The 72,089-nt window shown below is 33.4% G+C and overlaps 4 protein-coding genes across 8 annotated transcripts; all 4 read left to right on the top strand.

The window, feature by feature from the left end:
* Positions 1-13,784: 13,784 nt before the first annotated feature.
* LOC106772787 (BTB/POZ and MATH domain-containing protein 2) lies at positions 13,785-33,775 on the top strand. 5 transcript variants are annotated; one of them, XM_022784694.1, is made up of 9 exons: positions 13,785-14,588; positions 15,325-15,673; positions 17,979-18,255; positions 20,799-20,872; positions 21,698-21,892; positions 22,648-22,734; positions 29,995-30,045; positions 32,575-32,763; positions 33,258-33,775. In XM_022784694.1, exons 1-9 carry the CDS (start codon positions 14,158-14,160, stop codon positions 33,489-33,491), a joined length of 1,887 nt encoding a protein of 628 aa, XP_022640415.1. In that variant the 5' UTR covers positions 13,785-14,157; the 3' UTR covers positions 33,492-33,775. The 5 variants fall into 5 exon arrangements, with proteins under 5 accessions (XP_022640415.1, XP_022640416.1, XP_022640417.1 ...); XM_022784695.1 differs by lacking the exon at positions 32,575-32,763 and having other exon boundaries at positions 13,787-14,588; XM_022784696.1 differs by lacking the exons at positions 29,995-30,045; positions 32,575-32,763; positions 33,258-33,775 and adding an exon at positions 27,548-27,652 and having other exon boundaries at positions 13,791-14,588.
* Positions 33,776-46,442: 12,667 nt separating this feature from the next.
* LOC106770800 (protein HUA2-LIKE 3) lies at positions 46,443-62,800 on the top strand. The gene is made up of 12 exons (XM_014656608.2): positions 46,443-46,910; positions 48,029-48,105; positions 56,535-58,550; positions 58,954-59,410; positions 60,047-60,155; positions 60,267-60,379; positions 60,484-60,668; positions 60,749-61,214; positions 61,304-61,739; positions 61,866-62,033; positions 62,156-62,204; positions 62,294-62,800. The coding sequence occupies exons 1-11, from the start codon at positions 46,788-46,790 to the stop codon at positions 62,179-62,181; spliced, it is 4,176 nt and encodes a 1,391-aa protein (XP_014512094.1). The 5' UTR covers positions 46,443-46,787; the 3' UTR covers positions 62,182-62,204; positions 62,294-62,800.
* Positions 62,801-64,482: 1,682 nt separating this feature from the next.
* LOC106770799 (probable glutathione peroxidase 5) lies at positions 64,483-66,953 on the top strand. Its single transcript, XM_014656607.2, has 6 exons — positions 64,483-64,657; positions 64,737-64,813; positions 64,899-64,960; positions 65,035-65,153; positions 66,079-66,246; positions 66,743-66,953. The coding sequence occupies exons 1-6, from the start codon at positions 64,604-64,606 to the stop codon at positions 66,773-66,775; spliced, it is 513 nt and encodes a 170-aa protein (XP_014512093.1). The 5' UTR covers positions 64,483-64,603; the 3' UTR covers positions 66,776-66,953.
* Positions 66,954-69,589: 2,636 nt separating this feature from the next.
* On the top strand, positions 69,590-70,213 carry LOC106770798. The gene has a single exon (XM_014656606.2). The coding sequence runs from the start codon at positions 69,714-69,716 to the stop codon at positions 69,849-69,851; it is 138 nt and encodes a 45-aa protein (XP_014512092.1). The 5' UTR covers positions 69,590-69,713; the 3' UTR covers positions 69,852-70,213.
* The last annotated feature ends 1,876 nt before the right edge of the window (positions 70,214-72,089 follow it).

The raw sequence follows: 72,089 nt of genomic DNA, 5'->3' as shown, positions 1-72,089 counted from the left end.
TTCCCCGACTAAGAGAGGGCAGAGGCATGTGCGTGGTAGACGGTCGATGTCTAATTGATAGGACTTTGTTTTAATATGTTTTTATGAATGTTTTTGGTAAAAACTTTTCAAAGTGTGGCTGACACATGTGGTAGGCTAAGTTTACTTTCAAATATTTTAGTTTAGACACCATCCTTGTCTCTCACGGTAATGAACAATGGTTGTATATCTTTTCACAAGGTAATGCCATTTATGCTGATTGATTATTGTAAATTTGATGTGATGATTTCGATGAGTGGATGTTGTATTTGCGCTTCTTTTCGGTGCAATGGTAATGCTAGGACCATAGGTGTTGTATATGCCAAGGTTTAATGAAAATCACCCATAGATTGAAGAGTAAAATTATTTGTGTGGGTCACCGTTTTTAACACCTCCTCCTTGATACAACCCAACAGTTGTATCAAAGCTTTTATGCTTTGAGTGCCGAAAAAAAAAGGAGTGAGAGAGAGTCAAATATCAAGAGAGAAAAAAAACAGGAGAGATGGGAGAGTTTAGAGAGAAAAAGGAGAACAAAAAAAAATGAGAGTCAAATACCCAGAAGAAAAAATAGAGCGGGAAGAGTTTGAGTGTCCGAAAAAGAGAGTAAAAAAAAGGAGAAAGAGAGAGTAAGAGATGACTAATCTTGCAAACAGTGTTTTCCTGGTTCAATTGGAAAAGTGGGTCAACTATGTCACCGTTTTTAACACCTCCTCCTTGATACAACCCAACAGTATATGTGCTGAACTGAATGGAATTAATCTCTCTGGGAGCATGTGTTTGCTATTGAAATGTTTAATATTATATCTGGTTTGAAAACATTATTTGTCAAAGTTGGAATGCAACGTTGTGCTGCATCAGTTCAATGGTTAAATGAAAGAATTACTCTCTCTAGATATGCCCATGTACCCCTGGGGAACTTTTAACTTTACTGGCTCATGAACCAATGGACAAACAGTACAATAGCTAGATTCTGAAGTACTTGTCATGGAATTTCATCAACATCTGGAAAGCTTGGGGCTACAGTTGGTTCCTTTGGGTTCTTGTACTTGGCACAAAACAAGGACAAAAGCAAAGCTGATGCAGGGTACCCTGCAGGTATTAGTGTAAAGAATTCACTTATAGTCTTAGGTGTAGTTAACGTTATAGGCTTCTTCTGCACTTTCTTGGTTCCTGAGGCAAAGGGAAGGTCGTTGGAGGAGATGTCAGGTGAGAATGAAGAGGATGTTGGAACCAGTAAAAAATTAGAATAATCACATTCTCACAACAACAACAAAACTATTTTGTATGTTTAGGATACTTGCCTTCGTCTATAATGTTGTTGTTACAATAAAGCAGTAGCTTCAATTAGACTTGGAAAGCACAAAAGCTTTCCTTTCCCATCACCAATATTTTTGTTAAATTTTTGCTTGGACATCAAGTCGTAGGAACTAGGTGTTAAGTCCTTGGCAAGTGTACCATATCGTTATCAAGTAATATAAAACGGTAAGTCCGAGTATCGTTTTCCCAAAGGACTCTTAGGCCTTAGCTTTCATGTAAATTGATCGTGTAAGACTTGTGAAGGAATTAAATTTAAGTGTTGAATGCAAAGAACGAAAATAAACATGCAAAATGCAAATGAATCAGCTGACAAGGAAAAGATATGGATGAATGGAGTTGTTGGGGTTTACAATTTCATCTTATCCACCCTCTTATATCTACTTTTCTTATTTAATTTGGTTTATTATCAAATTTTCATGCAAACTTTCTTAGTCTACCCTAAACCCAATCTCTTGGCGAAAAGAGTCTATTACTAATTACTGGCTTACTATCTCTAGTCTCCCCTAGTAATTAGCAATGCATTATAAACGGAAGCAAAATACAATTGATTGTCCTACCCCTATCTCTAGGCGGTATTAGCTTAATCAAGGAATTTCCTACCAGTTCATGAAATTAATGTACGTCTTCGTATCAATAAAGACAAACAACATTTACCGTGTGAGTTAAACGATAAAAGCATTAAGCAAAGGTAAGGAACCCAACAATTTATAATATAAGCATATGTAAGCATATAAAAAAAAAAATAAGAATTTTGATATAAGAGAGTTTCAAAAGATTACATTGTTCCCCAACAACAAAGGGTTTAGTTCACCATTGACATGGTGAAACTAGATGGAATAAAATGAAAGAATGAAAGAATCACTAGTGCAAAAATGTTGTTTAACGTCACCCATTAGACGTCGGTTTCGTGAAAATCCAACGTCTATTACTGCACGGTGGCATTATCGTAAATAAATTGGAAAGCTAGACATCAGTTTCGATGTCCGGCGAAGTCTATGACATCATAGACGTCGCACCTACCGCAAACTGACGTCCAATTGCATGAGGTATGTGATAAGACAGTCCATTGACGTCGGTGTTCACGGGGACCGACGTTTACTAGGCTGCAATTAATGTTGCCCATCAAATTCCCAGGAGCTTAGACGTCGGCTAGAAAGGGCACCAACGTCTACGTCACTGACAGGAAATCAAAACGTCAATCGGTTCAGCTTTAGACGTCGAATAGACGTCGGATCCCGTGAAAAAGCGACGTCGACTGGGCTACAATTAATGTTGTTCACCTAATTTCGCAAGCAATTAGACGTCACGTAGTCAAACGCCGATGTCTAAGGCCTGTCTAGAAGGCGGGAAGACAAAAATTCTTAAATGTAGACGTCGGTTCTGTGGGGGCACCGACGTCTAAGTTCTTGTATTTTCACCAAATTCGAGGGTTTTAGACGTCGGCTGTGAGAGGCACCGACGTGAACTACCCTGACAGGAAACCAAAACGTCAATCTTTTCAACTTCATAGACATCGGATCCCCTGAAACACCGACGCCCCATTTCATTTTAAATAGACTGCAGACTCTTGACACCATTCAGTTTCTGATCTCGTCTTCATTTCTTCTCCTTTTTCTCTACTTCTCCTATTCTTTTACTCGCTTGCACACCTCTACTTTTTATCTCTTACGGCATTGCATTGTCGTTTCTCAATATGTTATTGTCTTCATCCTCTCCTTTTTCTCTCTTGCATCCCAGGTGCGTGGTTTTTTTTTATGCTTTACCATTTAAACTTTCTTTAGTTTTTTATCGATTATCTTGTCGTTCAATTGATTAAAATTTGCTTTCTTTGTGTTGTGTTTTAGTGCAGTTTTGATCCTTTCTTTTGGTAACATAGTGTAACATTCTCCCTTTGCTTGCTTCCTCACAAGAAGAGTGGCGATCTTTTGAGTTTTCTATGGCTTCCGACCCAAAATGGAACTTGGGTCCTTGTCTAGTTCTCGTATCACCGTAATTTTTTTCCTTTGCGGTTGAATAATGAGAAGTAGTCATGGACCCAGGTTCGGTTTTGGGTTGAATGTCATAGAAGATTCAAAAGACGCAAGCTTTTTCTGTGGGGAAACTAGCGAGAGGAGAGTATTACACAATGCTACCGAAAGTCTGGATCAAAACTGCACTAAAACACAACGCCCTTGTTAGACGTCGGTTAGTGTCATTTACAACCTCTATATATTCATGTTGACGTCGTTTTAGGAATAGGCGGACATCTATATAGAGTAATTAGATGTCGGTTTGAGTATAAGCAGACGTTTATATAGACGTCGGTGGATATCGTTAACTGACGTGTATATAGACGTCGGTTGGATGAATTTCGACATCACATAGACGTCACCCGTATAGACGTCGGTTGGGAAGGTGACGTTAAAAGCCCAAATTAACCGACGTTAAATAGCGTTTTTGCACTAGTGAATAAATCCTAAATTTGGTATATTGGAGCCTAAGCATCCAAGGAACCGCCTCCAAGGAGTGTAGAATAGCTCTGGACGTCTCTGCCTGCCAAAAGATTACTCTGAAGGTCGCACTGGGGCTATTTATAACACAGAAAAATAACAAAATTTAAGCCCAAGCCCAGCAGACAACCGTCTCTAAAAACAACTTTGACTCTCATGTGACTCAACTTAAGTGTTTTACTTGATTCTAAACAATAAAGAGTGTGTTTTGATATCAAATTTAAGCATGAAAATAACGGTTTTTAGATTGTTATCACTAGGTTTATTTCTTTTAAAAATATTGGCAAATTTGAGTTGCATTTGATGTATAATCATATTGGTGTATAGAACTTTCAATAACAAGTTTCACATACTAGCTATGTTTTGCATGCCATCTTTATTTTCAATTTCACTTAACTCTAAAGAAAACGATGTCATTACACGGGGCATGTCTATAGTTGAAATCTTTAAAAAAACAGACTACAGTTGAATAAATGTTCGTAGACGATTAATATGACCATAATGCTACTAAACTAGTTGCAGTTCCAGTCTGTTCACAACACACTTCAAATACGATTGCTGATTGAAAGCCACCGTGAACCAGTTCATGGCTATTGGTTCTAATAATTATACTGTTTGTCCACTTGTTCATGACTGTTTCTTTCTATACATATCATATAACATAACTTAGCTTGAAAGACATGGAGCTCTCTACCATTGCTTTCTTCATCAAACACGTGATCCTACCACTGGAATAGTGAAATGAAATTTTTTACATTTAAGGACATAGAACCAGTATTTTTACTAGCATTTTTACTTGTCAGTAATATAGATTAATATATAAAATATTAGGTTAAAAATTATTATATTTATTATTTTTTAATTTTAAAAATTAAAATGTATTAAAATTTGGGATAGAAACAATTTTTTTTAAAAATATTTAAATTAGTTATTATATGATATAGCTAAAACTAATTACTTTCAATATGTCATTGAAAAAAAAAATGAAAGATTCCATCATATTAATTTATTTTTAAAGAAAATAGTTAAACTCGCCATCCTATATAATCCACCTATCAATATGAATATGGTGTACAAATTCCTTTAAACTCTTTTTTAGTATGACGAAATAAAGAATTAAGAAAAGTGGGAGAGCATGAATTTTTTAGTCTGTATGTGAAAAATTTATATTATGAAGATGAATATAAATTTATTTTGCAGCGTTGAGATGAATATTTATGTATTATTAATTCAAAAATTAAAAAATTCATAATTTTTACATATTTTCATAAATATCATTGCATTCTACTAGTATAAATAGATGACCACGCTTGTGTCTGAGGATAACATAGGTTAAAGAGATGATATTCACCATGGGCAAAGGACAACATTCTTGTAGCATATACAAATTATAATAGTTAATTGAGTCATAAGTAATTTTCAAATGAAATAACAAAATAATAAAATTACCTACACGAAATGACATCCATGAACATGTCCTATACAAATTAAGCGGTGTTGAGTAATATCAGAAGGTGGTGTGGAACGTAGAGGGAAGATAGTATAATTTTGAGAAGATTACATACACACTAAAATGAAATTATATCGGTTAGCAATTGCATAACCAATTTCTGGTAATGTCATCCACTTGTTCCTATTAGCCTGTTATGAATAAAACAAGTTATAAGATAAAATAAATATAATAAATAAAATACATAAAACGGGAAACACTTACTGTCGACTATGGCTGCACCAACAAAGACTTCCTCAGTTCTTCTAGTCTATCAAAGCCTCCTACTAGGTTTGCATATTCATCACGCCATTGACTAAGTTCTTTGTACAAATCATTTTTGATAACGGGCCATGAATCTTCTCCGAGTCCTAACGACGCAACAATGCATCTATATCCACAGTGACCATCAGCCACAACATCAACAACGTCCACAATGAAGGGGTGAGTAATAGAATCAAATTGGTCTATCATTGGAACTCTTTTTTTCTTCACTGCATTTAGTTTTGATTGTAATTTACTTTTCACAAATGAAGATTCTATGGTTGAATGAAAGGCGTCGACATACTCAAAATATGATGGATCCCACGTAGTAGATCTTTCTATTCGTTGAACTTTTCTTTTTTGTGCACCTTTTGTCTTGACTTTATGTAATGGAGGGACCATTGATGTCAATGTAGGATAAGTAATGTCAAGTAACTTCTGCTTGATGGTGACTTTACCTCAAATGTCAACCTTATTGAATCGTTCTTCAACTTGTTTCAACTCATCTTTAATGGATAAATGAGGCTTAGTTTCATTTAATTCAACATTTGAGAAATGCAATCTTTGCCACATTATATGACATTTGTGACATCCCAAATATACAACATACACATGTCGTAGAGAAGTACTTTAGGTATTTAGGATTACAGTCATCCAATAAGACCTTAGAATTCAAACTTTAAGTAATAGAGGTCTAAATTTGAAACTTAAGCGTAAAGAGTATTTCAAAATAATATAAAGTAGATAGGACTCCTAATGAACTAGGTTGCAGCGTTAGCATCCTCAAGCTCTTACTCCAAGGGAACCTCCTCAACATTTGCTCACATCCAAGTGGATGATCATCGCAATAGGAAACATACACAAGCAATGCAAACATGCAAGGGTGAGCTAATTATATAAAAATCATACAAAGAGCATATACATACTAGGGTTAACTTAAATCAAACAAGAATAAAACATCCATCCTAACATGTTAAATTCTAGACTTGACTCATCCGAACTTTAGAATGATAGTCGAGCTATGGCGGGTCATGCACCCGTGGTGGCTTGTGATACTTGGGTTTCTCACCGTGCCACACTTACGAGGTTAGTTTGTTCTGTGCCTTGGAGCATACTAGTAGCCTCCAAGACTATCCTCACCACATGGTTTCATCCTCTCTACGTGAGAAGAAAGACCATTGGAGCGTCAGGAAGACCCCCAAGACGGACCTCCTACTTTTATTCTAAACACTTGGAATCTCACCGAGAGATTCTATACTTTGAAACATACTTCCTTTACTTCATAACCACATACTTTTAAAGCCACAATAACCAACCATTTCATAGAAACATACACTCTTGTCCATGCTTCATAAACCAAGAAAATTCACCATGGTTCCAACACAGAATAAACTTAAGAGAACATAGAATAAACATTGCGTTTTTCGCAAAGCGCACAGAGCTCGCACAACGAACCTGTGCTGATTCGCATAGCGCACCAACCTGTCTCGCCTTGCGAATTAAGTCTGGTTAAGTGACAGACTTTGGATCTCTTGCACAGCGCACCAGAGTCGCATAGTGAGAGACCCTAGAAGGAGATCTCCTCCCTGGAGCGACTCACTATGCGAGACCATTCACATAACTAGTCTGCATGACCTGCAGAACGCAAGTTCTGCAAAATCATGCAACTCACACCCCTCTAACCAATTCCAACCCTCCAACCTAACTTCTAACACCCCAAATTTGTGATATGGACCTATTTAAACTTGTTTATATGGATTTTAACAGTTATATAGTGATTCTAAAGTTATTTAGACTTAGATTTATCTTTAATTTCCTAATTTCCATGACTCAAGGACCCAATTTCTATTCTACCAGTTCTAGCATGTTTTAGTTCAATGTTATGTGCTTAACAAGTCTAAATTGACTTATCTAAACTACCCAAACAGACCAAAATCACCCAATACCCCAAATGCTCAAAATCACCCCTGACTTCCCTACAAACAACCTAGAACCTTTCCTAACTGCTGGATCCTTTATCCAATTACTCATCACCCCAAAATTCTTACTCTCAACCCCATCTTACTAACCCAATTGGTCATCAGAGAAGAATCAAATGTTTGACGGATCAAACTCACCATAAGCGCCGGTACATATGACTAGTCGCAACTTGCTGGACCAGGCTAGGGTTGTTCTATGATCAGGGATGTACCAACTCCGATTTTTAAGATTCCTCTATCCTACCAACAAAGTGTTCTCAACAAGTTACAAATGATCTATCTAAGTCATCCAAACTGTCCTACTGTGCTATAGACCTCAAATGCCCAATTTCAATACCTCACTTCCTCTTATAGTAACCTAAAACAGTACCTGTGCACCCCATTACTACCCATGACAACGGAAATTCAGAATCCTCGCTCAAGACCTTTTCCAGCACAATCAATAACTCATTCAATTCAATTCATAATTCGCACATCCCAGTTACACAATTTCACAGTTACAACTAATACCACTCAACCTGTTCATACATAGAATAGAGCAAACAGTGCAACAATTTAATTTTCAAACAGGAACATCATACAACTACCATACAGAAACATAATTAGCTCCCCTTACCTCTTTTGTTCTCACTGTACAGCCCATAAGGCCACCTCACAGCAACTTTATACAGTACGGAAACTTGACAGGACCTACAGACCATCGAAATGGTGAAGGGGTCAACTCTTAGAGCTAGAATGGACTGAAAAATTGAAAGGGGAAGCCATCGGCTACATGCAACCCATAAAGTTGTATGCCCTAGGTTCTAAAGGAATGGAGAAACAGGGAGAAATGACTTACTGGTCAGATTGAAGAAAATGATCGGTTCAAAATGAAGCTCTTTACATCGCGAACACTGAGGAACCACCTAAACGAACATGCATTGAGTGAATGAGTGAGGGGGTTAGAGAGAAGGCAGAGCAAAATGGTAGAACAACTGCCTAGAGAAAGAGGGTTTAAGCAAAAATGAATCAGATTTTCAGAAAAGCCCTCTCCAAGGTCAGGTTGTCCCTAGCTTTATGGGCCTGGCTGCCTAAACATAAGGCTCAATGATCTTATATTTTTTAGGCCCTTACAAAATTCACCCACAGGGATCGTCCCAGGATCATACCGTGCTAATTCACATGCACAGGGGACACTAAATGTACGTCTTAATACGCATCCACACTTTGATGAGTCCAATCCTATCTGCTGCACTTTTTCCAATTCCTTAGCAATGGGATTTAATGCATATCGAGAGATACACCCAATAAGTTTTCTATATTTTTATCCTTTAAAAGGGTCACTCGTGAGCAACAAACTTATTTCAAATGACGTCTTAATATTGTTCTGTTGTAGGATAACGACGTTATGAATACTATCCCAACGAGAACACAAATCACCCATATTATTGCTCAGAATTTTCTTCAGACTCGAATGAGCAGACTCAACCTTGAAATAAAAAAAAAATCAACAAGTGCAAATAAATATTTATCTACAAAACAAATAAATAAAATAACATTACAACATACTTGTTTGTGGTTGTGTTTCCTAAATGCATTACTTTGTTCGTCAAGAACTTTACAAAGTATGTACTGTACGGAATAATCCAAGTCTGATTCACATATTCAAAGAACAAAGGCCATGAATTGCTTACGTATTGAAGATCATTCACATACTCAACAAACAAGCTCTCATCAGCACAATCCATCACATTTTCCCATGCATCCATCAATACATCCCAACTCTCAGTAAAACAAACTAACATTTTGCATTTAGCTTTAACATTTTTAAGGATGTGGAACTGACATAACATCTTATATGACTCAGGGAATACATTTTTAATGACATTCATCAAAGCCAAGTCTCGATCAGTGACAATGACTTTAGGACCACCCTCAGATGTTATAAATAAACCTTTCAGCTTTTCCAAAGCCCATGTGAAATTACTCTGCCTTTCAGTACACAAGAAAGAAAATGCTGCTGAGAAGGTTAAACCTGTATACGTCATGCCCACAATCTCAAGCAACGGAAGTCTATATGTTTTATATGTGGAATCCATCAAAAATACAACACTAAACGAGTTTAACAATTTCACCGCATCAGGATGTGTCCAAAACAAGTTAGTAATAACCTTTGAATTGTCGGCACACCTACTCTAATGAATGTACTTATCCCAGTCCAACAACATCATAAGTTGTTGTAGTTCAGTTCTGGACCCTCTAATTGATCGTTTATATGCTTGCCTTCCGTTGTAGATTTGTTTAATCGTTGTGACATTTTGATCATTATTTTGTTTGAGAGTTAATAAAATATTTGCAAGTGTAACTTTACTCTTTGTCATATCAACCAGTAATGACTGTTCACTCATATTTAACCTGCCAGTATAAGGGTGCCTAACTAAAGTTTCAGTCAATTCATGGTTGTGATGTCCACACATCACATTCAACACCCATCCATCCCCATCTGAACATGGTTTACCCTTTAATCTAAACGGACACTCACATTTATAAGTGTCGTATACACTGGGCACCGCATCGGCTTTGTATTTCCGATATTTCCCTCCTCTTTCACATCCAAGTATGACGAATGTTTTTCTTCCTCGTACACCAGTAGCTTTATCAAATCTTACAATTACCACTACAAATCCTAAATTATAAGTCATCCCTCTTACCCAATCAATTAAGTGCTCTCGTGAACAAAATATTTCATTTGTGCTAAATTTATTTGTCAAATCTACCTCTACATCTTCGTTATCGCTAATGAATGAAGAGAAATCGGATATCAAACTAGAACCAACTTGAGAATTCATATGAAGGTATTTATCCATTTTAAACAATAATCACTTATAAAATTATAATCAGTCTTATTAACATAATTAATAATTAATCAAACAAATATAAAAATATTAATATAATAAATTTATATATTTCATATAATTAAAGTAATAAGTAATTTTTATATAATTATAAAATTGTTAAAAATTAAAGATATAAATAAAATATATATATTATAAAAAACATTAAATTTAAAAAATAATTATATATAACGTGAAAAATAAAAAATATATAAATATAGATCTTCAAATATACATTATTAAAATATATCAAAAATATATTCAAAAATAATACATCAAAACATATAAATTCCTCTATTAAAATATCTCAAAATTAATATAAAAGAGTAAACTAATAAAAACAAAATCTTAAAAAATTAAACTAATAAAAACAAAACCTTAAAAGATCTTAAAAGGTTTTAAATTAACGTGTAAATTTCTTAAACGGATGTTGGCATCCGTTGACGGTTGCTCATATCCGTTTAAGAAATTTCCACGTTACTTTAGGGTTACGTACCTCGTTGCTTATTCACATACTTTTGTTAAAACGTTGATAGAGTCCACCACCACCTTCAAGCAACAAAGAGACTGAAGTTTGTCATCCCTACAACAATTCCTTCGAGCAACCTCTCACTCACCACTCTCACACCACAACAATGAAAGAAAGAGAAGAGAAAGAATTCCCACAAGGAAAGAGTCATAATGAGAGGATAAAGTAAAATGTAAAAGAGAATGAATAGGTTGTGTGCGGAGAGTGAGTAGAAATTGTAAAATTTTAACCCTAAAAACAAATTTTTACTAAAGGATAAAATAGGAATAGAAAGATAGAGTGAGGAGTAAAAGAGGAAGAGGAAGGTGGAGAGAACAAATGGAGAGGTGGAGGGAGCAACACTCATGAATTAATCTATGCATTAATTATCAACCCGAGATTCTAATTATAAGTTTTAGCTTGATTAAGTAAGAACTTAAACTTGCTTTTAGCTATTTAAAGTTTAAGAACAACAATGTGAATTTCAAAGATATTTACCAATATACATGAATTTAATTTGTATAATTATACAAGTGCGAAAAACATTAGCACAAAATAAAAACAATAACAACACAGTGAAAAAAAATAAGCAATAACCTTAGGAAGCTTGCCATTGGACATGAAGTTAATTTAAGAAAATTATACAAATATTTACTTTCAAAATAGAAGTACAGGAAATGAACATACAACAAGAACAATATAAAACAAAAAAACAAGATAAAACACAAGATTAATTTGGTACAAAAGATGAAACTAAAGAAAATTATGAAAAAGAATAATTAATAGATTAATGAAGGTTGTCATGCAATAATAAATAAGCTCAAATATAAGTATTGAAGAAGTTATTAACTAATTCAATTATTGGAAATAAGATTCAAATAAGAAGACAACTCTCCTTCTCACTCTTCCTTTTAGATATCAATATAAAAAATAGAAACTCTTTTAATTCATTCAATATATATCAAAAGATATTTTAGGTAGAAAAAGTGAGTTACTTATAGTCTATGCGTTTTAAAATGAAAAAGTTAAATGCTTAAATTCTATACAAATGAAATGAAATACTAACTTAGTGCCTCATAATAATTGACCAATATTTCAAAAGCTTTAAGGAGGAAAGTTCTTTTAATTTCAAAATTCAAATTGAAATCAAATAACAATTTATTGTTTGTTGTGAATTTGAGACCATGTTTTACATATTAGGTCATGTTTTCTCTTATCTTCACTTCCTTGCTTAACTTAGCTCCTTGACGTGTTTTACTTTGACTTTTTATGATTGAATTCATGCTAACTTTCTTAGGTTTGAATTTCTTCAAATGATTCCTTATTTCTTATCCCTCATATGTTTACACTTTCATCACATTGAGCTCAATAAACCTAATTGCAAATTATTATTTACATCAATTTTATACATTTGAAAAAAAAATCCAATTTCTAAAATTTACAAATTAAATCTATTGGATTTAGATATATGGAACGTAGGAATCAATTATAATTTAGACACTGTAAAATTTTGTGTAATCCTTTTCTCTTTCTATAATATTTTATTATAGTTGATCTTTATGAATTTTGATTATTAAATTAATTGTATTCAGTTTTCTAACAAGAACAAACTTAAAATAAGTTTAAGAAAGCTTAAATCTTTTTAAAAGGTTTTCAACGCCAAATTATTTCACATTATTTCTCAACTTTACAAATATTTTACATATTAAAATAAATAAATAAATTTTTAATTTCTAAAATTGATAATAAAAAGTAAACTCTATTTCATACATATTTATTTATTTAATATTATTTATGATCTTCTTCATCATTGCTCTCATAAGAAGCCTAAGAGAGAATTTGACACCACTTAAACACAATTTTAATATATAATTATTTGTGTTACGAACTTATCTTATTTGCAAAATTGAGATTTGTAGAATAAATACATTTAAAGTGAATAAAATATTATTACACATTAAAACATATTTGATACAAATATTTTAAAAATTATTCTTGCGAGAGTGAAATTTACTCGCGATTCACACGTGTCTATTTTGCCTTCCGCTACTTTTTATAACAGAAGTATCTTCAGTATGTCTCGCCTGTATGTTTTCTTCCCATTTGGTAAATAAATTTTGAATTAAACCTTTTTTATCCTCATACTTATCTCTTATAAAAAAATTTACACAAATAAGTTTAAAATTCTAATAAAATTGTTTTAGTTTTTTATGCATTTTAATTTTAAAAATAATGGTAAATGATAAATTACATATACATTATAAGTCAACCATATGCATCAATAATTAACGTTGTAAACAATTATTCTATTCCCTTATTAAGTTGATTTCACATTTATAGTAATTTGGTATAAAATTATTCTTTGACTGCGGTTTTTTAATAAGCTAGCGAATAGGTAAATATTTATAAAGAGTCAGACACAAATTTTAAATGAATCGTAATTATATCTTAACAAATTTGACAAATAAGTTTAAAATTATACTATTAATCATTAAGAAAGATAATTTAATACTAAAATAAGATAATATGTATTTAATAAATATATATTTAAATTGACATTTTAATTAAATTTGTTAGTTATATTAATTCTAATTCCATTTTAAACAAAAAAAAAGTAAAGAAAATGAACAGACATTATATTTGTTAGATTCCTTTACCACATTTATCAGGTGAAGAGTTAAATAAATAAATAAAAACAAATCAAAACTAAAGTGCTTTATGTTTCTTTTATTTATTTTTTAATTGCGAAGAGGAAATTTAGGCGCCGCCAAACGTGACTATATTTTACTGTGTCACTCACGTAAGTTTCCGAGATTTTGCGTACCGTTGTAATCCACACGTGTCCCATAAGCAAAGCGAGTCGGCTAAGGCATTGGTGAAACCACGCGCAAGCGCGTCGCACCGCACTATTCATTTCTACTTCCCAATTCAATCGTGGGACATCAATCACAAAGCCATTTAAAGTCATCTTCTTCATCACCATCCATTATAATTTCCTCTTCCGTCTCGCTCAGAATCCAAACCCTAGAAAATTAGACCCTCCCACGAAACCCTAGATTTCCTCTCTGAAATTTTTCAAAGCTTCTCCCCATTCCTGGGATTCCGCGCCCAGATCGCAGATCCCTTTTAATATTTTTACGTCCCCGATCGGTTTTGGATTCTGAAGAAGAAAATTCAATTACGCAAAATTCCGAGGCATTGCCGCTGTCCTGGCTTGCGCATGGGTAAGATTCTGAGAGAAACCGCGAGGCCGTCCTTTACTTGTTCGTCGGCGTCACCGTCGTCAGCGCCACCGGCGACGACGTCGTCGACGTCGGTGACCGACACCGTGAGGGGATCGCACCGGTTCAAGATCACGGGGTATGCTCTGTCGAAGGGGATTGGGATTGGGAAGTATATAGCGTCTGATATATTTTCGGTGGGAGGGTACGATTGGGCGATCTATTTTTATCCTGATGGGAAGAGCGTGGAGGACAATGCTACGTACGTTTCTCTCTTCATCGCGCTGGCTAGCGAGGGGGCAGATGTTAGAGCGCTTTTTGAGTTGACCCTTTTGGATCAGAGTGGGAAGGAGAGGCACAAGGTGCATAGCCATTTCGAGAGGACCCTCGAGAGTGGACCTTACACGTTAAAATACCGTGGTAGCATGTGGTGAGCAAGTTGGATATGCGATTTGTATTATTTTTAATTGTTTATAATTCACAATTGTTTTTGATTTACTTGGTTTTGTTCTGGTTGTAATATTTTGTCGGGTATTGTGTTTGTATGAGGGAAATTAGAGAGTGGCTGGTGGGATTTTGCTTAAACGTGGAAGGTATATATGTTGCGGGTTTAAATGTTGTTGGAGGAGGGATTGGAGTAACGAATGGTAATTTTGTTTTTATAAAGGCAAACGGTTGGGGTTTTGTTATTTCGGCGGGGGTGGGGTTCATGTTGTTCAATATCTTTTCATAATTTTCTGTCTTGCTAAACTGAAGCTTAGTTATTAATTCTTCAGATTGCATGTGGGTGGGGATTGGTTTATGACCCTTTACTTAAACAACACAATGTCATCATACCTTCAAATCAGAGCATGAAAGGTGATTAGAGCTAATCTTGACCACACAACCATACGTGGATGGTAAAACTCGAAACTAACCTCAATCGTTTTTGTAAAGTTAGATGGTCAAAAATCCGAATTAGCTCTTTTCACTCGTTCTATTCGCTTCGGAAGTATGTGTATGTAAACTGAATTTAACTGTGCTCCCTCCGCCTCTAAATGTATTTTTTAATATATAGGTGTTAATTCATGACTTTCGCTTTGGCCAAATACTCCTTCATAGTTTTTTTTGATAAGAAAGTTGAATAGTTTGGTCGAGATGCTAATTGTTGAAATTGGGTGTTTCAGGGGTTACAAGCGGTTTTTTAAGAGAACAGCACTAGAGACATCAGATTACCTTAAAGACGATTGCCTTAGCGTTAATTGCAGTGTTGGTGTAGTGAAATCACACACAGAGGGCCCTAAAATTTATAAAATTCCAATTATGCCTTCTAACATTGGTCAGCAACTTGGGAAGCTTTTAGAAAGTGGGAAAGGCAGTGATGTGAGTTTTGAAGTGAATGGAGAAGTTTTTGCTGCTCATAAATTGGTACTGGCTGCTCGCTCACCAGTTTTCAGGGCCCAACTTTTTGGTCCTATGAAAGATCAGAATACCCGTTGTATAAAAATTGAAGACATGGAGGCTCCAGTTTTCAAGGTTTGAATGAATGCTCTTTATGTTCTTTCTTTGATTTAAGCTTGTGATATGGTTGGAAAATATATTTTGGTTATTCTTTCTGTTTATGGCCTGCTATACGCAATGTGCTTCTTGATTTTTTAAGTTATTTTCCTTGTTACCTTTGTTATGCATATCATTGCAACTGAATTAATGCCTAATGGTACCTTTCTTGCACTAGTTGGTTTTTTTATCTTCAAACGTGTTAGCAAAAGAAAAAGGGTTCTAATCTTTAAAATAAGAGAGAGACAAAGGCTGAATCCCTAGGGTGTGTAAATCACATAGGGTTCTGCACTTATAAATAAGAAAATACAAAGAGATGGGTCTAAACCTATCATATCTAACCCTTTTTCAAGCTTATGCATACAAATCATATGTACTAAGTTTTTACAAATATAATCAATTCTATGTTCCGGTTGTGATTTAGTAAAAACATCTGTTAGTTGATCATTAAATTGACTCAGTTTGTGCGTTCTTTTCTGGTTCTGGTTCCTTAGTGCTTGGTTCCTCTTTCGCAAGTTGTTCCGGCTGATAGCTAATATAATTAGTTAGTACTTGAACATTACTAACATTGTATGATATTGTAATGTTTGATATATGATACTTATGATATTATGTGTGGACATGGCTAGTTTTTGGTTTAGTTCATGCTTTCTATAATTTATGCTTTGAATTGGGAACTTATTAAACAATTTCATTTTTCTGGATGCTTAAATCTTGTTAATAGCAATCAGAAAATGTATGAACTCAAGAATAGAGAGAAATTGAGATACTGGTAATACTATGTATTATTATTCTGTATAAAAACTGATACCAAAATGCAATGACGCTCTCGAGAGCTCAAAGCTACCTCAGCCCCTAGTCCTCCCTCCAAAACCCCCTCTACAGTAGTAGACTTGTCAATTTGGCTCCTATCACATGCTTTGGCCCAGACCCATATGGGTTGGAGTCAAAAAAATTTAGAGGACCAAAAATTCCCTTATTGAAAAAATCCACAGTGCCAAAATATCTACAAAAACCCTTAGGGTCAGGGTATCCTATGGGCCTTCTTTCAGAAAAATATCCATTTTGAATATAATAAAAAAATGCAATTAACTCCTAATTTGTTGCAAACCTAAATACTTTTAATTTGTCAAAAAATTATATACAAACATTTTAATCAGACTAACCTAGACTTTGTAAGAAGTTTTAATAAACTCGTTGGTTGCTTTTATAAGAAAATTAAGCAATATAGTAGGATTAAATTCTTGACCGGTTAAATATATTTAATTCTTTTTGAGTGGTTAAACATATTTTTAAAATATATAAAATAGTCATTTAATTTTGTTGTGTGAAAAATTCATCTTGATCTAAATTAAAACTAAATATATAATTCATTTTGTTATTAAATACTATATTTTTCTTAAATTGATAAAGTTAATAAATAAATTATAGTCAATAATGATATTAAATTATATATTATATTTTATTTAATAATATAATAATAAGTATGATATAAAAAATATTGATTTAAATATAATAAAATTATAATATATTAGACTATCTAATAAAATATATATTTCTATATGTGTATATAAATGATATTGTTTCTAAAATTTAATTAAAATTTTATAATAAAGCCAAACTCACTTTAAACTTGATCCTAATCCACTTAAGAAAGAGTCTTGTGGGCTAAGGCTTTTTTTTGGCCCCCATGTGATGAGGAGCTTCCTACAAAGGGACTTGAAATTTGTGACAGTTTAACAACCATCAGAAAATTTGTGCTGCTTTTATACTGCTAGTTCTATTTTCTGGCGATTTCACCCGACAGAGTTAAAACACACTCAACTGCACAGAGGTAAACTGAATTAAAGAACAATGTAGGGACTAAAACGTCTAGCTTCTAGATATAGGGACTATAACGTTTAAATTGTGCCTATAGAAACCAGATGTGTCGCTAAATCTTTTCTATTTTTCTACTTTCTGATATTTATTACCTTAAGAAGTACCGTCTTAGTTATGATATTTATTAATGCATATTGGAATATGTCCAAATGGTATGAAGCACAATGAGGATAACCAGTTAACTTTTTATTTGTACCTACACTACACTTGCGCCTTTTGTATATTTGTGTTTGGCTTCTTGAACTCCTGTCTTCATATGGTTTACATACTATTTGTAAGAAGAAATTGGATTGGAGGTGATGAGATTGTGTTGTTTGTCTTGACAAATAAAGCTTAATATTATTCAATTACAAAAGAACTGCAACATGTTTGCTTTACTATTCCATATTTCAATATTTTGTAGGCATTGCTTCATGTTATATATTATGACTCACTACCTGACATGCAAGAGCTTACTGGGTTGAACTCGAAAGGGGCTACTACCTTGATGGCTCAGCATCTGCTTGCAGCTGCTGATCGGTATGGCTTAGAGAGAGTTAGGCTGATGTGTGAAACAAATCTCTGTGAAGATGTTGCAATAAACACTGTTGCTACGACTCTGGCCTTGGCAGAGCAGCACCATTGTTTCCAACTGAAAGCAGTCTGTCTGAAATTCGTTGCACAGCCTGAAAATCTTAGAGGTATGTTTTTGTTCTTAAAACTTTTTTTTTCTTGAACATACAGCTAGAAAGGGTGCAATATTGGGGGTTAATTGTCGGACATTGAGGAGTCTCTTAAAGAGTATGTAACTATCATTGAAAGTTAAATTTGTTGTTGTTATAGGTGTGTTCCCTGTCTAGTTTGAATGCCATATCTAATATAAATCAAGCCAGATGAGTCTTTTGCGGTTCAGTTTGACTTTACTTATTTAAAATTATGACCTTCAATATTGCTCAGCATAGCAACTAACAAAAACATAGCTAAAAATAATGACTTGAAAGTGACATTAAAATAAACAAAATCAATAACGTCATGAAAAACTACGCATAATAATACCTGCATTACCTTTTTTAAGAAGTGCATTACAGAACATGCATAGCCATGTATACCTTCCATGTCCTAAACTCATACTTCATCATAACCAAAATATCCAACATACATCACATTCTAATATTATTAAAAGTTCAAATAATTCTAAAATAATATAACTATATATTAAAGGTATGATTAACAATAGGAATCGGTAACTGACCCAAGTATCAATAAAAAAATAATATTTTTGTCTGATTGGTTTCTCGTTGTTTAATCCGTTTAGCTGTTTAAAATAGTTTGGTTTTAGTTTTATCCCTCATACCTTCCAGTTTGATTTTAAAGAAAGATATCCTAAGCTTGAAGGATTTAATTTGTGTTGCTTTTAATGATTTCTTTTAAAAAATAATTAGCCAATTTAGTCTTAGTGATCTCAAGAATTCGTTATATATGGTCTTAATTCCTAGTCTATCATGACGAGTGGTCTATAAGTTGGCCTGTAACCAAATCTTTTGTTTCGGAAAATTTAGAATGGACCGTTAACAGCAACGATAGCAAAATTTATTTCTATCTTATTCTTCGTCCAGAACTATAACTGTGAACCTACCGACTAAGTATTCTCTTCCCTTTTGTTTCTTCAGCTGTGATGCAAACCGATGGTTTTGAGTACTTGAAAGAAAGTTGCCCTTCTGTTTTGACTGAGCTTTTAGAGTATGTGGCTAGATTTACCGAGCACTCAGACTACTTGTGCAAACATAGGAATGAAGCAATACTTGATGGCAGCGACATAAATGGAAGGAGGGTGAAGCAAAGGCTATAGTGCGAAGACTGACAAATATCCTCTAACCATCGCATTTAAATATTGCAGTGAGAGCCACAGATGGAGGGAGGGGATAAGCATTTATAGGATTAGTGACAATTTTTAATTTTCTTAGCTTGCTCTTCGTGTCTAGAAGATGTAAATGTAGTTTGTTTGGTGCTGTTGCAGTTTCTGTGATAACACTGCTCGTAAAACATGTCTTAAAAAAAGTATTCATCACTGTCATGTCTTTTTCTCTCTCTTGCTCTCTATATTCCTGTGAGAACGGATATGGATATCTGCGAATCATAAAACCGATTTAATGAGAATGGTGTTTTGATAAAATTGAGGGACGTGACAAACTGACCATTTCTATGATTAATTTTATCTATTTAATGTTAAAAATTATACCTTCAACTTCAGTAAAAATAATCAGTTTTGGTTGTTACTGAATTAACATTGAGTAGTTGTGTAATACTAAAATTGGGATTTCGGTTGTTATTTTAAGGGAAAGGCATTTTGTCAATTTTAAGTTTGTTAAGGACAGTAGCTGAAGTTTAGTGAAATAATGTATACAATTAATGTTTTTTTTCTTAGAGTTTTATACGTTTTTTTACGAACAAATTGTTTTTTATTATATTAAACAAAGTCAATACTTTAAAAGTATTTTTCAAAGTAAATTCAACGAAGCAAATTCTGATTTAACTTATAAATAATTGTAACAATTGATTATTTATTAATTGGTAATTAATTTGAAGTGGTTTAATTTTTTCGGTTATCTATAACAGATTAATTTGAAATAACTTAATTGGTAATTAATAATTTTTTATAATTACATTTTTTTTCAAAAATTGAAATTGAAATTAAGATAAGTCTAAATGATGGTTTTTATTTTCCAGATCTTAATTTGTACATTTTTTTGGTTCAATTTCTATTACACTATGTTATAAATTCTAAATTGAGATAATAAGATTTTTTTTTTCCAAATTCCTGACCCTTTTTTAAACCCTTTCGGCCAAATTCCTGCTTTGACAGACAGCAAGAGCAAACCTACGGTCATCATCTTCTTCTTCTTCTTCTTCTTCTTCTTCACTTCACCCTCTCCTACTCGACATTTTCTTGGTGGTAGTTCGTAGCTGCTACTAATTGAGCCATAATATACCAACACTTCTTCTCTTTCGTTTCATCAAAGAAAGAATCCCTTCTCTTTCTCTCGTTGGGATGAACCTTCTCTCGCTAACATCACCACTTTCGCTTTGTTATTGTTCATTTCCTGCTGTAACGACACTTCCCACCTTTCCTTCTTTATACAAATGCACATCTGGCGCAGGTTAGTCATTGCCACCACCTATTTTGCATCCTTCTTAGCTCTCTAAATTTATTATTTTATTTACTGTGTTTCTGGCCTTTCCTCAGTTTTAAGGAGATGCGTGAGAGGGGAAAAGGAAGAGGAGCTTCTAGAAGGGATGCCCAAGGAGTACTATGACGATGTATGCATTCTAAACACTTTGTAATTTTAATAATATTCATTTCTGGTTAAGTGTATGTTTCGAGAACTTCTCCTTAAACACTTTTAGTACAGACAAAANGAAATTTCAAATCAACTCTTCCATAAGTTATTTTTTATTACCTTCNTAANAATCTTATTTTAACTTATGCATTAACTTTTGAAAATATAATTTTATTTTTTATTTTTCTCTTTCAAAAATGTCTATAGAAAAGTTTCCTCTGGCGCTGTAAATTACTATTTTGTTTCCTTTATTATTAAGTTTGGTTGCTGAATTTTCAAAATGAACGCTATGTTGCCCATTCATTCAATGCTTTTTAAGCTACTTGTTCGACTTACGTGGCCACTGCTTGTAAATTTTTGTGTCACATATAGAAAATGGTGTTGTTTCTCGTGATTAGACCTAAAGGACAACATTACATCACTTTTGAAAACTATTGGATCAAATTGAACTTTCTTTTAAATTGAACCAATTGAATAAATGGAAGAATCAAACCATTAATTTTATAGTGAAATTGTTTCTATTTCTCGTTCAATTTTACTTGCATGGCCCTGATTGAGTAGACCTATGAAAGGAAAAATAGAAAATGCTGTTGCTTTGTTTTGTCTGTCAATTAGCCTGCGTTTCTAGTAATAACCTTGGGAATGATAGCATATGATTAGGGAAAACATATCATCACATCTTTAAAGGCTGATGCGATTCTGATTTCATGTTTGTTTTCTGTTTGATAACTATGTTGTAAAACCAAAATAGCTGGAACTCGGAATGTTTTTGTTTGGGCAGTTTCATTAACCTTCTCTAGGATAGGAATGGCAAGCCCAGCAACGAAAGAAGACCAAGGAGTTGCAACGAAGACGCAGACAGGAAGAAGAGGAAGAAGAAAGAAAGATGGGAGAGTATCGTGAAATTGGCTTACGGTTGAAGGAATACCCAGAAGAAGATGTCATTAAAGCAAGGAAACTAGTTGCAAGCTTTCTCAAGGTTCCTGAAGAAGTGGAAGAGGTAATTTCTAAGTGCAATAATATACTGAATGGCTAGCAGATAAAAATATGTCCTCATGAGTTAATGTGTATTTTCAACATTTAAATTTAGTCATAATTATATCTCAATTCCTCATAAAAATGATTCTGCATGCTGTACAATTGATGGATGTTTAGGGCTCGTCCTGATTAAATGTTGGGTAACCAAGCTAAAGCTTAGATTGCTTTTTCCTTGGCCATATAAGGATCTTCTTTCTCTTCTGGTAAGCATCAAGAAACCAATTGCAGCGCAATTGACATATACTATGAAATTTAAGGGAGAAGTGGCATTATAAACTTGAAATTGAAGAACACGGGATTGTTCTTAACTTTATAAATTTGACATCTGGGCTGGGAAATCTGTCACGTATTAAAAATACAAAATCTTCAATTTTAAATGAAGGAATTTGTGATATAGTTCACATTAAAAAAATGAAACTCTAAGGACAAACAAGATGAAAAATAAAGTAAAATGATTTTCATGACTATATCCTTTTAACAAGCTTTTGCATAATTTCCTCTCATTCAATAATATTCTGTGTATAGTGTCTAAGTTCATTATTCATTAATAGTTTGCACATCACCTATGCATATAAATAGGAAAATAGTAATATTATAAAGAAGCTAACACTAGAATGCATAAGCCTTTAATTTGTTCCTTTGATTGGTTTGTACATTTTTTTCTCATGTGTGTGTGTGTGTGTTTATTCAGAGAACTGACTGTCCTTTTTCTAATAGAGAATTGAGGAAGCTGCTGAGAAAGGAGAGCTTACTGAACTTGTTTTAATGGTCATATGGAATCGGCTTGATCTTGCTCGGCGTGATGTAAGTTACTATTTTAGCATCTAATATGTCCTAGGTCAATTAACTTGTGCAAAGAATTTCATTTTTTGAAGAAAACAAAATAAGCAAGTAGCTTATATTTGTTACTCAAATTATCATATTTTGACAGCTTATGATCAACAAATTGATGCGTTGTGAATTAGACCACAATTATATTTGATTACAGACTAAAGTTCGGTGGGTGGGCACCTGTTTGTACATAATATACTAACATTTTGTAGACAATACCAAATTTTGTTAGATTCAAATTATAACTAAAAATTACTATTTCTTTTTAATTAAGATTGACTAATATTTACTTATTCCTCATCCCAAAAGAAAGTTGATCATATGCAAGGAGTGAAGTACTCTTTTGAAAACTGGAAGTTTGTAATACAGGAGGTAACAGCTGGCCAGCAACTGATGGCCACTGCCTTGTTCTTGACTAACGAACTTATATCATGCCACGATTTTTTGAAATGAAACTTGACAGAATTATAATTTTCTAAAGAAATTTCAATATTGGTTTATAAATAAACTAACCAATTTATTAGCTAACTGTCAGTAGGTGGAATTAAATGGTTTTTAAGTATTGTCTAATCCTATAGTTGGGCAGGTGAAAGAGTGGATATATATAATCTAATTGGTGTTTTTCGCTCAGTGGATTTCTTCTGTCCAACTTTTAATATCATTAAATTTGCAATTTCATTTAAGCTGTAAACTGATTGCAGCTGCCTTCCTTTATCATTTGATAGATTCTTTACCAATATTATGTTTAAAACATTATTAAGCTAAATAAATTTACACATACTAAGACTGAAAATATGAGAAAAATAGCTCATGAGAAGAGATTGATTATCTCTTCGTTGATCTTTATTATTCATAGAAAAAAATTACACCAGGAATATTTAGGTAATTAATGGTTATAAGTAAACAGGTCATAGGTACAACATATAGTAAGTTTCTAATACAACGGCCAACTACCTACCTAAATTAGTTATTCGAACAACTATCTATATTTAGTACCAATTCTAACACTCTCCTCAAGTTGGAACATATATATTGTATGTACAAAACTTGAAACAAATAAATTCATCAAGAAATTGTTTCACTCATACAAATTCACAAGTGAGAAATGCCATTGCCCGATATGCAGCTTTAACAGTAGATTGAGCAACAACAATTTTTTTTCTTGCTTTTCAAAGAAATAATGTTTCCTCCTCCGGAAAAGATCTTGCCCAATCAACATCACAATATCTAGAAACTTGGGTATTCCCTTTATCTTCATATAACAAACCTTGCCTTGAAATCTTTTTTAAGATATTTTAAGATCTGGAGGATAGCATTCCAATGATAATACAAGGATTTTGCATAAACTGACTAACAACACCCACTACAAAAGATAGATCAAGTCTAATAATAGTGAGATAAATAAGTTTTCATACAATTATGCTATATCTCTCTGAATCAAGGAGAGGTAAAAGAATAATAGGAACGAGACAAATGATGATAGTTTAAAAAATTGTAAGTAGGATAAGGATTGCGTATAGAGCAAGCACCTTTTTGAATAGCAAGAGGCCAACTAGAATCTTCATTACCAGGAGATACTATGGAATGCCAATGATGAAGGACTCGATGAAGAGGACTCACTGTTGGCATTGGATAGGTCATTCAAGTAAATTGTTGGGAGGTGATAAGAGGAGGAGATGGTCTAGGTGAATTGACTAAGAGAAGAATTTGAATTATTCGGAGATGTTGGAACCATGGTTATCAAACTTGCAGGTTGACTCGCGCATCCATACAAGTCTACAAGTTTGGGCATTGTTCACAAGTTAACTCTCTTGCAAACTCGTTTTTGGGTAGACTCAGAGTGGACTCAGTTGACTCGTAATAGAATGGCAAGTTTGAGATCGACTCACCAAGTTCGTAGAAGCAGACAAAATGACAAAAAAATTGTCATCATTTTCGGATTTTAAACCCAAAATGAAAACCCCAAAAACCCAACTCGAAAATTCAAATGAAACCAAAGATCCAAAACCCCAAATCGCAGATCCAATAACCCAATCAAAGAATGAAGCAAAGATTGAAGGTGAAATGTGTATTTAACCTCTATATTCACATTTCTCCACCTCTGGTTATAGCTTCACCATTGTCCGACGTTGTTCCACCACTGCTTCACCGTCTCTGTCGTAGTCCTTCTCCAGAGATCGGAGGTGAAAATGCCCTCTATTTTCACATTTTGCCACCTCTGTGTTGTAGCTTCACCACTATCTCTACGTTATTCTGTTGCCGCCTAACCATCTTTGATCGCATTGCAGTACTCCGACGGGTAGTTCAATTCACTTGTCCACTTCCCCTTCTTTGGTTCAAGTGAGCTCACTCACTCTCGTAGTCTTATCTTTCTCTATGCAATGTCATACACACACACACACAAAAACAAATTATTTCAAATTTTAGTTGATTGAGACTAATTTATAATATGGAAGTGAGACTGCTTCAAATTCTTGTGATGCCAATATTGGTGCATCTTCACTTCCTAGACCTGGAAGTAAAAACGCTTTAGGAAATAGGACCGACATTCAATGGAAAGAAGAAATAGATGTTTTGGGCAATGGAAAAAAAGTTAAATGTAATTATTGCTCGAAAATATTAGCTGGCGGAATATTCAGATTCAAGCATCATATTGTCGGTATTAGGTATGATTCTGAACCCTATGCTTCAGTTCCAAAAATAGTGAAAGTTTTAATGATGAAAGTTGTGGTAGAGGCTATGGAAGTTTCAGAAAAGAAAAGAAGATAGAATACAATTGATGAGTTTGATGAAGAGCATATTGAAGAGGTGAATACCATTCAGTGTAGTGGTATGATGTTCAAAAATAAAGAATAAGTCAAATTCAGTCAAGGTGTTCAAGATACTTTGAATCAACTATATAAAAAAGGGGATAAAGAAAAAGTTGATGCTCAAGTGGCTGAATTTTTTTTTACATAAGTGCCATTCCATTCAATGTTATTAGAAATCCTACTTTTGCAAAAATGTGAGATGATTTAAAGATGTGAAGTTGGCTACAAACCTCATTCATATCATGATATTAGAGAAAAAACTTTTGAAACAAGCAATGCAAAAAACTGATGGGAGAATATGATGCAATGCAAAAGCATCATAAGGAGTGGAAGAGAACAAGTTGCACAATAATGTTTGATTGGTGGACTGACAAAAAAACGTTCAATTTGTAACTTTTTGGTGAATAGTCCTAAAGGGATTGTGTTTCTTTATTCATCGGATACCTCAGAATCTCAAAAACTACTGATGAAGTGTTTAAGATGTTAGATGATGTAGTGGAATTCGTTGAAGAGGAGAATGGTTCAAGTGGTTAACGATAATGCTACAAATTGCAAGGTAGCAGGAGATTTATAGATGCGAAAATGGGAGAATATGTATTGGACTCCATGTGTTGCCCATTGGATTGATTTGATCTTTGAAGATTTTGGAAAATATTTAAAGGTCCATCAAATTACTATCAAGAAGGGAAGAAGAATCACTACCTACACTTATGGTAGAGCAATGCTAATTAGCATGTTGAAGAAGTTCACCAAAGGTAAAGACTTGATATGGCTAGGTATGACTAGATTTGCCACATCTTATTTAACTCTTGCATGTCTCCATGAATTGAAAGCATCATTGATGAACTTCTTTAGCTCTAATGACTGGAAATCAACCAAACTTGGAACTTCAATAGAGGGGAGAAAAATTGAGCATGTGGTATTAGATAGTCGGTTCTGAAGAATGTAACCACTTGTCTCAATTGTTGCCCCTTTGATTGTGGTCCTTCAACTAGTGGATTCAGATATAGAACTTGCAATGGGTTTCATATATGAGGAAATGGATTTTGAGAAAGAGAAGATCAAATTTAACCTTAATAATAATAAAAAAGGTAAAATTTATAAACCTTCTCTTTTAAATTTTCATCCTTTATTTTGTGTAATTATTTCTATCATTGTATCATTGATAATTTCTTAGTTATGAGCTTGTTTGGAAAATAATAGATGAGAGTTGGAATGATCAGCTTCATAGACCTTTGCACATGGCTGCATATTACCTTAACCCTTACATGCACTATGAACCTAATTTTAGAAATGATGATGTCGAGGTAAAAGAAGGATTGTATGCATGCATGAAAAGATTGGTCAAGGATGTTGCAGAAAGGAAAAAAATTAATTTGCAACTTATAGTCTTTCATTATGCAAAAAGACTTTTCTCAATGGAAAATGCAAAAGATTGTAGGAAAGCTATGCTTTCTGGAGAATGGTGGCAGATGTTTTGAGATGAAACTTCAGAGTTGAAGCGACTTGCTATTTGAGTTTTGAACTTAACTTGTAGTCCTTCTATGTGTGAGCATAATTGGAGCTCATTTGAAATGGTAATTCAAATTTGTTAAGTTATTTTTGGTTTTTTATTTTCTTTTTTTGGTTTATATAGTTTTTAAACATTCATATTAATTTATAGGTTCACACAAAAAAGAAGGAACTGTTTGCATGAAAAAAAGATGAATGACTTGATTTATGTCATGTATAACTTGAAGCTTAAAAATAAACAAATTAGAAAAACGGTTGCTCTCCCGTTTGATTATACTAAGTCTAATGATGAATGAATAATTGAAGATGAAGATAATGTTGGGGTTGAGCCAGTTCAAGGTAAAGGTGATGAGGGAAATATTAACATATTTGGGCAAGGTTTACTTGATGCTACTCAAGAGGCACTTGATCTTGATAATATAGTTTTTGATGGCAATGTTGATGATGCTCACTTATCATCCCAGGAAGAGCTTGATGGTGATGAAGATGATGATGTTGGAGATGATATAATTAGAGGATTAGCTAGAAAGTTGAAGATATTTATGTTTTTGTGATTGTATGAGCTTATGTATTTGGTGTAATTTGAACTTACATAGCAGTCATGTGTGTTAAACTAAGTTATTTTAGAATTATCGAACTATTGTTTACTATTTTCATTAATTGTGGTGATGAAATTTTGAATTGGTATGGTACTATATACATTTTTTTTTATATGAAGTAGATTCTTATGAGTCTATGAGTCGAATTTACGAATCAAGTCTACAAATATCTCACGAGTCTATGTAAACTTTTAAGTCTGATAACCTTGGTTGGAACGTGTTAGAAGTTGGAGATATGTAATATCTTTTAGTGTCAGGTGAATAATATTAAAACCCTTTTTGAAGACAAGAATATCTTAAAAAGACATTTGATAGCTCGGGCTAAAGGTTTATTCAAACTTGAAGACACATCATGTACAAAACACACAAATAGAGACTCAAAGAGAAATGTGAAAAAGAGGTTCAATGGAAACAAAAAGGAATATGGAACTTTATTGTTTGAAGAAAAAGGGCATTTTATTAATAAAATAACATACCATAAGCATGAAATCACTCAGTGATGGACAAGTACATTTGCACCAAGCAACAAGTATGAGTAGTTTCAACTAAGTGTCTATTCTTTCTCTCTAATAAACCATTTTGCTTAGGTGTACAAGGACAAGATGACTAGTGTAAAATGCCATGTGATTTTAAAAGAGTAGAAAAATCAAAAGAAAAGTATTCTTTGGCTAACACTCTTAAGATCTTAATCACTTGGCCGAATTGGTTTGGATTAAGGAATGACACAAATATTCAAAAGTTCAAATTGATCTTTCATTAAGTAAACCCAAATACAACAAGAATATTCATCCATAAAAGTAACACAATAAGGAAACTCAAAAGATGAAACTCAACTTGAACCCTATATATCATAATATATAAAAGACAAAGTTGCATCTTGATTCAATTCTTTTTGGAAAAGATGACCAAATGTGTTTTTCTAATTGACAGGACTCACATATTAAGACTTGGAGTTTGCGAAGTTTGGAATCATCCTTTTAATTTTGATAAATGTGGATGACCTAAGTGGTCATGTAGAAGTGTAGGAGATGGGGATATTAATGGTCTACTGCCTAGATAGTAGAGTCTCCTATATTCATGTCCTTCATCAATTGGTTGACCTATATTGCATTCTTGTATAACAAAAGAATTTGCATCAAAAGTTATAGACCAATTTAAAGATCTAGTTATTTGACTTGAGGAAACTAGGTTAAAAGGACAATTAGGGACAAAAAGAATATGCTTTAGGTTCTAAGACAGAGAAAGGGAGATTTGACCAACTCTTTGAGAAGTAAGTGTGGATCCGTTGGTTAAAGTAATAACATGAGGAATTTTAGGATGTGAAATGGAAGAAAATAAGGAAGCATTACCAAAAATGTGATCAAAAGCAGCAAAGTCAATCATCCATAGTCAACTTTTGACAAATTGGTGAAAGGTTGTGCTTTGCTGTCAAACTTCAGACTGACATACTCTTGATATTCCTCATGTACTTCAACTTTATTAGATGTTTGCTGTCTTGATAGGGAAAACATGTAAGGAGAAACAATTATTTTCAGTGTGGCCAATCTCTTACAAAAAGAACATTGAGGATGCTTGTATCCATAAGAAAAGGAAGACATATTGAAGGAAAAATTCATCAACGATCAGAATTACAACAACAATCTACACTCCACAGCAGTGCCACTATAAAAAACTTGTTAACAATGGTGGAGGAAGAGTACGAGAGCGGAGCCTCTCAACCAAAGCTGAAACCAAAGACAGTGAGGTCCGGGAGCCTTGTGGAGAAGATGCGGAGTTGTTCTAATAACAAAATGGTGGTTGGCAATGACAAACGATAATGGTGGACGATGGTGGGCAAATGCAAAACGAGCACGGGATTGACCCGCTTTGAGACCAATTTAAGACTGAAAATATAAGAGAAAGAGCTTAATAGATTGATTATGTCTCAGCTGATCTTTGTTATATATAGAAGAAAATTACATCAGGAATATATAGGTAATTAATGCTAATAAGTAAACAAACCATAGGTACAACATGCAACAGTTTTCCAATACAATTGTTAACTATCTATATTAAATACCTATTCTAGCACATATTAAGCAAAGACTTAAGCTGTATAGTTCCGAATTGGATATTATCATATGATAATTATCATTAGTAAACATTAGATTTAGTTCCGTGTTGGATATTATCATGATAATTTGAAAGAGATTATCACAAGTGAATGTTAGATTTAGTTTTGTGTCCACTTCTGCAAGAACGTGGTATAATTTTTTTCATCCTCTGGCTGTCATGATCTGTTTTATTATACATTATTTTATCACTTTTTGCAGGAAGAAAAGGATGCCATTAGAAGTCTGGATCTGTTATACAGAAGGGCTGAGGTAACAATTAACAATTTCCCTTGTATAGCTACATTTTTAATTAGGTGTACCAGCTCTTGTTTGAATCATTTCAGTTTTTTAGGGATCAATTAATAAATTATAATTGTTATTCACAGTAAGGGCAAATGGTTACTTTAGTACAAAGTCTCCCTTCGTGGTGTCATTTCCCTGTGGTCATGATAGGTGGTAGAATTGGATGATTTCCCAAATTTCCTTCCTTAATTATTGTCCTCCAGTCATTCTGCTTTCATGTGCACCTCGACATAGAAAGTTTTCCTAGCTTTTCAGACCTGGGCTGTAAGTTATTTTAATAACTAATATAGTTCCCTATGATGCAGAAATATGATCCGAGTATCCAATACAATACATACGCAATACAACAATGCAATTTTTCTAAAGGAACATGAGATACTATAGCTATAAGATTCATATCTAGATATTTATCAAAATTCATAAAACGTAATGAATATTTAATTGTAATTTTGTAAATCCAAATTAAGAACATACTTTTATTAGGCTTACTTAAAATAAAATAAAAATTATAAATCATTGTTATCATACATCACTTTTTATTGTCTACAAATAGGATCGATATAATACTCATCCCATTCCTCAAATCATCAATAAAGAAGACAAATTTCGACTTTTGGTTTATCAAGGAACAGTGCATTTTTATACCATACATACTTTTATTCTCATTTTTTTCATAAATTGTTTCAAAGTCTAAGATACTTCACAAATACAAATGGCTATTAATATTGGATATGTATTGAATATAGATATATAGATATGAGACAAATTAAAGTATCAGTAATTCATGCTTGGACAATCATTGTTGAATTTAATGCTATATCAATACTCCATACTTGGACAATTTTTGTTGAATTATGATTATGCTTAGGGGTACTAAAGTGAGTCAACTCGAGCATAGGTTGAGTTAAAAATTGGTCAACTCAAGCCTACTCATTTCATAATAAGCAAAAAATTTTACAACCTAGCTTTATCATCGTGTCTTGTTTCCCAACTTATTTCATAGATTTATTGCACTTCAATCAAAGTAGATTGGCTTGACTAACCTATTTATTGCAATACAATCAAGAGCAATTTGCCATGGGTTGGCCTGACCCTCGTATTTATTGCAGTTCAAAAATGTTGAGTGGAGTCAGAATATTCATAATTCATATAGAAATGGGTTACAAGTCAACTCATCTTCAACTTAAGGTGAACTTGTTAGGAATTTGAGTTTAGAAACCTAACTCTCTCACTTCCCAGCACACTCCAATAGCCACAACACAAGAATTGAGTAAAGAAAGTATGTTATTCACAGTAAAAGAACAAAGAATACAATCTAGAATCCAGGAGCTTAACCTCCTTCACCAGGTATAACACCGGTCACTACAATCAAAGCAGTCACCCCCCTAAAACTACAAAAGAGGTCTCTTATATAGACACCTGTCCTGCCCCCCTTAACCGTTCAACAGATAAGTATTCTTCCTTATTTCTCTATTCTTTTTCTCCTTTCCTATACTCTTTAAGTCCTAACATTTCTTTGTTAGGAATCTGATTTTACAAACCTAACTCTCTCACTTCCCAGTACACTCCAATAGCCACAACACAAGAATTGAGTAAAGTATGTTATTCACAGTAAAAGAACAAAGAATACAATCTAGAATCCAGGAGCTTAACCTCCTTCACCAGGTATAACACCGGTCAACACAATCAAAGCAGTCACCCCCTAAAGCTGCAAAAGAGGTCTCTTATATAGACACCTGTCCCGCCCTCCTTAACCGCTCAGTAGTTAAGTATTCTTTCTTATTTCTCTATTCTTTTTCCCCTTTCCTATACTCTCTAAGTCCTATGAGAACTTGTTTAACTCTTGAGTTATGTACATTAGATTCATTTTGGCTTATATTAAAAACTTATTTTTTTCAACCCAATCCAACATGAGTTGGATTGACCATGGTTCGAATCCATTTTGATCTTCTAACTATTGGTGCGGAATATTCACCAGGTGCGGAATATCACCACCTTTGTTGAAAACAAATTTCCATTGTGGAACATAGCTACTAACTTTAGTTGGAGGGTCTACCTTCCCAACCACATTTTTTCCATCCACAGTATTTGAATCTTTTTTTAATTTAGTGCTAACGCGTACATAATTAAGTTTTGTATTCCCTTTTTTAAAATACCTTGGATATTTTAGACCTTTTCCTTCCCATAGTAGATTCAACTAAACTTTTCTATTCGCTTTTATAGACAAGAGGAGCGTTGGGAACACCTTTCTAAAACACTCTTCAATTTGTTAAAACTTATAGAAAACTATAGAATTATTAGAAGTTAATTAAGATGTAGAACCCATGGAATTTTGTGATTTTTAATAATTTTCAACCAAAAAGAAGGTGTTAGATACTGTGTTCCTGACATTTTCATTAGAACAATTTCAGCAAATTAGGTCTGCAACGGTTTAACTTCATAATTGTTTCAGAGTTTTTACCTTCTTTTTTGTAAATTTTTTGTTCTTAATTGTAGACTGAGATCTTGAAACGAGAGGCTACTCCTGCGATGAGATTGCTGAATGATCTTTTGATTATGTATGACGGCCATGATTTTGAAGAGTGGCTAAAGAAATGTAAGAAGGTCATGATTGATGCATTTCCTCACGAGGATCCATTTAGTATTCTTGTTCCACCAGGATTGGAGTCATTCGATATAGATAAGGTAAGGTGCACCTTTAGATTACATGCCTTAGACCTTAGTCAAGTGATACGTTGTTGCTCCTTTGAGTTTGAGTTTTTCCCTCGCTCTCGCGAAAATAACTGAAGCTGCAATTCCAATATATCTATATGATTGAGTGAGTTGTAAGATGCAGTTGGAAGTATCGATACCACTCAGTGCTTTACTGAATCTTTAATGGAACAACCAAATGTTAGTCCACGTCACCATATTAAATTAGGTAGTTTATTTGATTGATAAATTATTAACACAAGTAATTCCAAATAACAATTGAAACTAACCATTGTTATATATTGATTAAATTCAAGTTTATTTGTTTAAACATTGATAGTATTAGATTGATTCAAGTTTATTTGTTTATACTTAAGTTTGGTTAAAACTAGAAGTGAGAAAAGGTTAGATTATGCCTTAAAATATGTTGAAAACCACCTCTGTTTGAATCCCCTGACATTTTTGTTTTAAATCATATGTGGAATTAGCATCACGGGCCATTGAGACCATCCCTTGAAGATGATGAGACCCTTTTAAGGGTGGACTTCGTAAGGGAGGTGGATGAATTGCTGCGAGAGGTTCGTTCTGAAAAGAGTGAAGTACAAAATGAATCAGGGTTTGATCTTGAATCTGTTGCAAATAGACTGAAACAACAGGAGAAGCAACAAACAATACGCCAAGTTGAAGCTCTGCTAGATTTAGCCATGGGTTTGAAATGGTAACTATTTTGTCCTAGATTGCATTTTGGTTCACATTGCTTGAGTCATCCGATAGTCCGTAGTTGTGAATAGGAATTGGAGTGCACTGCAATTGCAACCCAAATTAGCTTCCTTTTATGGTTTTCTTTTTTACCTTTTTGATGAACGTATGAGTATAGTACCAACCAAAAAAAGAAAACCAAAGACATACAATAAATGTAGCCATGGCAATTTGGGTGATCCTCTAAAGGTATCTAAGTTTTTGGATTTCCATACAAATATATGCCTTAATGTACGTTTGTTGTTGATCTAGTACCTCTAAATTAAGTACTTCGAAGTTAAATTTTGAAATATGTAAAACTTAGAATTTTATTAAATCACTCTGTTGTGGCATTCTAGTTCTAGTAAAACCTATGGTTTGATGATAAACATCAGTAACTGTCGTACTGAACAAGAGTTGCTACACTATACATTTGTAAATTCCATCCTTAGTCAAAGTGACGGGGCGAACGAAAAAAGAGGAATGTTTGTAACATTTGCATTTTGTACCTGGATATCACTTCGCGAAACTTAATTTTGTTTTCAATTTTGTGGAGATTTTATCTATACCGAGATTAATTTGCTTTATCAACTCTATGAAAAGTGGAACAAATATACCATAGAGAAGTCTTAAATTTGTTTATGCTTGTGAAGGAAAGAGAAAATGGTTACTGTGTACCGTTATCCCTAAGATTTTTTATTAACATTATAGAAAAAGAATGCTTTCCCCCCTGCACCTTCCCAAAGACCCTTTTGCCCTTTGAATTAAATAAAATAAAAAAGAAAAACGTAGCTTGGTAATTAAATGTTACTTAATGTAATAAATTTTCACCGAGTGAAATAAATGTTGTTATACATACCTACATTCTCTGTCGTTTCTTCACTGCTTTCACGTTATTCTTCTTTCTTGTTGCTTTGGTGGTTCTGTTTGTTGATTTGGTGGTGGTCTTGTTCTTTCGTGGTGTGTTCTCGTGATCGTGCCTTCTGTAGTGTTGTATATGTTTGTGAAGTGTGTGAGAAGTTTAGGTAACATGCATAATTCAAACCTTTATAGATTTTGAAAATTATAAAACTTTTAAACGATTTTCAAAATTCAATTAAGAACTCTTTTGAAAATCAATTAAAGAGTCAATTAATTTCAAAAACTGTTAAGTCTTTAACTAGTTTTCAAAAGTTGACAAATTCTTAATTAGATTTCAAAAGGTTTTAACGAATTTTAAAGTCATTAAATTTTTAACCAGTTTTTGAAGGTTGATGAACTCTTAAATGGATTTCGAAAAATAGATTGAGAATTTAATGGATTTTGATAACCCTTAAAACTTTAGTTGATTTTAAAAGTTGATTAAGATTTTAACAGTTTTTGAAATCTATTAAACAATTAATTGACTTTTACGAACTAGTCGACTTTTATAAGTCCGTTAAAGATTTTACGCTTTTTTAAATTTGTTAAACTTTTAAAATGAATAATTATTCATTTGAGTTTGATGGACTCACAAATGAATTTGAGTTTTGTGTTTGAATTTTCTTCTTTCATCAGTGAAATCGTGGAGGGTGTTTACATAAATAATTTTATATCGAATAAAATATTTTCCTCAAGTGATGAGTTAATTGAATGGGTTCAAGGAATTGTATTGTTCTTGGATTTGTTATGGTTATTTCTAACACATCAACTGATGAACTGGAAGAAAGACGTTTGTGTTGTTAAGTTATGAAAGGAATGGGAAGTACAAACCCGAGTTTAATCGAGTGTATCCGACATACAAAAATGTTAGTGTCCCTTTAAGTTGAGGGACAAACCAATGGAGAGTGTTGAGTGTTAAAAATAATTTGCAGATATCCAAACCATGAATTGACTGGGACTTTAATTGGTCATTCTTTTGTTGGCATGTTAAATTTTGCTGAACAATCATATTACTTGTTGACATGACTAAGACTCAACTAAATTCTTTACATATTTTATCTCTTAAAGAACATAATGACTATAAAGTGACAACAATAAAGCAAATATCTAACGAAAGGTATACATACAAACGATCTTTAAAAGGGTCAAGAACTGAAATGCAGCAGTTGATGATGATATGTTGGATCGAGATAAATGCATCCAATGAAGTAATTGTGTAGATGAATCTGAAGTGGTAAGTGACCTCTTCTAGGCATATCTTCATGCAGTTTACTTGTTGAATGCATTTAATATCGTTTTCTTGATAGATATCACATACAAGACAAACAAATATCGGTTCCCCTTGCTTGAGATAGTTGGTGTTACATCTACAGGATTGACCTTCTCAATCGCCTTTGCGCATTGTTATTAAGTGAACGCCAAAATAATTTCACTTGGGCATTGGAAATGTTCATAAGTTCATTTATGATATTTGAGGACAATTCACATGTGATTGTTACTGACAAAGACCTTGTTTTGATGAGTGTCATTGACAATGTATTCTCTAAGTCTTATTAGATGTTATGTTTGTGCCACATTATGAAAAATGTGAAAGCCAGATACAAAATGTTAGTGGATTTTGTGAGGCATGAGAAGTGTTGATGGAAGCATGTGAACAAGAGTCCATATTTAGTGATTATGTTGATCGCCTTCAATATGTTTCTACTTCATGGCTTTTATTATTTGAATATGTCAATCACACTTAGATTATTTCGTGTAAGGCATACTTCATTAGAGCATGGACAAATAGAAAAAGTAATTATTTTATTTATCAATGTTGCCGCTAGCGCTGAGCGGCAATGTGTACTGATGAGCGGTGGAACCCAAAAAAAGTGGCGCTGAGCGGCAGTTTGTACTGCTAAGCGCCAGAATTTGTTTTTTCACACTCGGGCACCCTAAGGTGGGACGTTGAGCGCTACCGACGTGAGTTTGGACCTGTTTTCTGTTATTTTTATGATCTATTTAAGACCCAGACGCCCTAGAGAGTGTATCTTTTAATGGCTTGAGCACAGAAATACGTTTTTCACCCCTTAGGGGGGACAAATTTGGGGATGTGACATCTCTCCTCTTCTCTTTCTAGGATTTTTCTATCTCTACCATTCCATGTACATCTAGTTTTTCCATGACAATGGGGAACTAAATTTTATTTGTTGTTGGGGAATGATGTAACCTTTAAACTCTCATATATTTGAATTTATTCTTGATTATTAATTACATATGTTTCTTTCATTAATTGTTAGGGTAATTCTTCTTTGCTCAATTCTTGTTTTGTTTAACTCATTCATAGCATGATGTATGATTTGCATGAGTACTGAAGGGTATCTTACAATTTAGGTTCTTGGGAATTTCTCCCAAAAGCAGTATTGCTCAAGAATGGGGATATGAGTTTTGGTTGTCTTAAGCTACTAATCGTAATGCAGAATTAATTGTTAGGGTGCAAGGAATTGTGACCTAGTAATTAAGGATAAGCTTTCTTCGCCGAAGAATCGGGTTTTAAGTACTTTAGATAGTGACATTAAACATTAATGAAGAAGAAGAACCTTTTTATGCATGAGAGTGATTGGGTGAAATCTAAACCCCAACAACTTATTCATCCCATATTATCAACTTCATCCATTCATTCTAGTGTTTAGCCTTAATTGATCAAATTGCATTCATATTTATTTTTTTGCATTTTGCATTCAAAACCCCCAAAATATTGTTCTAAAAGTCTTAATTGGTTAAGCAAAAACATAATTGTTTAGTGTCGTGAGTCTCTTGAGAAACGATACTTGGTCTTAGCAAAGCTGACATCCTTAAGTTGCTCGTACATATGGGCAAGTGCAACAATGTCCTGAGCATATTTTCCATAGGCATGCATGTATCTAAAAACCATCAGGTATGATACACGGATTGGGTCACACTCTCATTCGTGAAAGTAGTGCATCCAACTAGATGCAACAAGTATGTTCATGTCGCGTACACCTAGTGTTGTTGCTCAACACTCATGATAGACATCCTGCAACCATTTCACCTAACTTTGGGACCACATGCTTGTGTCATCTTAGCTTCAGCTCTAGTGCGGTCAACGCCCAAAAGGTCTATAATAACAAACTGAACTTCTTCAAATTCCAATGGCTCGATCTCACAAAATTTTCCCATAATATGTAAGTAAAGTAGCAACAACACGTTATCTAGTGTGACAGTCATCTCACTCACAAAGAGATGGAAATTATTAGTCTCAAAATGTCATCTTTAAGCAAATGCCAATATCAATCATTTATCGGCATAGTTGTACAAAATATTAACTAGGGGCATTATACCAAAATTTATCACAAAAGGTTCAGTTGCCTTATGATATAGGCCAAATTTATTTATTTTTTTCCGTGGGAGATCAACTTTATCTCCCATTACACAATAACAATATATATATATATATATATATATATATATATATATAGAAAAGTAATTCAAACTACTAATTACCAATTAAAGTTCTAGTTTTGTATTAACTCGACCCTGCCACAAGGCATATGCAACATAATGCGTATAGTGAGTCAACAGTGATGTGTCCTGTGGACCTCCTAGAAATCCGCTTACTTCCTTTTCTTGTTGAGTGACATGCTCAATAACATGCTCTACTATCATGTTCCTCAATAACATCAACTTCAGTTTCTTCAATTTGTGTTGAACTCTCACCACGATAGGTAGATTTACCTCTTGTTCTAACCATATTTGTGACCATCAAAATATACAAACAATAAAATTATTAAATACTTAAATATACAAACAACAATAAATAATAGGGTTAAATACGTTTTTCGTCCCTTAAGTATCACACGATTTTGGTTTTAGTCCCTACTTGAAATGTTGATGGGTTTTTGTCCTCATAGTTTTGAAACTCTTATTATTAGTCCTTAAAATTAGACGACGTTAACTTTTGTCAGATGTGGTAAACGGCGAGGCCACGTCTTATGCCAACTTCCCTCTTCACTCTTTGTCACGTTGGTTGTTTAAGTTTTGTAATGAGATTAAGTGTGTTAAGTATGTGCATTTGGTTGAAGCACACTTCTTCATCTCTTATAAATGAGATTTTAAGAAGTTGGGTTCTTCTTCGTCAATGCAGTTGGGGCAAAGAAAGCTGAGGAGGTACATCTGCAGGTTGGAGTTCGTCTTCTTGAGGAGGTAAGTTGATACATTTTGTTTTACTCTTCTTCGTGTGAATATAAGGATTGAGGATATAGGGTTTGGGTGGGCACGAAAGCTGATGAAGTGATTTCTTTGTTGTAGTGAAATGAAAGGTGATAGTGAAGAGGTTTAAACACATGTATTTCAAGCACCTTGTAACGTTGTGACCCCCTGCTGATACATGACCCCCTACTGATACGTTGCAGTAGCATACTAGTATAATATGAAATTGTACTTTACTAAACTAAATGAAAATGAATCAACAAGCATAAAACATGCTACCACGCATGTATATAGCTAAGGAAGTCTTATATCACACTGTTAAAGAAGATGGTGAGCATTTCGTAAGATATCCAAAAGAGCACCATCCGGTGTCTGCATAAAAATGCAAAACATATTATAGATTTTTAAGAGCAACCATCATTACAACTCCAACACATAAAACTACAAAACATATTATGCAAACTGATAAGTGAAGACAAACACTATCCAAGTATATAAGGAAATATTAGTTAACTTGGCATAATGCAAAGTTGGAATACAACAAGAAGCAGAATATAATATAAAGTGGTCCCATAGTATTAAATAAGATAAGTAAGTTAAGTGGTCCCTTACCACTGAAAAAAAATATTATAATAACAGTACTAAAGTAAGTTAAGTGGTTCCTTACAATTACAAAATGATGGTAGATGTTAAAAGCAACCACTGTACCCACTACTATTATTCCCTAAGTGGGTGACTGTGACTTACAAAATACATTAAAATAAAAATTTGGCTACATTAAATCTTTAATTGGTACTAGCTTAGGACCCGAGATGTTGTGCATCCAATAGTCATGAGGAAGTTCTTCTTCCACCTTGGTGACTTGACGCAGGTCCTGCTCCACTGCCACTTGTTCCAACTTGTGATTTTGTTTAAGGTTCTCCTAGTTGAGAAGTCCCCTTTCTTGATGTTCCTTCACCTTGTGACGTTGATGGAGCTGGTTGTGCTTGAGAACCTCCTGCACCTTGTGCTGCCAGATCATCCACCATCACACTCTTCCTCACCCATTTCAACCTCTACAGCCATATTAACATGTGAACCCTATTGCTCAACACTTTCACCCTCTAAATCACATTCCTCAGCACTATCACCCTCTTCCAGACCCATTTCACCCTCTTCTACAATCTCAACCACTTCTTCCTAATGTAAATCACCCTTTTCGTCACCCATTTTGGAAATCACTTCCTCCACATCCTCTATGTTTCCTTCATCTGGCACTTTACCACAAGTAAGAAAGTGAACTTCCATTACCTCACTAGGAACATCTTGAACATACATTTCTACCTCTTCCTTATTCTCCTCTACATAGTTAGCCAAGTACAGTGCTTCCCTATCATCACTCAATAATCTTAGATTATTCATCAGCCTTTTTTTCGACCCCCTCCACCATAGTTTAAAGTCTGCATCATACATAAATTCATTAACTATTCCAACTGCTTCAAAGTACGACCAGCGATCCAGATCAAGTCCTTTGATCACGTGTATCTCTCCTCCAACATACTGTAGCCCCTTATTAGCAACAAACTTCCCCATGTAATGCAAACAAATGTCGAAAACTATTTCTAGACCTACATTCAGACATCAATTGTTTACGCCCAAATTCGACCAACAATAACTGAAAAAGAAAAACAATACCTTACCTTGATTGCTTATGCTTGTCTTTCATACCCACCGTTTCTTTCACGAGCACCGCAAGGACCACCACAAGGACCACCGCAACGACCACCTCGATAAAATGCTTCGACTCGAAGGTTTCGAGTACAATGCTTGGAGTACAATGCTTCCAGTAAAAATACTTTTCCCCAATTGAAAAAAAAAAACTTTGCCCAATTAAGAACCCTAACTCCTAATCTCATTTTAATCACCAACATGTGGCAATCACTTAATCTCATGAATAAAAAGAAAACCAACGTGGCAAAGAGTGAAGAGAGAAGTTGGCATAAAACGTGGCTTGGCCGTTTGCCACATCTCACAAAAGTTAACACCGTCTAAATTTAAAGACTAATAGTAAGACTTTCAAAACTATGAGGACAAAAAACCATCAAAGTTTTATGTAGGGATTAAAGCCAATATCGTGTGATACTTAAGGGACAAAAAAACATATTTAACCCTAAATGATAAGGTATTTAAATATTTCAAGAAATATATAAATAACTAATTATAATAAAATATTACAAAATTAAAAACCAATAAGTAAATATAACAAAAAAAATTAATAAACCTAGAAAAAAAAATTCCAACCACATACATTCAAAATTAAAAACAAAAAAATATATATTGAAAAAAAAACATTCAAAATTGAAAAAACAAAAATAAATAAATAAATAAAACCATATTTTGAAAATTGTCGAATGCTTAAATGAATTTCAAAATCTGATGGAGGCTTAACTGACTTTTGAAATTCGTTTAAGCCTTTGTCGGCTTTCAAAAGTCAGCGAAACCTTAACCAGATTTTGACGTCTTAGTTTATTGGAAGAGATGTTGTTAGGATTGAATGGTTGTGGGTATAATTTATAGGGAGAAGAGTTTAAGAGAAACTTACAATTTTAATTGTATTTTTTGGCCAAAGGGTACAAGAGTGTTTTTACCTTTATTAATTGGTGTAGAAATTAATTTAGGGGGTGTGATAAGTAAAAACATGCAAAATAGTAGACAAAATGAAAATGTAAATAGATGTTTACGTGAATTTGAGAAGATTTAGTAATTGTTTGTATTTTAAAAAGTGGTTGAGAGAAAATATGAGATGAGACCTTGGTGGATTTTAGAGATTAAAAGAGATTTTATTAAAACCAAAAAGATAGAGAAAGAAAGGAGAAGATAAAAAAGAGAATAAGAGAAAGGGTTTGGATATTTTTCTAAAAGCCCTAACCTAAAACATGAAAGAAAGAAAAGAGAGAGATATGGAGAGATGGACGTTCTTGGAGAGAGAAAAAAGGATTGCAGATAACCTTAGTGTAAGAGAAGATTGGTGGTGTTTTGGAGTTGCAAATAGAGCATTAGGATTGGTGAAGAAAGGTATGGGGAAGCTTACCTTTGTTTGTTGTATGCTATGCATTCTTGATTTTGTTGCTGGGAAATCCTTGTTTTGATACATGTTTACGTGATTATGATTGTGATTATTTCTTGTTACTGTTGGGTAGGTAAGGGTTTGTGTATTCATGATGATAGGATTTATATCATGTTTATGTTGGGTTTTCCTAATGTATATTTTTGATGGGTTACTCCATGATAATATGTATTGATGCTAAGAGAGGACAAATGTATGTTGTTTAAGGGTTTTACCATATAAATATATGTTGTCAAGAGTGATAAGATGATCATATATGGTATGTTGGGTTTGTTTGGGTTGTAATCTGCATAATGATGGGTTTTTGATGATTCAAGTGATGTAATGTATGTATTAAAGTTTGTTAATAAGGGTATCTGAGGCTTGAATGCATTCATGATGTGTTGGGTATGTTCTCTCGTTGTCTAAGGTTTCTGTATGTGTGTTTTGAACACTTGAATTGTATCTAGGGTTGATGTATGTATCTTATTTTTATGATTGTTATATTGGTAGCTTACTGCATACATGTTTGTGTTTGTGTGTTCGTGAATGAAATTATAGGTGATGATCGTATAATGTGTTATATGTGAGCAGATGATATTGTAGATGTTGTTGAGGGTGCAACGGCTAGGGCAACGAATTCAAATTTAAAAGCATGCAGGAAGAGACAAGTAAAAAACAAATTTTACTTTGGCCAAAGAATATTTACTTGGTCAAAATAGTTTTTACTGTCAAAAGGTTATATTTGGAATATTTTCAAAAGTTGGAGGTGCATAAAGAAGGTTGTAAGGTGCATGGAGAACTTAACGTAAAAAAATTATGCTTATCAAGTAGAAAGAAAAATTTCCTATTAAAAAATATTATTTAATAGATGTATTAAAATAATTTTTTCTTTGTAAATGAGTAAATATGTTTTAATAAATATTTCTTTGTAATATATTAATTAAAATATACGACTATCGACACTTTGTTATTGAGTTGGCAGAAGTAATATATCTTCATAAATCTAAATAATTATTAATAATTAAATTTTAGAGTATTGTATTATTATCAAATTTTAAATTTTAGAGTATTGAATGTTTTGGAAGTACATGTAGGATTTCATATTTGAGAGTGCTTTAATCATTGTGTTATGAGTTAATTATTGTATAATATTAATTTTCTTCATGTGTGTGTGTATATATATATATATATATATATATATATATATATATATATATATATATATATATATATATATATATATATAAAATCATGATTAGAACTAGACGAGATGATTTTTAAAGTGATTGTATATGACCAACTATGTTTTTTAGATGAAGAGAGCATGATAGTTTGAGTAACATTATCGAAGATGACCATGTAGAAGAAAATATTGTCATTGAGGACGCATGTGTTGTTGGGGAAAAAGGTTATCCAGGAGGACCATTGGGTATGTCATTGCTTTTTAGTTATGATGAACACAACTCTTAACAATTGTGAAATGGAGTTGTAAGTAAATATGTTAATATAACTCAGTTGAGATTGATATATTATGCATTTGAGATACTAAAATAATATTCATTGACAATTGTAGGATCAAGATGGGTTGAAGTTGGTATCACATGGTAGAAAGATAAATATGTTAGGAGGTCCATATGAATGGGTAGAATTTATGATTGAGCTAGTAGGCTAGGGAGCTCTTATATGAGCTAGTTATGAGACTTTATACAAATGATTATTGTTTTTGTTTGTTAAGAGGTGGCACAATGTTATGAATTCATTTCATTTGTCTATTGGTGAGATGACCATCACAATAAATGATGTGTTAAATTTATTTTGCTTGTCCATTATCAAATGTTGACCCCTACTGTTGAGGGTGTAAATCATTTAATAAGTGCACTAGTTCATTGTAGTACAATAAGGTCATATTTACAAGGATTTTTTTTTAAAAAAACATTAATTTATATTTACATCTAATGTGGTATCTATATATACTATTTTTTTTTAATTTACATTGTTTTTCTCACCTTTACCACTTAACACAGTCTTATCGCTCAACATTGTTTCCTCTTTCTTTTCATTTTGATATATTCCTTTCTCACAATTTTTCTTATTTTCTCTGTGCTAATTATCTATAATCCCTTTTCCTATCATAATACCTTGTCTAGTTGTATAGATTTGTAATGTTCTTGAGTGTTGGCTGAAAATTTATTTTCTTATTAGTGATCCAACTGCTTAGCCATTTTGTCCAACTTGTACTTCTAAATTTTTGGTAGAGGCCTCGTTAATCTTCGATTTGTTGCTAAAACTTAAATGAATTCAACTAAGGCATCCTTTATTTTAGTTAATATTTCTTGTTAGTTTGATGTTGACCTTAATAAGGTGTTAGCTAGCCCTGTCTTTTTGAATTTTTAACCTCTTGCCTCCAACCGAAATTTCAATGTTGCTTCTCAATGTGAGTTCTGGTAGAAATTGTTTTTCTTTTGTTTTCCTGAGCCATTCATGAAATTGATTTGCTCTTCTTGAATCAATTTTGTTACTAAACACTGGCCATTTGGATGATCACTAATGTGGAAATCACACCTTAAAATATACTTGGATGCATTTGTTATTGTTGCTTTAACATGCATTTTAGACATTTCCTTTTTAATGTCTTTCATCTATTCGGAAATTAGTTTGTTTTTCGTTAATATGGTGCTTTATATGTCTAATTTCATAATTCCTCTCTTGGTTAGTTAACTTTTATCATGTTGCACTTCTTGATCACTTATTGCAAAAGATTCTATAATTGAAGTTGTTTCTATCACGTCCTTTGTCATTATAGTTCCTCTTATAAAAGCATCCAAAAGCATTTTGGCTATGGTCTAAGCACACTATTGAACTCATTAAGCTCAGCTACATCACTAAATCCATGATTTGGATACTTTCTTATAAGAGATTTGTATATGTCCCATGATTCACATAGAGACCTATTTATTCCTTGTGAGAAAGTTGCAATTGTTGATTTAACACCAACATATCTTGATGGTTGGAAGAATCCAGGAAAAAGCTTTCTCTCCATATCTCCCAAACTCACTAGGCTTTTATTGGGCTAAGATTGCAACCGAATTTTTGTGTTTCCTATCAAGGAAAAGGGAAATAATCTAAGGTAAGCTTCCTCCTCAACCTCTCCTGATATTCCTATACTACCACATAATTCGTAAAAGGTGGTTAGGTGATAGTAGGGATCCTCATTATCCATTTCTGCAATCTGATTTGTAGTGACCAATGATAGTAGGGAAAATTTCATTTCACACCTTTAGGAGGTATGAGTATTCTTGAAAATTTCCTTAGGCCTTGCTGTCACACATAATCTCCTAGCAATCTCCTTTGTTCAGTACATTATGCCATATGTTCTTCTTGAACATGTTGAATTGGATTTGATGAAGGTAACTTTCCTCTTATCTATTGCTACTTGAGCTCCCCCTATTGCTTTTTCTTCTTGATCTTACTTTTATTCTTCCTTGTAGTCTTCTCTATTTTAGGATCAAACAACAAGGTTATTTCTTATCTTTTTCTTAGCGTACAATATCAACTCAAGACTAAGTGAGCAAAACAAAATAATGAAAGAAAACAAAAATTAGATAAACTAAGAGTTGCACAAATTTACCAACATATACTGCAAACTTTAAACTGATCACAAATTACTAGATTTATCTTAGCACAAATCCTCGGCACCCATGCCAAAAACTTGTTGACCCTAGTTAAGGGTGTAAATTATCCAACAAGTGTACCGGTTCGATTGTAGCACAACAAGATCATATATCTATAGGGATATGGTTTGATAAAACATTAATCTATAATCTATTCAAGTTTGTAATAAAGTAGTGATAAAGTTTTGACAAGTTTGAATAAAGATGAAGACAAGTGATGTTGATTAAGGGGTTGGGATTCGACTTGAGTTCTTTTCACTTACCCTTGACTTTTCACTCAACTACTACCCTTGATTATCTATAAGTTATGCTTATTGCTTTAATGTTCCTAGAAGTACTCTTAAATGAAATTCTAACCACATGTCTGCAGTACTAAAATGTAAGGTTATCAAACCCAGTGTGATTTCTCACCTCTGGTTGAATGACTCCTTACATTAATGAACAATACTCTTTAAACTAATTAAATTTTTAGATCTAAGTCTTGTATCTGCCAGGAAATCTAAATGGTTCTAAACACTAAACCAAGTAAGATGATTCTTCAAATCATAAAAGCAAAAGCAAATCAAATAACTAACACGTAAAGTCATAACATAAGGGATAGAATGAGAGTAGGGTGTTTTAGTCTTGGAGATAAGGGAGTGCAGTTAGAAAAATATGGTTGTAAGGAGTAATTTGGGGCCATATTATTGAAATTTTATAAAGCCCGCCGAGGTTATAAAGTTTGAAGAAAGTTTCTATTTACACCCTTTCAATTTTCTTCCTGCAATCTTTCAAAGTTTTGGGAGAGTGGATGAGTGTCTTCTTCCAGAAAAATAAATGAGTATCTTTTGAAAAAATGTTTTCAAAACTAATTTAGTGTGTTACAGAAAATAAAATCCTAAATAAATAGAAAGCAAGAAAAATATGATGGGGTGCAGGAAGAAAAACGTCTGAGGTTTGAATACGGGGAGAGCAGCCCATGACATGGAGTGTATTGGAAATGCAGTAGTCACGTGCACGGAAGTATACCAAAAACAAAATGAATGATCGATCAGAAAGCATATCTCATCTTTATAAATTTTCTACAGTCAGCACGGAGCGCACGTTAGCCCACTTCACCCTTGCAAGAAGCCCATACTCCGTGTCTTGCTTCCACCTAACCAACTCATATCTCTGAAAAAAAAACTCTACTTGCGTCCCCAAAATCCCCTTCTATCTCCCTCTCTTTCTCTCTCAATTAGGGTTTGCGTTTTCACACTCTTTCCAACACCCTCCCTCTCCCTCTGCTCCACCCCAAATCCCTTGCGTTTCAATGCCTGCCAAATCCGTCACTGAATATCAAACACTGCCTAACCATTCCATTATCGACTGTATTCGGTGCTCGATTCAGTTCATATCACTTCTTCCCCTCATTTGACTGTAGGCTTCCTACCATGGCGCCTAGCCGCAGAAAGGGCGTCAGTAAGGCGGCGGCGGCGGCTGCCGCCTGCCGGCAGTGGAAAGTGGGCGATCTTGTGCTCGCCAAAGTCAAGGGCTTCCCTGCATGGCCTGCCACGGTTGGTTCCTCTTTTTGCTTTGTGAATTTTTCTGAAGATTTGTGTTTTTCTTTCGACTGTGCTGTTTGAATGTTCTTTTTGAGGTTGCATCGGGGGTTGCATGTTGGGGGTTGCATGTTGAGTAGGGTTAGGATTCTTGGTTTAGTGTGACAATTTCCGCTACGATTGTGGATCCATGATTGAATTCCGTATCCTTGTGTTTTTCCTAGATTATTGTAATAGAAGATGGATTGAGTTTAAAGTCTGAAACTTTCTATGTCGTATTGTGTTTTGTACGCTTCGTGGTTTTGCTTAGATGAATATGTTGTGCATAACTGAAATGGATTTAGCAGGTTTTAAAAATTTAATTGTGATTTCTGAAGTTTTTATTGCTTCTGACGGAAAAGGCGACTTCTTGATTTCTTTGGTAGCAAGGGAGAAAATGGAAACTAGTAAACATAGGCTGAAACCATCTGGAGCTTTGAATTTCCTGTTTCTCCTCCTCGCAGAAAAAAAAAAAATAATTTTGAATATTTACCGCTTCTATAACATTGGGTTTGGTATGCTTATGAATGAGGCGATTTTCAAGCCATTTTCATCTTGTTTTTGCTTTTTTCAATTAGGCTTGTTTATATAGAGTCTGAATGTTGATCCGATAACCAAAGGTCTCCAGTCTACAACCCAGTTTCCCAACAATGTGAGGATAACAGATGAGTTTTGATGACCCCTGTTTAGCTGTTGAGAGAGCTTTGCTGAGGAAGAGAGATTCTTACAATGTAGTGAGGGATTTAAAGTGAGATATGTAAGTCAATAGTGCGAGAGAGTGCGAGATTCGGAAATTTTATCCACCTGTTAGGCTTAGTGTAAGTTTTTCACTTTAATTTTAGAAAAAGAAGTTACTTCTGTAACATTTCTTTTCTGTTTTCACTCTAATGGAACATGCATTTTGCTTACTGAAATTTATTCTCTCAAATTTCACACCTTATCCCATCACCCTTTACACTCTTACCAAACTCACCTTAATAAATCACGGTGGAAAAAGGGGCCTTAGGTTCTAAAACTTTTTTCTTTTTTTTGGTTCGCCTTCCTTCTTGTAGTAGCTACTTCCTTTAACTTACGCAGTTCTTTGCTGGTGGCAGGTAAGTGAGCCAGAGAAGTGGGGTTACTCTACTGATTGGAAGAAGGTGCTTGTTTACTTCTTTGGAACGCAACAAATGTAAGTATTCGAACTATTTTGGTAGCTTGAATGACGATAGTGTGGTTGTTGTGGCAATTGAATTGTATAGCATAGCATAACTTTCAAAATCATATAATACTTTGTTCAAATTTCATAATCAATGTAATTGTGAAGCCCAGTACTTGTTTGGTAGTGTGGATAGGATAGGATGGACAAAGTAAGATGACTGACTAATATTGTGTGTTTGGTACCCACCAAATAGTCTGATAGATGGTAATATAAATTGTTTGCAAATGACGAAGTTATTCCTGTGAAAAGTGGTGGTTGTGGCTGGGATTGTGATCATGGAGATGGTGATAGTAGTGGGTCAATGGTTACGTTGCATAGTTGCTGTAATGGTGGTAGAGGTGGCATGAACTGCAGCAGTTGTGGCAACAGTGGTGATGGTGCAGCAACGTCCACAATTATAGTAATGGTGGAATGGAATAAAGAAGTTACGTAAGTGAGGGAAGGGGGTGACTTTTCTTTCTCCTATCCTATTTGTTCTTAACCCATCTATAGCTGCCTCAACTTTTGAATTAATGAACAGGATGTGACAATCAAACAGGATAAACCTATTCTATCCGTTAGAAAAACAATATTTATCTATTGTTGTCAGGATTGTCTTTTATAGATTACATAAAAATATGTTTTGTTTCGTGTTTTGAAAAGCCTATGTTAGAGCAGGTTCTCCTTGTCTGAACTTGTCCTCTCCTTTTAAATTGTACTCCATTTTTTATCCCAAGTCATTCTATTTTCTTAACTATATCCTATTAGCTTACCTCATAGTTGATTAAAATTTACAATAGCTTTCATATTTATTTGTAACCACTAATTTGCTTGTGTTACATCTAAGATATCCACAATATCACGATGAATTATGGATGTCATGCTAACTAGTACTGTTGTTCATTGTGGTTGTCTTGTTGAAATCTCAATGAGTGATATTTTCTAGATAATTATTAGTTAATAATTTCCCTTCTTTACCAACAGTGTTCCCCAGAACTAGGCAGGCAGGTGTTATATATTATGTTTGTTTTTAATATTTATCACTATTTTCTCTCTTTTTTTATATCTGCTATTGGATTATTTGATAGTGCACTGCCTATTTCAATATTGTTTTTGGAAGGTACAAGCTGATGATTTACAGTCATCAAAGGCCACTTATAAGGATAGTGCTGTTGTGATAGTTACCTTTAGCTTGCTTGATTTTATACGGCATCTGTATATTTTGGTCTCAAAACCCTAGTTTAGAATATTATCAACTAGGATGTTTTTCGGTTATGAGAATCAGGACCGAGTTGCAAATTACCCGGACATGGTATTTATATACATTGTGATTTCTTTAATCTCCCTTAACATTATTTTTTGTTGGTGTATCTATAAACATTAAAGGGATAAAAATGTGATGATGATAAAGGAAGTTTTGATCTTAGTTATTCTTCACTCTTAGGTGTATATTCTCTTATTTTCTACTGTTCCTCAAGCCCAGCCATACTTTTATATGCAAGATTAAGATAGTTTCTGTTAGAATAATTTTCCTTGGTTATATAACTTGTTTAGTTGGTTTAAGTAGTCTGCCCTAGAAGGCTGTTTTGCTTATCAGCATTAATTACCTAGATATAGCCTTTTCTTGTACTTCTTGGTATTCCTGATGTAATTTCCTTCTATGAATAACAAAGGTCAGATAAGAGATAATCAATTCCTTAAGCTTTTTTTTATCATATTTTCCGTGTTAAGTGTTTCATTCTCTGTTCCTCTAGTTATTTGAATGGCGAGCATGTCACAAGTCTTCAGTAATTTGAATTTTAGGTATCAGTTTGGTGTGATACAAATTCATTAAGTTTGTATAGGATTTTTTTTTCTTTGATGTAACTTTGCCTTCCGGTACACACCTAAGTCACAATAACATATTTTGGGTTGGTGCACTGCTTTCTACCTACCTTGGTCTAACCCTCTGCCATTTGGTAATATAAAGTGTACTACCCTGAGATAATTCAGGTTCATATGCTTAAATCACTATGGTTTTGGCATATATGATACTTCTTGGGGACTGCGTATTGTTTTCCATACCAAGTCTGATGTGATTTAGCAACAGTTGTAGATCAAGCCAAATAGTGGCACTATAACTGAGTCGTGAATCTTGCACTGTGGCCATATGCTATCAGTCACTCTTGGGCTCCAATCATTATTGTATTTGTGCCGTGGCCTTTTTTAGTTGTGAGTATATGTGGCTGTGATGCATCTGCATATGATAATAGAAACAGTTTGATTTTTTATGCGAATTGTGCAAATTGGCGTGCTTCACTACAGTGACACGAACCAATTGGTGAATATGGTCAGGGTCTTCACCTGAATTGCCAGAATTTTGCTAAATCAAATGGAAATTTGTGATTCCATTTCCGGAATGATTCTGAGAGCTGCATCTACAGTTACTGTGCTGATCACAGTTGAGTGAAGAGAGCGGCCTGATGTCACCCAAAATCATAAAACTAAGGCATGAAACTAAAACGGCTCCAGTAAAAATTATGTGTTTTTATATTTTTTGAACTCTCCATGTTACAATGTCATTCTTCTTTCTATTGGGTAGTTTTCAGTTTCATATTTTTCTTTTAGCTACCTGTAGAATAGGAATATGAGTTTGATTTTAAATAATATTCTAATAAACAAGTAATACGAGTTTGATTAGAAAATGAAACTGATTTTGATTCATTTAACGGCAACAAAGCCCTATCCCACTAATTGTGGTCTGCTGCATGGACACTATTTGGCATGGGTAAAAAGGTAAATTTTAGGAATATTATTCATCATGAGATTTCCCGTGATAACTTTCTCTTAAATCCTTTTTGGTTCCCTCCCCCTTTCTCGAAAGTAGTACATTCTATTCTTTTGATTGGTCCTCTTTTGGTCTTCTTTGTATGTGTCCATATCAATGTAATTGGTTTTCTGTCATCTTTCCCTCAGTCAGTGTTAACCAATCATTTCATGTATCTAATCACCTTAATTATATTATATTTAAATATGTAAGAAAGTTTTTACATTGACTTATCAATTTCGATGGGATAATTTGATACATTTAAAATTATTTTCAATAAATTTCTGAATCCTGTGATTCAATATGATTTAGTTCATGATTCTAAAATTGGTCATTGTGATTCTCAATTAATTTGAATTATGATTCAATGTCCTTGCTGCAGAGATTAAAGTATTGACTGAGCTTGCTTGTTATTTCTTGCATAAAATTCATTGCGCACATAGAGCTATGAAGATATCACACATCTCTTTCCCCATAAAACCATGCGTGTGTTTCACAATTGTTGCTTTGTTTAAGCAACTTCCCACGCTTGATGCAGTGGTTGGCCACCAGCTTACTCTGTTGTTGCTATTGTACACCACTCTGCAATTTTGGTCATGATAAAGGAAAGTTTGACAGTGCTCATTTTTGTCATAGAAGAAAATTATCGCCATAACCGAGACTGTATATTTGGAAACCTGTCTTTATTTAAGGCTGTCAATTTGACCATATGGCTGAACATTAATTGCGTAAACCTATTTGTATCTAAAAATATTCTTTCCAGGAGGAAGAGGAACAAACTCCCATGTCTGGTTCTGGTCAAGAACCATCATTTTATTAATCATGGCTTGTTGTCATCTAGGATGGTTAAGTGTGCAAGGTACAATTTTAGGGATAGAGCAATAGAGGACACAAATGAGACAAAATGGGAAAAGGAGGAGGCAACTAATCATAGCTTAGAAAACTGTGAATAATGATGAGGATTTTTGGTGGAGTGAATACCTTTTTGAGGAGTTATGGGCTAGCCAGGATCTTCATTATTTGGAGCTGTAGTACGGGTAGGTGGCAGTGAAGGACTTGAAGAAGAGGACTGATTGGGTAACATCGAACCAATCTTGTGTTTTTTGTTGATAAGTGGTCCAAGGAGGTTATGATGGTTCTTGTGGACTTGGAGGAAGAGAGGGACTTTGAGAAGTGAGTTGATTTGGAATGTCATAGAGGTTGACAATTGGAGAGACATAAAATAGAGGTTCCTGTAGAAATAGAACATGGTTATTGAATCGAGAATCGAATTGTGAATCGTTTTCCTTATATTTTGAATCATAAATCGAATCTTATTATGAATTGTAAGATGCATAACCTGTATAACCTGATAAATAAAGTAAACAAAATCCTTAAATAATCATTGATTTTTATAAAAAAAAGAATATAACAAATAATGTATATTAATTCAAATTAATTTTCTTTTCACAAGAATTAAATAGAAAAGAATCCTTAAAAAATATTTAATTTTAGATAAAAATATAATAAAAACTATATTTATAATATATACTAATTTAAATAATAAATATGTACTAATTTAAATAATGTTATGAATTTTTTATAAATAAAATGAAATAAAAAGAAAATATCAAATAATTAATTTTACATAAAAGAAATATGTAACAGTTATATATTACATTAAACAATAAATAGTTAATTTAACAAAAGTTGGTATGGTTAAAGTTGATACTGCAAGAAGAGAAAAAAAATGAAAGAGCATTCTACATTTTAAAATATTACTTTAGATTTGCTGGTCTTGCTCACAGCTCATCATCCCTTTTCAATCTAATTATCTTCCATCTTCTGCCTTCTTTGTTCATCTTCTCCCGTCTCTATTCTTGTGGTTTCATCTTCTCCCTTCTCTGTTCATCTTTTTACGTTTTCATCTTCTTTTGGGTTCATCTTCTCCCAAGTTCATCTTCCCCCTTCTCACTGACACTATTCATCTTCTCCTATTCTCTTATGTCCAAATTCTCTCTGATGTTGGTCATCATTGAGTTTTGTACCGTCCTAGCTATTTGGGGTCTGACCCGATATTTGAAGATAGATAATACGCCCAAAGGCTAATTCAAAGTCTATAGGCCCAAGAATTAGGCCTAAGACTTATAAGATGTTTTGATTTCATTAACAGTTGTCATAATCTGAGAAATATTTAGCAAAAGATAAAAGGGTTTATATTTATTATTATCTTTTTATTTTGTAATTGAAATATTATCTTCGTATTTCGAAGATTGTCATGATCTGTAACCACTTTATAAATAGAAAACACACCTAAGGCTAAGACACTTGGATTCTTTGGAAGCAGTGTTAACTGAGTTAGATTGTTCAATCTATATACTTGTTCTCCAATTTAGGGCACCCAGCTTTTTATTAGAACAAATTGATGTCCATCGTGGGGGCCGTTAAAACTCGATCCTAGCCCCATATGTCATTAAGATCTACATAAGTGAGGAATTTGAGGAATGTAAGTCATCAAGGCGACAATGGGAACTACAATGTGAATCTTCAACTTTTTTTAAAAATGGGAGCAACATACCTTTTCCTCTCTAAAAGATTCATACAAAGTTGATCAAAGAGCAGTTTTGCTAATTTCAACCCTTTGTTTTTAAGCTTTCTGAAATAAGATCCTTTTTATTTGTAGGGAAAGACCTTCTCATCATTTACTATTTTTGAATTGAAAAAACCTAATTTGATTATTCGATTGGAACCCCTCACTAATAGAATATCTAGATTACAAAAAAAAGGGTTTTTGGTCTAAAGAATTATTGATAATTTCTAATAAAATAATTGTCTCTTACTATCAATTCATTTTTGAAACTCATATCTATCCTCATATTCTGAAAAAACTCCATTTTATACAAACTTAGTATCTTAGTATTCAAAGAAACCAAATATAAGAAACTCTATTATATTTCAATGATATTTAATAAAAATATTTTTTTATTTACTATTTTATGATTTCTTATATATGAAAGTTATTTAAATATGATTAAAATATTTATAAAACTTTTTATATAACGATTATTTATTTTAAATTATAAATAAATTTATTTGAATATAATACCATTATTACGTGGATTTCTAATTTGCAGCCATATTTAAAGACCAATTTAAATCAACTAACTCTAGCTCTTAGATGGGGGATGAGGATGCCCGTTTAAAGCATCTAAAATTCTAGCTCAGCTAGGAACAGGTTCTCACTCGACTAAAGAAAAAAAGAACTCTAGCAAGGCTAGGACTGGGTTCTCATCCGACTAAAGAAAAAGAGATTCCAGCTTAGCTTGAAACAAGTTCTCACCCTATTTAAGAAAAAGAGAATTCCTGCGTGGCTGGGGCTAGCTCTTACCTGACTAAAGAAAAAGAGAACTCCAACACGGTTAGGAACGGGTTCTCATTCGACTAAAGAAAAAGAGAATTCTTGCATGACTGGGAGTGGTTCTCACTTGACTAAAGAAGAAGAGAATTCTAACATGGTTGGGAGTGGTGCTTGCCCAACTAAAGAAAAAGAGAATCCAACAAAGCTAGGAGTAGGTCCTCACTTGACTAAAGAAAAAGAGAATTTCAACTTGATTGAGAGTGGGTTACTAAGAAAAAGATAATTCCAACTCGACTGAGAGTGGGTTATTGCCTGTAAATTGCAAACTCCAAGCTTGGCTTGGGGGTTAGGGATGTTAGTTTAAAGCTACTAACTTACCTCAGTTGAGGGTTGACCTAAAAAGTCGGTTTAAATCAAGCCCAACATGGCTGAGGGCTATTTATTGGTAAACCAACCTAGAAGACTCTCCTTGAGCAACAAATCTAGGAGGTTGCTCCATATAAATCTCTTGCAAATTGTCGTTAAGGAATGCATTGTTAATGTTTGGTTGATAAAGAGGCCATTGTTCAAGTGCCACCGTGGCTATAAATAAACTAATAAAAGTCATCTTTGCCATAGGAGAAAAAACATATATGGATGGGTCAAACACATCAATGTCAAAAGAGAGGTTAGAAGAGATAGTAGCGTATGAAGCATTGAACGAACAACTAACAACAATTGTGGAGAATAATATTGGATAGTGGTGGGCTACTACAAAACTTCAACTATGATGACTTTGACAAAGAAGATTACCATTAGTATTGGACGATCACCAACAATGGTGGACAACCACAAATTGTAGTGACTAGATTGCCATTAGTAACTGATGGGGGCCTACAATGGCAGACAATGACAAACTGCAAGGACTAGATTACCATCAGGATGGTGGCTTGTAGTGACTGACAACGGTAGATTGCAGGGACTAGATTGGACCATATAGAAATATACTCCCCCTCATAGCGAACAACGAAAATGATTGTGTGTCGATGATCGTCAATGAAGGTGGAAGATATGGCCCTTCAAAACAATGGTCTTCTTTATTCATCAAAGCACCTGGAAATAGACAACCACATGGGGAACTTGATGGACAAAGGTAGCGAACAATGGACAACAATGAAAAAGACATTATAGAGAACTAAAATTAGGAGAGCAAGACTGAGGTACTCAGACCCAAATGTTGAAAGACAAAATTCTTAGAGTGGCCAATCGAGACGATCAAAACCATGTTGTCACTGATCAAAACTAAAACTTTGACTACGGCAGTGATAGACAGCGGTGGCACTAACAACGACAATTGACGGCGGTTCCCCTGACAACGGTAGTAGACGGTGCCACCGCTAGTAGTGGGTGTAGTGGCAGAGATGACAAAATTTGTTTTCTCAAAAGAACCTTAGGCTCTTGATACCATGTTGAATATAGTGAAAACTATGTATAGGATTAATCTTTCTTGTGTTGAATATACACATATGGTACTCTATTTATAATAAAAGATTTATGAGCTAAGTCCAAAATATAGATAAAGAATAATAACAAACTAGATAAAAAGTACTAATAGTATATCTTTAACAATATATAATTGTGATTCTCCTTTTGGTGTACACAAATTGTTTTCCTAACTCATGCTTAATAACATTTTAAATCACAATGCAAATTTCATAATGTATGACCCATATGTAAAAAGATGAAAAAACAAAAATAAAATTAATACATTGTGGAGCAAATAAAAAGCATACAAAAAAAATCAGATAGTGGGAAGGAAGAAGACTCCTGCATAGACTAAGAAAAGCAACTTCCACGTTCTTTGTAGAATTAAGCTGTAAGACTTAAGCTGTTTAAAATGTTGATTCTATATAATTTAACTTTTTTTTTATTGCAATTCAGTACAATGTATATATTTAATTATCTTATTTTCATATAAATAAACAAAATTACTTAAATAATAATGCACGTATTTTTATTTACAAAAAATTATAAGACGGTGTGATAACAAATGTGGACACAGGAATAATAATGCACGTATTTTTATTTACAAAAAATTATAAGACGGTGTGATAACAAATGTGGACACAGGCACTGCAATGCCCACAATTTCGCTTGTAATTGTAATTATTTTGGGTAAATATGTTTTCTGGTTTTATATTGAAGCTTTTGTACTCCCAGTCATTTATTTTGTTCCCTTGCACATTACATCTAATTCTATTTAGCTCATGTTAGTTTTGAAATGATATTTTTTTGTAGAGCATTCTGCAATCCTTCTGATGTAGAAGCATTTACTGAGGAGAAAAAACAGTCTCTTCTTGGAAAACGTCATGGAAAAGGTGCTGATTTTGGTCGTGCTGTTCAGGAGATAATTGACAGTTTTGAGAAATCAAAAAAAGAATCTCAGATTGATGAAACTGGCCTTGTTGGCGATGTTGCTAATGCAGATATTTCAAATCCTGTTAACTTATCTGCCAAGGATCAGACAGATACCCCCGAGTTGACTTACACATTACCTAAGAATTCTTCAGATTCTATTACCAACAAACATGAAGAGGTAGTATGTGCAGCAGAGGATGAGTCAGCTGCTGTATATAGAGATGAATCTGATAATAAGGAGGCAATGTTGGGGGAGCCTACTGATAAGGTTGCTGTGGTAAAATCTCCTAAGCCAGTTACTTATTCTACTCGAAAAAGGTCTGTGACTGACTTATGCCTGCAGGGTAGCGTAATAGAGAAACATACCTCAGTAAGAAGGTTTAGAAATCCATTGCGTGCCCAAAACTTTGTGTTGCATTATAATGACGGTGCACAGGGTGCTGGTGACCCATCAACTACTGCAGCCCAGACTGCATGTACACGAAGGAATAAATGTGTTAGGAAGTCTCCTGATCTTTCTGGATGTGATGATTTTGAGTCATCTGCTTTTGTCTCGACTGGTAGCATGGAGGACAACAGTTCTGAAATTATAACAACTGATTCTGATACATTTAGTTTGAATGAGGGCAGTACAATAGATTCAAATTTTAAACTTGAACTCTCGGAACCTGTTGAATGTTCAGAAGTTGAGTTGAGCAAAGGGCTTGGTCTGAAAATAAGACCTGTAGTCAATAAGAAAAAAAGAAAACCCAATAGGAAAAGGGCAATTAATGATGCGTCTAAGCCAACCTGTAGGACAGAGGAGGAGGCTGGTTTGCAGAATGCCAGTCAAAGTTCACAGAATATTTGTGAAAATTCAAAAGAAAGATGCTTTGAACAAGATGGGGATGAGCACTTGCCCCTTGTCAAACGAGCAAGAGTCAGGATGGGTAAATCATCGGTGGAGGCAGAACGTCATAGCACTCTCCAATCTCAAGAAAACTACTGTAAAGAAGATACTATTACTAACTCAGCACATCAGATTATCACATCTTCAAATTGTGAGAATGGTAGCCCTGCTGATGGAGACTCATATGTACTGAATGGAGCTCTGGATAATGTTTCTCCAAAATTCTCAGTTCCGTGTTCCAATACTCAGATATGTAATACTAAGAAAGATCAAACATTCAGCTCTGTGGATGGTGAAGCTGCTTTACCTCCATCTAAACGCCTCCATCGAGCTTTAGAAGCCATGTCGGCTAATGCTGCTGAGCTAGGCCAAGCTCATATGGAAGCTTCATCATCCACCATAATGACAGCAAGTGGTATGTGCTGTATATCTGCTGTGAAGAGATGTCCGAGTATTACCATTAATAATCAAGAATGTAATGATTTTGGGCTGCAAAAGTTGGATACTTTCAACATTGATTCGTCTCATATCAATGTGAATTCAACCAATTCAAATCCAATGATTTTATCTGAGAATAAATCACCTCTTCAAGTGGGTAAGCAACAGCATGAAACCAGCAATGATATTCTCCCAGGTGCCACCATTCAAGCTGTTGAAGAGCTTAGTGATCATATGGTTTGCCATGAAGCTGATTTAAAAATTCAGTCAAATGGAGAAAATTGTCCTATTGTTGATACAAAATGCTGTGATGAAGAAAGCATTCAATATTCACCAGATCCATCATTGCTTCAGAACAATGAAGACCACATTAGAACTTTGAGTCATTCAAATTCAGCATCTGATGCATCAGGGCAAAATGGAATAAGCCTTGACCCTGTGATGGGTGTGAATGAAAATGCTGCTTTATTGCCTCATAATGTTGATATGGCTCGGAATGAGGTTGCTGTACGTGAGGATACAGAATGCTTCAAGCCAGCAGTTGATGATATTGGCACAGCAAATGATATGTAAGCTTTAGTATTGGCATGTGGTAATTCTTAACCTTTTTAACTCTTCTGTTGAAATCCTAAAAAGTAAAGAAGAAGAAAAAATAAATTAAGAAAACATTCTTGTTCTTATACACACAAAGCTTATTTTTTCTGTTATTATGACAACTTGTTATAGAGTTTGCCAATTTGGTTGGATGAACTTACACTTTTCTCATTTAGATGATTCATCGTGCAAGTTTTTTTTTTTTCTACTGCAAACTAATTGTGGGGTTCAGTTTGGTGGAGTTCTTCAGGGTAAATCGATGTTCTTACTTCATGTTTAAATGATGGTGAATATGAAAGAGATCAATTGTCAAACCATAGTTGTTTATGCATTCTTTCCTTCAATTTAAGAATGTTTCTGTCTGATCTTTACTTTTAGGCACGAGGTTGTGAAAGAGGTAAAATGTCAAGTTCCACAGGAGGATATGAATTCTGTCTCAACATCTGATGACTGTCTGGGTGACAAGGGTATTTCAGACATTCGGTCAAGTCCATCCTTGACAGATGGGGGTGATTGCATTCCGCAAGGATCTCCTCCAACTACTTCTGTTTGCAATGTTTCTACATCAGACAGTAGTAATATTCTCCACAATGGAAGTTGTAGCCCTGATGTACATTTACACCAGAAGCAAACTTTATCTGGTCCTTTTGATGGATGTAAAGATGGGTATGTTGCAACTCAACAGTCAAGATGTATAGGGAAGTCAACTGAAGCAGGACGAGCTGCTTTGTTGTACTTTGAAGCAATGCTTGGGACATTGACAAGGACAAAGGAAAGTATTGGTCGAGCAACACGCATAGCTATTGACTGTGCAAAGTTTGGTATTGCAGATAAGGTAATATGATTCTTTAAATTTAAGAAGTCCTCCTATCCTCTAATATGAAATGTTGGTTGTGAATATATGATAAGAACCTGGGAAGAACCACACCACAAAGGGTGGTTATTGTGGTGGGAAGAGTTGAAAGTCTTGTGAACCTTATTATTAGAATTCCATACTTCCAATGACTCAAAGCCTTGCAATTGCATCCTATTCTCTTTCTGTACCTCCCCTAAATTTAAATGTTATTTTATTACTATAGGCAAGATAGGGTAAAATTTATTCATATCCAATTACACATATCTACAAATTTATAAATGAAACCTTTTTTTCCATTAATCATTTATGAATTGCTTTTTAATTTCAGTAAAAATGTAGTTTTCTTTTAAACAAGCTATGCCGACAACTCTTTAAATGTTGAAGACATTTTTTTTTTCTTAATTCTGCTCTTGGGTTTAATTAAATTTTTCTTTGAATCTGACTAAGAAATTTCTACATTTGGTATTATAATTTTTCTGGACACCGATGAAACCCAATATTCCTTCAATAGACTTTGCAGTTATTTCCTAATTAAAATTGAACTTTAGTTACAAAAGGCTTACATATCTATTGTCCATGCCATTTACAGTTTTAATGTATTGGGCTGTGTTCCAGGTGATGGATATTCTTGCTCATTGTCTGGAAATGGAGTCTAGCATGCATCGGAGGGTGGATTTATTTTTTCTTGTTGACTCAATTGCACAGTTTTCTCGTGGCTTAAAAGGTGACGTGTTTGATGCTTTGCTCCACTCTATTCTAACGAAAAGAGAAGGATGAAAATGTCAAAGCCAGATGGTTGATAATTAACTTGAATATAAAATGTCTGATTTTGCAGGTGATTTTTGTGGGGTATATTCGTCTGCCATCCATGCAGTCCTTCCACGACTATTATCTGCTGCTGCTCCTCCTGGAAATACTGCACAAGAGAACCGTAGGCAGTGTCTCAAGGCAAGTAAATTAAGTTTAATGTTGATTGAAGTGAAACAAACTGTGCTTTCCTCGAATTGTTTTGCATCATCATATTTTTTAACCTTTGGTTTGAACTTCAATAGGTTTTAAGGCTGTGGTTGGAGAGAAAAATCCTACCAGTGCATGTAATTCGCCGTCATATCCGGGAACTATCTTTATACAGCAATTCAGCTGCTGCTGGTGTGTTTTTGCGTCGATCGATGAGAACAGAGAGGGCATTGGATGACCCTGTTAGAGAAATGGAGGGCATGCTTGATGAATATGGAAGGTTTGAGTTTGTTACTACTAACTCTTTTATTTTTTTCATACTTCTGGGACTGTTCACTTATTGTTCATTTGTTCTTGTAGCAACTCAACTTTTCAGCTGCCTGGATTCTGCATGCCCCGGATGCTTAAAGATGAAGATGAGGGTGAATGGAGTGATTCTGATGGTGGGAACTTTGAGGCTGTCACGCCAGAGCATACTTCTGAAGTACAAGAAATGAGTTCTGCAATTGAAAAACACAGGCATATCTTGGAAGATGTTGATGGTGAACTTGAAATGGAAGATGTAGCTCCCTCAAATGAAGTTGAAATCAATTCGACTTCTGATGTTGGTGGAGAAACTGCAAAGCAGTTTGAGAAGAATCTGGCCCCGCCCTTTGCTCCTCTACCACAGGATGTGCCTTCATCTTCCCCACCACCACTACCACCGTCATTCCTTCCTCCACCTCCTCCTCCACCCCCACCCCCACCCCCAGTTCTACACCACATGCCATCTACCTCTGATCCATATAACACCGTAGTTAATTCAGAAGGCTATACTGTTTCACAGGTAAGCTTCACTACTTCTGCGTATGATTTTGCCACCAAGGAATAAAGAACTCAGCTTTTTTTGTCTTTTCTAATCGAGCTCGTTTGCAGACTCTTAAAGACAACCCACTTCCCTCTGTGGTTCAGCCCATGGCTGCCCCTAGGCATAACCAACCTATCAATGATGCAGTGCACAATCGAGTCCCTGAATACAGAGACATGCACATGCCAGAATCTAATTGTTCTTTCAACCGTTTTCCTGTACCTCCTCCAGACAATTATGGACATACTGATGGTGTTGCTATGCGTAATAAGGGGTATTCTATTCGGCCACCTCAACATGTGCCGTCCAATCAGTTTTCTTTTGTTAATGGGGAGCGGCATGTGGAACATCGAAGGGAGGTTCCACCACCCCCTCCTTATTCCAGTAGGCAGCACTTTATGCAGAACATGGAGAGAGAGAACTTCTATAATAATAATCATGAGAGAATAAGACCACCTCCTTATGATTACCATGAGAGATGGAATATTCCTATGCCTTTTCCCGGTAAGATTGGGATGATTGATCATTTTTGTGATATTTGTCATGTATATTCATATTTAAGTCGGTAATAGATCATGCCATGGTTAGCTGTAATTATATGGAATGATATCAAGTTTCTTTCTGTGGTAGGTCCTCGATATCAGGAAAAAGGTGTGCCTGCTCCTTATGGTTGTCATCCGTGTGAATCTACCAGAATACCAGATCATGGGTGGAGATTTCCTCCTCGCTCTATGAATCAGAGGAACTCCATGTCCTATAGACCACCATTTGAAGACGCAATTCCAGTTTCAAACAGAGGTGCTTTCCCATTTTTCAAAACATTTTCACTTTGTAGTTACAAAATTTTTATTTGAGAATTTCTTCTGCTCCTATTGAATTCTCGATAGAAAATAGTAAAACGCTTTGCATTTATGTTTCAGGTCCAAGCTTTTGGCAGCCTAGGTGATCAGAATCTAGAAACCACGGCTGGTATATTTCTACTTATCGTCTAGATCATAATACCTGTCCTTCAACCAGTATTCTTTTGGGTACTTATGTTTCCCTCGTTGATTGTTTAGGAAACGGTGGTTTTCCATTGTGTACATGCATGAAAATCCTTGGAGGGGTTTCGGGGGAATCTGCACAGGACATATGGATGATCTGCTAGGTTTTGTACATATGTATTTTAGCCTCCTGTTCTGCAGAATGCAGGGCAGGGCAGAATGAGTGAAAGTGTAGAGTTGTTGGAGAGGGGTAACCTATTTAGGTTCTCATGTGTCAAATTTTTTTCTCCAAATTTTATAACTTATTTCATGGGGAAACCCTTACAGAAGTTAGATCAATATATATTTATATATATATATATGTAATACATACATACAATTTTCAGGGTCGTTTTTTGGAACTGTACTTCCCTTACTATATTGAAATTGTTCCTCTTTGATGCGTGGTTTCCCCTACCAAGTGTTACGATCTTATCTTAGTGGCCGCCAACTTCAAAGTGGTCGTTTGGGCCACTTGGCTTATTCAAGAACAGTGCCATCATTGACTATCATCAACTCAAGATTTCAAAATTTTCAATTAAACGTGCAATGCCATTTATCTGTCTATGGATTTCTTGATAACTGTCTCTTCATTCCCATTATTCTTTAGGAAAATAGTTTAGTTTAATATTAATCAACTGGACAAAGACGTGCTTTTTAGGTAGATATCTGCATATTTTTTTATAAGAAAATGTTTGATGACAGTAAGATACAATAAAGATATTTCTTTTTGTAAAAGAAGTTTTATTGACATTAAGATGTATTGGAGAGGAGAATGAATATACATTTCAATTTTAAATAAAATTTTGATCCTTTTAAATATAATAAGTGCTGAATTAGTGGAAAATAAACCAGCTTGGTATTTTGAAAAGGAATTGAAAGGTTCAACGAGGAAAGTCAAGCAAACAAAAGTTTATATTTTGTTTAGCAAAATGAAATTTGTCTTAGTTTCCAATAAATCAATTATAAGAAATTGGAAATATCCTAATAAAAACTAACAAGGAGCTTCGAATCCTAGAGAACTAGAACTATTTTAAACCAAAAATGTACAATTTTGATAAAAACGGTGAGGGAGAAGAACAATCCAGGTTCCACTATTGCCTTATTGTAAAAGGCTTATGCAAATTTATGATAAAAAGAAATATATAACATGTGTATTAATAATGCAATCTCTAACTTTTATTGGTTAAATTATAATTGAAAAGTGATATATATTAAATCTATAGTCATTTGAAATATTTTATAGAACATTTTTATTTTATTTTACTATGTTTTAAATTATATGTCATTAAAAATGTGTCATTTTATTTCTCATTCGATAAAAATGTCATTATTTTAGTGAAAAAGATAAACCTAAAATCTTTCATTTTATTTTTAAATTAATTTTATATTTTCCAAATGTTAACAGACTAACAAATTATATATTATGTTTAATAGATTATTTTTACTAAAAATAAGATTATCAATCTATTTTATTTGTGATTCATTTATCAATAATAGATTTACTTACAGGATACAGCGTATATAAGTTATCAGTTACAATTTACAGTTTACAGATTAAAGATTACAAGTTGTATGTTAGAGATTGTAAGTTACAAATAATATTTTACATCTTACTGGTTAGAGGTTTGCAAGTTAAGTTTAACTTACAATCTCTTTTTTATTCTTTTTTAATTTTCACTACTAAATCAATTTTATAATTTTAAAAAAACTGTCAAATATTTTGTTTATTTAATATATAGCATGCAATATTTTCTGTAAAAGATAAAATATAAACTCTTTTCTAAAATGCTTAATAAACTATTTCAAATATATTTTACTCTTTTAGTTTATACTTAAATTACGTATATACCTGTTATGATGTTATTATTTTTCTTATTGCTTAAACAAATTAATGTATATTCATCTGTGAACAAGTAGATAAGTAGGGATAATATTATACCTTAGGTAATGCTCTTTCTAGCTGAATTTTGCATTGTAGATAAAATCTTATGAAAATCAAAAGAGAAACTATTTTTGAACTGAATTTCATTCTTCCGAGGCTATATAGTACAAGATCATGCAAACCATGTTATATTTCCAGGGTGTAAGGTGACTATTCAATACTATAAAAAAACATTGAGGTGGGCAACATGAATTCATTGACATGAAAAACAAATCTTTTGTGATCACATGAGAAGAAAAAGTAATAGTAAAATATTGGTATTTAGAATTCGGATAAAAGCAAGAGATTTCGTGCCAACAAGTTATTGAATCAGAATACTATAAATGCTTCAACTCTGATTGTGCAACACATAAACACATAACAGACTTCCGTGAGTATCAGAAAAGAAAAGAGAAGATAAAATGGGTGCTTCTCAATCAATCTCAGAAAACTCTATCCACGAATTCACTGTAAAGGTAAATTTGAAGGAATAGTGAAAAATGTAATTAGAAAAATGATGGAGATGTTTAATTTTATTGAGTGTGGTTGGTGCAGGATGCCAGGGGCAAAGATGTTAACCTAAACGCTTACAGGGGAAAAGTTCTTCTTGTAATTAATGTTGCTTCAAAATGGTTGGTTTTGTTTTTTAGAACATTCTCTTGTATTGTTTGGTTAGTGATAAAAAGCTAACTGAAGTGATGTTCCTTTGAGAAACAGTGGATTTGCTGATGCCAATTACACACAGTTAACTCAGCTTTATTCGACATACAAGAGCAGGGGTATGTTATATATGCTTCTTCACATAGTTTGGTCTAAAAGGAAAGTAATAACTGTTTTGTTTTGTTGATGTTAGGTCTTGAGATATTGGCATTTCCATGTAATCAATTTTTGAAGAAAGAGCCTGGGACTAGCATTGAGGCACATGACTTTGCATGTACAAGATATAAGGCTCAGTATCCAATTTTTGGAAAGGTATATCTTGCTTCTTCAACTCTCTCAAATTCACATTACTTTCTACTCAGAGAATCATCAATCAAAATACGACATAATATTTTAATTAACTTTTTTTAATAATTTTTTATAATAAATTCTATTGAAAATCCCATATCGATTAGAGATAACGCCAAATTATAATATATAAGTGAGATCATCTTAGAAGCCGGTTTTGTAAGATTGAGTTAGGCTTAAAATCCATTTCTAGCCTATCTTAGTGAGTTCTAAGTGGACATTTCTATTTTCACCCATTGTCAGACCGCTATTGAATTATCTAATTTCTACTATTACACACACGAGATGTCTTCGACGTGAAGAGAATGTATTGGAAGTCCCACGTTCCACATCGACTAGATTATAAAAAATTGCTAAAGATACACGTTTTCCTATTTTTTTTTTTAAGATGTTATATAGTTTAAGTGACACAATGAGGGAAATTTTTTATGCTAAGAATTTATGATGTATCATCTCATGCATGTTCCAACGCAGTCCCAACCCAACAATTGCATATGAAAATGAACAGACCGACACATATATCGGGAAATGAGCCAATGATGTTGGTGTTTGTCGGAATACTAGATGATATTGTCCGTGTGAAAGTAACTATAGTCTTATATTTTTTCCCAAAACATGATAAACAAGTTGTTCTTTTTGGCCTTTGAACACTCTTGTGAGTCTTTAAGTTTTTGGTGAATTTTTACCCTTTCAACACTTTTGACTTAGTTATTCCAATTGCATGATGAAACACCCTAATTAACATTTACTAATTTATTAAATAAAGTTTATTCAAAATGTATATAAATATTAATAATAGGTTGTGGATGTGAATATAATTTACATGACATATTATGATTTATTAAACAAAGATGTGGTTATTATAATATTATGGTTTTTTTATGTGTAGATACGTGTGAATGGATCAGATAGTGCACCAGTTTTCAAATTCCTGAAATCACAGAAATCTGGATTTGTGGGATCTAGAATCAAATGGAATTTCACTAAGTTTTTAGTTGATCAAGAAGGCCACGTCATCAACCGTTATAGTCCAACCACCAAGCCTTTAGCCATTGAAGTAACACATCTCTCTCTCTCTCTCTCATGATTTGACATACAATAAGGAGATAACCCTAATTATTTAAAAATTATTTTTGAATGTAGAATAAATTATCCAGTTTATTATAATCAATACTATTATATTTTAAATTTAGTATAATAAAATAAAATTTTAATAAATTTTTAATTTTATTTAAATTCTATTAATAATTAAAGTAACGCAGCATAAATTTAATTTTTTACTTTTTTTATTACACTTACTTTACCATGTATTCTAAAACTAAATCCATCAAAACCCACCGAAGCTAACTTAAATTTATTAGTATATTTTACAATAAAGTGTGTAAATTTTTAATTAATTACTTATTAATCATGGTTTGTGATAGTTGATGTTGTACTGCATTATCCAGATGTAAAAGTTAATAACTTAATTTTATATCTACTAGTGTTTCTAACTAAATTAAAATGCTTTGAGGTATGAAACTAAAAAGGTTTTTTGTTTTCTTGTTTGACAGAAAGACATCAAGAAAGCATTGCGGTTGGCTTGAAAGACGACTCTACAATTATTTCAAACGATTGCTCGTGTTCAAGATATCTCAAAACAAAATGAAAAGATTATGTGATTGATGTTTATTCTATTCATTATTTATCTTATCTTTATGTCCATGGTTTTATTTCTCATCTTGTATCATTCTGTTCAATTTTATTTCAAGGAAATTATTATTCAATTTGTTTTTAGATAGTATTTACCATGTTCCTAATTATTGGTTATTTTTTATTTCTTTTCTTATATTTCCAAACTTTGACTATTTAGTAATTTGAAGATGTAAATATATATCTAATTATACTTAATATGATGTATTAATTAAATTTAAAGAAATAATAGTTCTGATTGCAGAAAGTATTTAGGGTTAAATATGTTTTTAGTCCCTATACTTTGGGGCGGTTTTGGTTTTAGTCCCTCTTTCAAACTAAGGTACAATTTAGTCCTTCAACTTTAGAAAACTCTGGTTTTAGTCCTTTTTATCAAATTTTTTTAACTTTATTTGTTAGTTCAAACGCGTTTCTCAGTTAACATTGAGCAAAAATGTGTCAAACAGTGTAAACAATCCAAATGCTATAATGAAACATGCTTGAAACAACAAATAAAGTTAAAAAAATTTGGTAAAAACAACTAAAACCAAGGTTTTCTAAAATTGAAGGACTAAATTGTACCTTAGTTTAAAAGAGGGACTAAAACCAAAATCGTTCCAAAGTATAAGGACTAAAAATATATTTAACCCAAATATTTATAATGTGATGTTATTTAATATATAGGAATGGAGTGAAAAAGAAGATTGTGGAAAACATTGAATAATGTATAAGGTGTAGGTAGAATTTCCTTGTCAAAAATTATGAGAAAACCAAAGTATAAGATACTATTATTGGAAGTGAAGGTTGAATTTCCTTAAGTCAAATGCAGTAGTTAGTGTCTTCAATTATTATGTTTTCTTTTCTCAAGTTTTGAGACAATATTTAGTGTTGTATGAAGAGAAGCTTTATCATGAGAGATGTGATTTATCAAATTTAAGAGGATTGTTATAGTTTTTATAAGCAAATGGGGTACACAATCACAATGCACCACAAATATCTTATCCTTGCCTCTCAGAAAACGACGTCAAACCATTTTCACAATAATCAGAAATTCATGACAAGTACATGAAATTGAATACAATTTTAACTTGTTTTGAAATTTTATAGCAAAGCTAACTCTTCCTGTTTACTCATCATTTATAAAAATAATGACAAAAACTAATGCATGACATGACAAACTAATTCAGTCCAAAAGATAGTGTAATTGAATTTACTACTAAACATTCTCTAATGATTTATTAATCATCTTTTGGTTGAATTGGTGATTGATGAACACATCTTGACTAACTTCAACAGTTCATAGTTTTGTTTTACACTTATCTAGAATGAATATTTTCATCTTCTTGGCAATGAAAATTTTCTGGTACACTTTTCAATTTTCTTACATACACAGAAAATCAGAGTTGATGGGTCCCGTGACAGAAAATTCACAGGCAGAGACACACGTGTAAAAGTGAACGTGCATAGCCCAATTTATCAGCCTTACTGAGGGTGGCCCAATAATGTTGAGGCTGTCCACTTCCAGAATAGCAGACATAGCGATGTGGGACTAATCTTTTAAATGTGAGGGTGAGAGCACGATTTGTGAAGATGAAATTGAGAAGGAAATGAAGGTCTTCAACGTTAAGTGAATGTGAAGGAATTTGACTGGTGCCGGAAATGAAAAGAGGAAGGCATGTCAGGTCGACAACGACAAGGACTTGGTTTTACTTTGAGGCAACAGAGAACACGTGATCATGGCCACTGCTAGAGGCACAACATTGCCTTCAACAAAATGTCCTTTGAAAAATCAGAAAACATGATTGTGTTATGACCTCGTGTGGAAAGGCATGTTCTATATTAGGAGTATTCAACATCAAACCCAGGACGAATACATTAATTGCATACTAGTAGTATCCAGGTGCATTAAATTTACTCCTCACCCCCACATATTTATGTCAAATCTCACTTTTTTCTCATACTTCTTTTTCTGGGAGGGTAATGTGTATGCTATGCTAATAAAAGCTGGTGTTTTGATTGTATCTTTTTGTCTTTCACCGAGGTTATAGAATCTGAGTGATGACAGTGTTAATTACTGTACATAAAACATCGTATGGAATTTTAGGTCATTTGAGGTTATTGGGAGAAGGAATATTTTAACAACATAGGACAAAAGATAGTGTCGTCTGTATTCTATAACCATAGTGTACATGAGTCAGCTTGTTGAAGCAGAATAATTAATGGTGGTTTAAATTTAGTGATGATGATGATGATGATGATGAATGAATCATGTCAACCATGACTTGGACTTAAAAACTCTAGCATCCTTATTATTGAGACATGATTAGACTTACAATACTTCATCCACCGACTAGTTTAGTATTTTATTTGACCTATAAGTTGGCAGATTAACAATGGTTAGGCCTATAACATATTGTGTAACTGTCATTAAGAATGTCTTTATCTGCTGACAAGTTGCAAGAATCAATGTATTTTACATTATCAGCATTTGTTTTTTTATGGATAGAAGGCAAAAGAAAATAAAACAAAATAGAAGATAAGAAACATTGTAGCAAAGTTGATGCAGACATATCCCACAAAAGAGATAGGCATTGACGATGGGGCGACAAGGATGACCCTTGGTCAGTAATAGTGGATGAGTAGTCCCTCTCAAGCGTGTTTGGCAAAGGAGACAGGCTCATGGGTGTAACTTTGTCATCTTAGGTGGATGGTGGCACATGTCCCAAAGCTTCAATCAGAGGCCACAATTTTTCTTCCTTCGTTCATATCTTCAAATCCTTCTCCTATATATATATGGTTCAGTCTTCCCCTTGAGTGTTCAGACAGCAAGAAAAAACTTGAAAGAGAGAAGAAATGGCAGGCAGTGTATTCTCAATTAGGAGTTCAAAGCTTCGATCATGGGGGAGGTGTTCCAAACAAGTTCGCCAGCAGAGGACACGGCTTTACATAATCTGGAGATGCACTGTGTTACTCTTGTGCTGGCACGATTGAAGTTGAAGAAATGGAAGAACATGTGAGAGTTGTATTGCATAATAGGGAGAGTTTAGGTGGCTATATGAAGCAGAAGTTCCTGCTCAACATGTAAATTTAGAAACTAGCCTGTTTATAATTAATTCAAAATTAAGACACATCTCAGCCTCTCTCATGTTTTGTGTTTTTTATATCACACACACTGACATATATGCATTGCCTTTGCTTTTTAGTTTTATCACTTCTGCGTCATTTCTTTCTGTCAAAAACATTATATATAGCTTCTTTGTCAATTGATGATGACATGACCCACTTCACGATCATGCTGCTGTAGAAAATCTCATCTTAAATCACTTCTTTCTTTGTCTATAGAAATTGTTTTATGTCTTTGGATTCTGTCTCTATTCAATCTATTCTTCTTTGTCTAAGGATTGTTCATTTGAGTCTTTCTTTTGTTTGTTGCAGAAGGCAAACTAATTCATAGAAGAACAAAAAGGATTAATTTTCCAACATATATGCTATATAGACACTTATGATGATGATGATGTTGATGTGTTGATTTTGCATCATGGAACAGATGAAATGCTAACAACAACTTCCACCAACTTTTTATTTGGTCAAGTAATTAGCAAATCTAAGTCAAAGTAATTGTTACTAGACACTTCAGGAAACTAACTAGTGAGCTCTCTTATGTTGGGTGTTCATATTTATTTTTCATTTCTCTATTAAACTTAACAATTCTATAAATTATTATTTTATTTGTATTTATTATTATTATTTCAATATAATATTTTATTGTAAAATGTAGTTATCAGAAGAATTTAGATGAAACGAGTGAGTGTTAAAAGAATATTTTCTCTTTACTAAGGAAAACACATTTCTCATACATAACTAATAAAATTAAATGTAATTTAGCAAATGGAAAATGTCTCACCCTCTTGGTCATGATTTGGTCTAACTAGTTTCCTTAATAAAGTATGGCTTTACTCTTTATTTGTTTAACTAGGGAATGAATGTGAGAAATGGAAAAAGAAGAAAATGAGAAGTGAGATAAAGAAAAATAAAATTGTGAATGATTTAATTGATATAATATATTGAAAAATATAAAATGATATTTCTAATAAATTTATTAAATAGTATATTATAATTTTATTATTGTTAATATTAATATTATTTTAAATATTTTTTAATATTATTATTTTTATTAGTATTTTATTTATTATTATATTGTTATTATTTTAATTACTTTTTATTTTATTATTTTGAATTTTGAAATACTTTATTATTATTTTAATGTTATTAATGTTTTATTATTACTATTTTATTATGTTATAAAACATAAAAAAGAATGCTTCATTCAACATCCCTTGCACATTAGAACACCACATCATAATATATGATTATACTATAACAAGATATGCATCATAGTCAATCCTAAAGAGAACAAATCACATAATCAATTACTCCTACATGGATTATGTGGAAAAAACAGACAAAAAACACATGCTGTAACATGTCAGAGTGCTCAAACGTAAAAAAATATATTTTTTATTTAAATATGCAGAAAAATGTGGAGTAAATATATTAATTGTTAATATTTGGTGTATATTTTTTATTCTTTCTCTTCATATTCACCTATTTCTCCTTACTTACCAAAAACAAAACATCCGAACTTTTATCTCCTCACATTTATCTGCACACTGATGGACACAAACACAAAAACATATTACCTTATGAATAATAAATTAAAGATAAAAAAGCTTTTATGAGAAAAAAAAAAACTCATAGAAAGATATTTAAATTAAAGAATAATGCCTTGAGTTTTTAATTTTTTTTTAATAAAAGTGCTTTTATCTTTAATTTATTATTTTTAATATCTTTAGTTTTAATTTGAATTTTAATATTTTAAAAAATAATTTGCACTGCATTATAAAGTATTTATCATAAATTAAAATATAATTATATTTTAAAACAACATTTATTTATTATAAATTTTTAATTATAATTTATATATTTAGAGGTATCTACTTATTATAAATGTTAGTTACATAAACAAACATTTATGATGCATAATGTCCATGTTAAAATTCTAGTTAAATCTTAGTTATTCTCATATAATAGAAAAGTTATTTAACATTTACTTTTCATATTAAACATTTGTAAAGTGTTAGTTGTTACACAGCTTAGTGATTTAAAAATTTAGAACAATTCATAAAGACAAATAATAATGATTAGATAACATTTTTTCTTTATAATATT

This window comes from Vigna radiata, chromosome 8 (assembly GCF_000741045.1).
Source record: "Vigna radiata var. radiata cultivar VC1973A chromosome 8, Vradiata_ver6, whole genome shotgun sequence".
In the NCBI taxonomy this organism is placed as follows: domain Eukaryota; kingdom Viridiplantae; phylum Streptophyta; class Magnoliopsida; order Fabales; family Fabaceae; genus Vigna; species Vigna radiata.
This window is presented reverse-complemented; position numbering and strand designations above follow the sequence as displayed.

Excerpts from the sequence above, each read along its gene's own strand:
- LOC106770800 (XM_014656608.2), top strand. The coding sequence starts at position 46,788 with ATGGCGCCTAGCCGCAGAAAGGGCGTCAGTAAGGCGGCGGCGGCGGCT. Across the intron at positions 58,551-58,953 it reads ATTGGCACAGCAAATGATAT|GCACGAGGTTGTGAAAGAGG; the intron begins GTAAGCTTTAGT and ends CTTTACTTTTAG. Across the intron at positions 60,156-60,266 it reads GTTTTCTCGTGGCTTAAAAG|GTGATTTTTGTGGGGTATAT; the intron begins GTGACGTGTTTG and ends CTGATTTTGCAG.
- LOC106772787 (XM_022784694.1), top strand. The coding sequence starts at position 14,158 with ATGGGTAAGATTCTGAGAGAAACCGCGAGGCCGTCCTTTACTTGTTCG. Across the intron at positions 18,256-20,798 it reads ACAGCCTGAAAATCTTAGAG|TTTTAAGGAGATGCGTGAGA; the intron begins GTATGTTTTTGT and ends GCCTTTCCTCAG. Across the intron at positions 30,046-32,574 it reads TGTTATACAGAAGGGCTGAG|ACTGAGATCTTGAAACGAGA; the intron begins GTAACAATTAAC and ends TCTTAATTGTAG.
- LOC106770798 (XM_014656606.2), top strand. The coding sequence starts at position 69,714 with ATGGCAGGCAGTGTATTCTCAATTAGGAGTTCAAAGCTTCGATCATGG.
- LOC106770799 (XM_014656607.2), top strand. The coding sequence starts at position 64,604 with ATGGGTGCTTCTCAATCAATCTCAGAAAACTCTATCCACGAATTCACT. Across the intron at positions 64,814-64,898 it reads ATTAATGTTGCTTCAAAATG|TGGATTTGCTGATGCCAATT; the intron begins GTTGGTTTTGTT and ends TTTGAGAAACAG. Across the intron at positions 66,247-66,742 it reads CCAAGCCTTTAGCCATTGAA|AAAGACATCAAGAAAGCATT; the intron begins GTAACACATCTC and ends CTTGTTTGACAG.